At 45.7% G+C, this 72,089-nt stretch overlaps 1 protein-coding gene and 1 pseudogene across 1 annotated transcript; one reads left to right on the forward strand and one right to left on the reverse strand.

Moving 5' to 3' along the window:
• Positions 1-32,184: 32,184 nt before the first annotated feature.
• On the reverse strand, positions 32,185-33,149 carry LOC101725338 (periphilin-1 pseudogene; annotated as a pseudogene).
• An 18,069-nt stretch (positions 33,150-51,218) lies between these two features.
• On the forward strand, positions 51,219-52,390 carry LOC101724955 (histone deacetylase complex subunit SAP130; the record flags this gene model as incomplete). Its single annotated transcript, XM_004838460.3, has 1 exon — positions 51,219-52,390. A coding segment is annotated over one exon (1,113 nt), but the record flags the coding sequence as incomplete, so codon positions are not given.
• Positions 52,391-72,089: the final 19,699 nt, after the last annotated feature.

Genomic DNA, 72,089 nt, shown 5'->3' on the forward strand with positions numbered 1-72,089 from the left:
CTTTTAGTTACTTTGCTTACATTCTACAATTCTCCTACAATTTCTTCTTCACAAAGAAATCAGATTTGAAATATAAGCCATACTTTTTCATTCTCTTCCAGAGCCCTCCATTCTCCTCTTGCAATGACTTGCAGAGTTCTCCACAATCTGTGGACTGCCTTCCTTTTTGATCTTATATCCAGTCATGTTTCCCCTTCACTAACCTCCACATCCCCCATCCTTCCAGTATTCCTTCAATACAGTAATTCCTACCACAGGATCTTTGCATCTGCTGGCATGCGTCGTTCTGAGACCTCTATATATTTCAGTCCCAGATTCTTTTCAGGGCTTTATTCAAATGTCATCTCCGTGTAAAAGCTGTCTCTGACCATTCTGTCTATGGAGGGCAGAACTCTGAAATGGCTTCCGTGATCTCTGCTGAACGGTGTAACGCAGGTAGAACCTATGATTCCATGGGCTATAACCCCCATCACTAGGTTATGAATAATTTCACATTGAATTAATCAAAGGAAAACTGTCCTAGGTGGGTCTGACGTAAGCAGGGTGAGCCCTTGGAAGAGAAGGAAACAGTATAGACACTCTCCTTCTGCCCTTGGTGGCACACCTGCCAGAGCTCTTCAGCTGCAGAGAAATGAACTCTGCCAGTAATTTCGCATGCTCAGAAGAGGGCCCAAGCCTGGAGTGACCCGCCTCTGGCAGACCGTTTGACTAAAGCCTTCTAAGGCCTAAGCAGATGGCCCACTGGCTCAGGCCCTACTGGTTCCTGACCCATGGAAAGTGTGAGGTAGTCAATTTATCTTGTGTTCAGCCTCTAACTTTGTGGTAATTTGTTATGCAGCAACAGAAAATGAATGCACTCTCCTAAACATACCCCGGCTCTCCATCCATCTGCATTTTTCTTTACAGCATGTTCTGCAATCTGAAATTACATTATGTAATTATTTACTTGTTTAATCTGACTGTCCTACTGGAATTTAATCTCCAAGAGGGCAGGGACTTGGGCTTGCTTACTATAGAATTCCCAAGGTTTTAGCACAGCAGTGCCTTGCATGCAGAAAATGCTCAACAAATATTTGTTGAATAAACTCATAAATAAATGAATGTGCTTTCTTTGTTTACCTAATTTTAAAAATGGTTCTTATAGGTATACTTCAATATAAGCACACTTGGCACGTAGAATCTCAATTCATGTATAAAAGGGGTTAGTATTAATTTTTATTTTCTAAAGAACATAAAAATATGAAACAATTTACCACCATTCCGCTTCAGTGTAACTTTCTAGGAGTGCGTGCGCTGAGCACCGCAGGGTAAGCCTGGCCCTCCACAGCCTCATTACTGTTGCTTTTGACAAATGTTAGTGTATTTTAATGTCAAACATACAGAAGCAGGACCGAAGACAGGCAGCTTTGACAATGTGTACTTGTTGACAGACATCTCAGAAAAGCATATCGAGTGGATGGAATATAGGATAAAAGCGCTACCAACACAACTCAATTACTGTCAACAATAAATTTACTTTGAAAAATACTCCAAGAAGGGCAGTACCCAGAACAATTTAATGGATTATTTAAAATTGTTATAATGGTGAATTGTTTTATGAATTAAGAATTCATAACCAGATGAAACTGGATAAAGCAAACTGGCTAATAATCAGTACTCTTCCTGATGTTTATCTGTAGTCTTCATGATATCCTGAGATGTGTTGTGACTCATTTTTAAGAGTGGGATTTTAATGTTTGAAAGCACCTGCAGCAGAAAGAGGAGATGTTTGGGGCCTCTGAGAAGGAGACACTTCCCGCGGTGGTGGAGTGGAGGGGAGCCCCCAGGCACGCAGTCTGTGGGGGCCTCGTGGTGTGGTTGCTGTTGGTTTGCAGCAGAGGCGCACAGGTGGTGTCTTGGACACCCCTCCCCCTCCGCAGTGTGGCAGCAGCGTGCTGGGGAAGCACAGTTTTGTGTTGAAATCCTGAGACACCTCTCACACCAGAGTCCTGTCCTGAAATCTTGGAGTCACTTCTGACTTCAGGGGCTACACTGCTTTGCCTGCAGCCATCAGGGTTTTTCCCCACAGCTCCAATAGGGGAGGGAGATCAGGATCTAACAGTGAGAGAAGGGTAGCCCTGGGGCAGAGAACACTGCTAGAATCCTGGCTGGGAACACTCATTTCTGTTTCCATATGCTCATTGCCTTTTTCTTTTCCTTAGAAAAAAACCCTGATAAAAGAACAAAGTGTCCTGTAAAGGTACCAGTAGGCTGAAAAGTAATGCTTTCCTCAGCACAGTCTGTCCCTCGTGCAGGTGAGGCTCCCGGTAGGTCTGGTCTGTGGGACTCTGGGGTATATAGGCAGGCTTCCTCGGTCACGTGAGCCCTGTCACATGGTCGGGGTCCCTGCTGCTGTGGCTTTTTGCATGTGGGCTGAGTGTGTCCTTCAAGGTTCCTGTGACAGAAGCTTGGTCCCCATGTGGCAACGTTGGAACATGGTGGAACCTTTAAGAGCTGGGGCTTCATGCCAGTTCATTAGGTTTCTAGCTATTCTTGGAAGAGATAAATGCTGGGTTTGTGGGGTGATTGAGTTGTTTTCACAAGAACAAACCTGATTGTGTATCTCTCTCTGGCGTTCTGTCTGGCCATATGATCCTTTTCTCTCAACTGCGCTCCTGTCATGATGCCACCTTCCATGCTGTGCTGTGGCCAGGAGACCTTGTCAGAGCCAAGCAGAGGATGGAGCCATACTCCTGGACTTCCAGAATGTGAGCTAAGCACACCCCTTGCTTTATAAGTTACCCAGTCTCACGCTCTTGTTGGCTCATGCTTTCGTCCCTGAGGCCTCCATTTGAGGTAAAAGTGCTCTTCCTCTGGGTTAGATGGTGCCGTGGGCCTCAGTGGGAGTGGGGCTTCTTGGGGGAAGATGCAACCGCAGTGGACTGGGATGAGGGTGCAGCAATAGTGGGAAACATCAGCAATGGACTTGGGGACCAGGAAAAATGGTTCAATGTGAAAAATGAGCAGGAGATAGGAAGGCAATTCACACATGAAATACAAATGCCCTGTAGGTGTCACAAGGCATACAACTTCACTAAAGAAACACACAGAACAAAGAAAACCAGGCTTTAGCCTGTTACATTGATTAAAGTAATTTTAATTCTAGGAAAGGAGTGAACAGCGAGCCCCACTTCTTACCTTCTAACAGCATCTGTCTTTATTGCAGCATCCTGCCTGAACGGCAGGATCCCATTCCTGGAGATCTGGGGTGGATCCTGACACCTACTCTGGTGGCCACATTGTTACAGGAAATAATACCGGAGATGAAATGTGAGTTGTTATATCGCCCAACCTGTCAACTGTATGATACGCTGGGTTCTTGTTCTCTAGAAATCAAAGAATGAGTCCCAGGAAAAACGGAGGTTAAGAATAGGAAGATATTTACTGATAGGAAAGCTCCTGAGGAGCAGGAGGGGACCCCACTTTACCGAGGAGTTTTATGGGGTGAAACCCACGTGGCTACAATGTGAGCCACAGCCATGATCATCTAATAAAGTTACAAGTACAGTTGCTTAGGTGAGGTTGTCCACTTGGGAAACAAGTCATGTAATAAAGAGTGGATGGAAAGAACAAAGATTCTCCTAGGAAGTGGTGGGTCCAGAGGTCTCTGGTCACCGGCCGGGGTGGCTGATATCTGTCTAGACTTCATTAGGCCCAGTGTTCTTTGAGGAAGTATACAGGCCTGGTCATCTTGTCTTTATCTTGAAACCTGGTTTCTCAGCAGATGTGTCTCTGGTCACCGCTGTGGTGTTTCACCTGTGTCCTGACCTTCTCGAGGACCCAGCCCTATCCAACTCCCTGTAATATTTCCACCTAGCTCATCTGTCTATAATAACATTACCTTTTGGTGACTGGTTAGGAGCAGGGATGTGATTTGGTGCTGGCCAGCAGAAGGTGATGGAGATCAATTAGTAGGCTTCTGGGATAGATATTCCTGGTTTTAAAAATGGTGATGAGTGCTTGCAATTGCAGCATTGTGGGAGGCTGAGGCAGGAGAATCCAGCCTAGCCTGAGTAACTCAGCATCTTCGTGAGACAGTCTCAAAATTTTAAAAAGATGGAGGACAGGATGTAGCTCAGTGTGAAGGCCCTAAGTTCAGTCTCCAATATTGAAAAAGAAGTATGTCTCTGTCAAAGTTGTCTTATCTAACTAAATGTGGCAATTTTGGAACCACCAAGAGAGCTAATTCAAGGACAAAGTCCACACAGTGAAGATGGCAGAGAGGGGAAATGGAAGGACCTGGGTCTTTGGTGTTGTGAATTACTGAGTTCACCAGTCCTAGAGCCAGGCTGCTTAGGGACTTCATTCTCCATCAAAATAACCAGTGACTCATTCCCTACATCAGCAGAAGTGTCTTCCTTTAGCAAAGCATCTCCCAACTGTTAATGAGAGTGTGAGAACAGGAGCAGAAGGACTTTTACTTCCTAACTATTTGTATTTTAAAAACTGGGAGATTATACTTTCTCTTTTGTCATTTCTTGTATTTTGCAAATAAAAAGTGAAGTGTAAAATCGAGTGTATAAAATCGACACAACCGGAGAATATGTTGGCCCTGACTTTGGGATCAGACAGACTCTGTCTCCTTTCCAGCTGTATAACTTTGCCTAAAAATCCAAATATCAGCCTTAGCCCTAAGATGAGAATACTTAGAGCCACTAGCTTGTAGATTGCTATGAAGATTAAATGTGATCCAGGATGAAATCTGTCTGGAAATTCAGTAAATGTTATCTCTTCTTCCCAAACCTCCAACTCTGATTTTCTCAGGACATCTGTAGCCCCAGAAAACCGAAGAGGAACCGAGACAGTGAAGGAATGGAGGTTGTTAAAGAATGAGAATGCACGACTCAGTCTGACCCCAAGGTTTTGGGTGATGAGTTGAAAAGTACAGGGCCAGGGATTTAGCTCAGTGATACCGCCACCTGTCTCACAAGCGCAAGGTCCCAAGTTTGATCCCTGGTATCAAAAAAAAAGAAGAAAAGTACATCTGATTTGGAACAATAGCATAAGAACATGGGCTGTGTCCCAAGGGACCAAAACACGCCCCCAGATACCTGGAAGCGCCACAAGGCACAAGTGCGGCAGACAAGGACAGGCCACACCTAGCTGCTGCTGTCCCCGCCTCAGGCTGCTGCAAGGGAGCACACGTAGGAGCTGCATCTGCTTTTTGCAACCTTGCCATCTGCAGGAAGCACAAGGACTCCACCCACCTTCCCTTCACCCTCGGTGCCTTGTAGGAGTTCAGTGGGCTATAAAACACTATTACTCTCCCAAGCCCAAGCCCCGGTCATGGGTAATAATGAGACAGCTTTGAAACTGCCACTATGAAACCCTAAACCAGGCACAGAGCTTCGTGCTGGGCCAAGCACTCGGGAGAGGTTGGCCAAGGTTCGCATACACTGGCCTGGGTTTTGAGGCACTTTCTCACTCTGCCTGGGTTTCTTCAGGGCCTGGGTCTGTGAGCAGAGGCTGGGCTGGGGGTATGTGAATGGGCTGATTTACTGGGCCTGGGTAGAAAGCAGGCAAAGCCTCACTTTGAGGTTTTGAGGAAGTGACTGAAGCCTGAGTTTCACCTTTGGTGGGATTTCTAGCCTTCTCTCCCTGGCTGAGTTCCCATAGGCCTCATATATTTCTTTTACCCACACCCCAGCCTTCCAAGATGCAGGGTGTGTGTGAAGGGAGCTATCTCTCACACTGGCTTTTCAATAATTTGGATGTGGCAACCTCAAGAACAAGGGTTTTATAGTGATATGGTCATTAAATTCTAGCTCATGAGGGCACAGCTTGGTGTTCCAGTGGTACAGAATCTCCTCTCTTATGCTGAACAAAGTTACAATAACCTCCAGCCTGCCGCGGTCAATTGACATCAAGAAAGGCCTTGTCAGTGCTAGCTGCTGGGTCCAAGCAGCAGGACCAAGGGCTCAGATGGTCCCACTGGCAAACTCCCATGAGAGGAGAGCACGGTGGCTCCTTCATGCACATCCTGTAGATTTTACAGCCTCATTTCAGATGAAGTGCCAGTCATGGTCAGCAGGAAGTGGGCAGCACCTTCACACAGGGAGACTGAGGAAAGGTTCCTAAAGGGACTATTTCCAGAGGTGTGGGCAGGGCCAAGGAAACCTCAAGAGGATGCTAGGAAAGAATCCAGGATAAGGACAGGAGAGATCGAGGAGGCTGCGGGGCAGGGACAGGGAAGGAGTGGCTGGGTAGGGTTCAGAGTGGGCACTGAGTCTCGGTGCCCTTAGGTAGGAGAGCTGGCCATGGTCATCCTGTGGCGTGGTAGGGAGCCAGGGTGTGAATTCCCCACTTTCCTCCCACACTCTCATCTCCCTCATTATGGCTGAGCCAACGGGAGCCAGAAGGCAGGGAGTCCTTATTGGGTATGGTCTATGAAGTTTCCATTCCCTGGCATGAAGCAAGGGGTGGATACTTCAAACACAATTCTGGATCACCATCATTTGGAAAGGTTTGGTAACAAGTACAGATTTCAGGGTGCCCTGGAAGATTCCAACTCAGGAGGCCCTAGGTGGGGCTGGAGAAGCTGCTCCTGTCCAGAGCTCTCCCGGTAGTTGGGCTGCTCAGGCAGAATGGATAGTTCTTTCTTAAGTCACAGTGATATTCTTGTGAGTTAAGTTTTATCATGGGAGCTCAGTTCACATTGTCCATTCATGCTCAAAGTTGGTAATGAAGTTTATTTATCTATTTATTTTACAACATCTGCTGAGTGCCTTTTGTATAACAGGCACTTTGCTAGGTGCTAGAAGTCTAGAAGTCCAGTGGGGAATTTTTAAAAATCCCTTCCTTGAATAGGCGTCTCAAGGTCTCTATTGCTTTCACAGAAAATTCTATTTCTTTCTGTAGCAAGATGGAAACATTTTGGGGACATCCTCTGGTGTTACCAGAGGAGGTCTTTGAGCATGTTACTTCATCGTTCCGTGCTCTAATATCTTTGTTTGCAAAATGATCATAATAATTGTCATTTGTCCCAGTGTTACATTGATATGGACACCTTAGTCCACTAAGGACACTTGCTCTGTCATAAGCCCTCAGCACCATTGTTTTCATGACTAATTTCACCATCGTTATTTTTAGTGGGTCTTTGTTAATCATCTTCCTCATCTTCTAACTATAAAACAAACAAACAAACAAACAGGAAATGCCACTCTGGGTCCCTACTTCCGTTCTTTCAGGAGAAATCCTGTCCAAATTCATAATGTGATATGATTTATTAATACCTATATGGCCACCACATTCATACATTTATTCACTATATATTTTATATAATTTTTAAGATATGAAGTGTGGCTCAAGATGCAGGGAATTTGGAAGTGGTTCAAGAGTAATGATTTTGAGAGTAGGAAAACAGGACTAGTGGGTGGGAGGAAAAGAATGGCAGTTATTACTGTGGAGAGGAGATGGCTGGGGGGGCCATCCTCAGACAGAATGACTGTTAGAAAGAGAATGGCACCCCATGCTTCCTTGGAAGAGGTAGAACAAATGGAAAGCAGAGACTCTGGCAAGAGAGAGTTCACTTCACCTCAGGGATCATCTCCCAACAGAGCCTGTCCTGAGCTCCAGAACAGGCTGTGGGACCCCTCTCCCTGGCTCACAACTGCCAAGATTTACCAGATGTCCCTGGATGCCTTCCCCTGCCACTTGGAGAGTAGCCTCAGTCAGTGGGTGACAAGCAGGATGGGGTGAAAATCTACACCACCTGCGTGGCCTCCCGGGGCCTCCGGTCTCCTCTGGAGGGAGAGAGTTGGGACTGTGCCCCAGGGACTGCACAGGTCCTGGGACCCGCCCGGTTTCACATAGGGAGGGTGTACCAGATGCCACATGTGGTGAACACCTTGCCACTGGCTGGTGCCCCTTCTGAAACGCTGGATTAACTTTGAAGATGAAGAGTCTTTGTTGACTGGTCAGCTGAAAACTCATCACATCCACATATGGAAACTGTGTGGCAATAGACGTATTTCTGGCTCAAAAATGATTTCACATTGTAGAATTTCTCCAGGTTTTCTACCTCAGGGTAAGTGAGGAATTGCAAGGCACTTTAGGTAAGAAAGACAAACTAGCTACTATCATTTTTGGAGACATCTATAGGTCGGTGATTTACTTATGTCACAGGATGCTTCTTTTCTCCTTTTCCCTGTCCTGAGATCTGTACAAACAAGTCTGGGAGACCAGAGGAGAAAGACAACCTTTTAGCAAAGCACTGGTGTCACGAAGCTCTGTGAGACTGGGCAGGTCGACAGGCCTGCTTACTGGCAGGACCACCCTGTGAGGCCCCTCCCGGATGCACTGTCTCCTTCCCAGCTTTGCACTTGGCCAAGTCATCTACGAGGAAACTGGATCAAGCTGAAGGACTAAGAGACAGGGAAAAGAGGGGAGGATGAAGGGAAAGGGAGAGAGAGAATGTCCTGGGGAAGAGAGGAAACAGTAGGAAAATCCTGGAGAGCTGGCCAGAAGGGGATGTGAAGAGGGCTCTCAGCTCACCTCCTCGGCTCTGTGGGCTCTGAGGGTTGAGAGGTAAGAACCCCAAATAAAGAAGAAAGTAGGGAAGGCAAAGCTAATGGGTCTGAATCTGGAAATCTTCCTGAATGTCCACTCCCTTTGTGGTGTCTACTCCACTTGAAATGTCCACTTGAACCTACCGTAAGCTACTTTTTAAAGCATTCTTCTAGACCAGGGTCAGTAAGCTCTGTCCGTGAAAAGCCAGACAGCAAGTGTTTCAGGAAAGCCTGTTTCAGCTCTTCTCTTCTGGATACAGAAATAACAGGCACTGGCTGTGTTCCAGTAAAACTTTATTTACAAACTGGGCATGGTGGCACAGGCCTGTGATTTCAAGGCTCTGGGAGGGTGAGGCTGGAGGACTGAAAGTTTGAGTCCAGCTTGGGCAACTTGGTGACTTAGCGAGACCCTGTCTCAAAAACAAAAAAATTTAAAAAGCGGTTGGGGTGAAGCTCAATGCAAAGGCCCTGGGTTTAATCTCCAGTACTACAAAAAAAACACAAATAAACAAACATACACACACACACAACATTTAACTTACAAAAGCAGGAAGCTAGAGGGTTTGGCCACAGCTCACCATCTCATCCTTTATCGTGCTTCACAGATCGTCATGTGCAATGGCTGCCTGGGGGTCTTGTTAAACCACAGATCTTGATCCAGTAGGTCAGGGCTGGTGCCACGATCCTGCATTACTCCAGAGACCCCCCCCACCCCGTGAGGGCCTAGCAGCCTCAGACTGCAGTGGCACAGAAGCCAGGGGGATGGAAGGATGGAAGAGGGAGGAGGCTGAGAGTGAAGCCGAGAGCTTGCTGTCAGGAGGAAGCATCCTCTCTCCGCAGGCCCTGCCGACTACTGCTCTGTGGGAATACTGTCCAGTGTGTGGACATATTCTGATTCATTCAAAGGAACTGGAAAATGGCTATCTATGAAAAAAATCTACGGATTTTTAAGCAGTTGGCTCAAAGGTTTTTAAATCTCTGTGCAAGACAAATAGAACACATATGTGCAACTCAGGGGCTGCCATCTTACAGCCATGGTTCCAGGCCCTGACCAGAAACCCTGGACTATACTGAGCCTGCTTTTTGAGACAGGAGTGTGGTGCTGGAGGAACCACATACATCTCTGCAGCCCAAGAGCTGGAAGAGAAGGAATGACCTTGGTTTTGTGGATGAGACTGGTAAGCCCTTGAGAAACCAGGCAACAGAGCTGCAACTTGTGCTATTGTTGTATAAATATCAAAATTCACCCCCTTCAGGAGGATGAATTACACAAAAGCCAACCTTCTGGACAGTGGATCGAAGAAAGATTCCTCCCTTTTTTTGCAGAGCAGAAACCCCATGATTATAAGGGCTGACAGCCAAGCGACTTTGCCAGTGTCCCTGGGCTAGTAACCAAGAGGCTGAGACTTGAACCCAGATCTCTCAGGCTCCATATTCCATACACCTCCCATTGCCACCCACTGACTCTAGTTTTAATGGATATTTGACAATGAAAAAGTACAACCTGTCATCTCCGCCTACGTCCGGATATAAGCCACGTTTGTAAGACACAGGCACAGGCAATGTGATATTTTTATCTGAAATATTTACAGGTGGAAAGGATTAAAGCAAGTGACGGGCTATTGAAGGTTAATGCCATCTTTTAATATGGAAAAACTACTCTCCATGAGAAATACACTTGTGGGATAATCTTGAGATATGTGTGTGCGTGCTCAAAATGTCAGGCAGAGTTTCATTAATTTCAGCCTCCCCCTAGAACACTCAGTTATGGTTCTGAGGCTGTGTGCTAGCATGCTGACACAGGCGAGACCCACGGTGCCTGGCCCTTGGGGGTGAATTTATGGTATGATGCATGAGGAATCCATCATGCAATTTTGCCCATGCCCCCAGCTTCTTAATCAGAACTGGGAGATGTGAGACAAATGTTGCCTCACGCTTTGGGTGCTTATATCTCAGCTCTGAGACTTGATCCAGTAGTTCACATGCCCCTACCAGGCAGGCCAGTGACTAAGGTGACTCAACACTTGGGCTCTCAGAACACAAAGTGTTTTGCCCTCAGGTACCCCAGGCTGCTATTTAATCATTGTCTAGGCAGCAAGTTTGTGTCGAGGAGGTTTTCAGCAAGCAAAGGCCTTTATGAAGGTATCTAAGGTACAACTTCTTTTATTCTGGCCTAGTCTCGAAGACCATGCTCACAATGAACCATAGCCAGTTTCTAGAGGTTATGGGCCCAGTGAGTCTGTCATGGATATCGGCTTTATGAGCCCATGTGGAGGGGTCTTTCTCCTCTCAGTGCAGCATAGAGACTGAGGCAGGCTTTAGAGGAGCTGGCCTCAAATCCCTCTCCCAGTGACTTCAGTTGCAAGGTGAATAGCCTGTAGCAATGAAGCAAGCTGTTTCCTCTGCTGTAACCCAGAGCCAGTGCTAGAAACACCCACTGTGCAGCCCTCTTGTGAAGACCACAGCTGCTCTGTCAACAGTGCCCAGGCTCATGCTTAGCCCTCGGCAATACCTTGCTGGGCTGCATCCCCTGTTTGCAGGTTTCTTTTCCTGTGGCTCTACCTCTGCGTGGTGAGCTGGCTCAGAAGACCAGCTTGGGAAGCAGCAGGTAGACGTGAGTTTCTGCTCTTCTCTGTGTCGACCATGCACCTTAGGAATTTTGTTTGTTCTTGTGATTCATATTGTCTTCTCATCAGTAAGATGGAGGTACTACAGCTTGCCTTGGAGAACTGTGGCTAAGAATGAATGGGTGGTTTTATATAACATGTTTGTAGTACAGCGCTTGGCATAGAGTAAACACCCACCATGTGTTTGTTAGAAATAAGTAGGACATGCACATTGCAATCGGCAAAGGCTCTGGCCACAAGTGGATGAAGATATTTCTGTCCCTTCACAATGTACCAAAGAAATCTAGAACGTCTAACCTACTTGAGGAGTTTTTATCTTTAAACTCAGGTTTGCCAATGCATGCTTCTGTAATTTACTGGGAAATAACTTTCCAAGGTGCAAAAAAGGCATCAAAAAACCATCAACTGTAGCTGAGCTTGTCTTCTGGGCTGGGTGTTGGGGAAGTGCGTAAGTCCAAATCAGGGTTACTATGTCCTGAGCCACCGTGGTGAGCTGGGTATAGAGCTGGATGCAGACCACTTTTATCAGCTTCCTCTAAGCAGGAGGAGCCCGGGGCTCAGAAGGACAAGTAACCAGGGTTTCAGAGCATGGGAGCACTAGATCTGAGATTGAACAGTCTTACTCCAAAGCTCCATGACAAACACCTTCTCAGCTGTCTGAGATGTCAGGTGAGCAGATGTTCTGGTTTCTCATGTAGAGGAGGAAATTGAGGCTCATAGAGGTCAAGGAGCTGTCTGTGCCCACATGGCCTGGGACAGAGCTGGGAATCACCCTGTCTATAATACTGCGGTCCTGCTCCTCACTCAGCCTGGATGGCTTCCTGGATACACAGCACCTGGTCGCAGGCATGCTCGAGGTGGTAGACGAGAGTGACCTGTATCTAAGAATCCCTGAAGGAAATGACATTTTCCCAGTGTTGCTCTCCTGCTGGCAACCCTGGCCATCTTGAGTGGGGACTCAGAGACCGTGGGGAGGGTGGTGGCATTGCCCCCAATCCGCCATGGAGGGCAGGGTTCCCTGTGATGCTGGGACTGCTGGCAGGGTCTGTGAGCACTGTACATGTTTCTTACCATAAAGCAAACAGCCCGACTGGCAGAGCACTGTAGGGAAAATGACATCACTGCAGAATTTTAGGGCTAATCATTTAGCTGGATTAGCCCCAAAGTGCTGTGTCTAAAATCAGCATCCCTGCCTCTTTATGTACTCCAGATGAAACACATTAGCAGAAATATGGCAAGGGACACTCACAATGCACAGTTCTACACTCTCAGCAGTTTTTGCAAATCTGCAATTAGTCTAAAGGGCCCGAGTAAATTAGGCCTCTTGATAAATGAAGCACCTAGACAGGCCTCAGATTTATTGGATCCCTCGGTCCCGCTGTCCAGGGCCCTTGTCAGCTCACTGCAGAGCAGGCACTGTACATGGGAAAGGAAAGGAGCCAACATGGGCTCAGAATTGTCCCTGAGTCTTCAAAAAGAGCACACTTGAAGCTGCTGCCCTTTTGGCCATGGAAGTTTCTGCCAGGAACATAATCGGTGAAGCAGGAAGCCACAATCAGGAAGCTGGTAGGTGGGGCCAGAGGGGCACAGCCAAACTTGAGATGGAAGAGAAGATGGGAAAGAGGCAGGTCTGAGTGTGGCTTGGTTGTTTGTGACCACAGAGGTGGGTGATTCCAAGCAACTCTGCAAACCAAACGCTGGGCCTCCCCAGCTTCCTGCCAAACCTGGGGTTAGGGTGGTCATCGCCAGCCGCCCTGCCCAGAGCTCTGCGTCTGGAATTTGGTTCTTAAATGACTTTTCCAAATGCGACTGTCCACATGCTTCATGCAGTAAACTACGTGGGTGTTTTGACCACATGGAGGGGTTCACAGATTCCGAGGGTTGAGGGGTAGCATTTATGATGCCCTAAGCAAACATCCAGAGGCCGGAAGGCTGCCTATGCTGTGGCTTAGGTAGGAGGGCCTGGGCCAGGAGGAGCACGGGCCGATTATCTGATTTATGTCTCTGGACACAGGAAACATCCCCAGCCAAAGTGGGGTGACACCTGCTAACTTCCCTGCTGTTGCCATGCGCTGCGGGTGCTGACGTCGGCTGAACACCGGGAGGGGCCAGCAGATGCGCAGATGTTTTGGGGGGTGGTGAGAGTTCTTTTTCGTTCAGTCTCTTTGAAGTATTTATTTTTGCAACATTTTCTTTCCTGATTACTCAGATCATGGGTATTTTGGGGTTGTGAGTAAATAGTCTGACTATTTTAAATTTAAAAAGTAGTAAAATAGCAGAAGACAGTTTGCAGCTGAGGCCACTGTGTGCATGTCCATCAGTCTCTCCCCACTCACTCCACCATACTGTACAGTCCCGGGCTCTGTCTCCTGCCTCGCTCCCCTTGGAACCCCTCAGGGGGGCTGTGGCTCTCTGAGGTCGCCCTTTCCCAACTGAGCACTCACCCCTGGACTCGGCCACGGGGCAGGCAACAGCTGCACATTCCCTGGGTACTGGAGCACCTGGGTGTGAGCTTTGCAAAACTGTGTTCTCCCAGCAGCAGCAGGAGTTGCCCAGTTGCCTTCTGCTTTCAGCTGCTGTGATTCAGTGTCTCTGGTCTGCAGATCACCGGACGATTCTCCTGTCGGCCCACATTGATTTTCCTGTAGATTACATTACCTCCAATCACAAAAGAAATTGTGCTCCTTTCCTGGCGGGTGGGCAGAATGAATAGCAAGCATTCTCCTGCAGGCAGCTCAGCCTTTCCATCTACATCTGCTCCATCAGGTAGGGCACTGTCCTTGCTCCTTTGCCTCCCGAGCCTTTCCTCCCTGCTCAGAGGACAACATGCCAGCTAAGGTGGGCATCTGATGTGACTTGGAGTGCACAGGAGACCCCGCTGTGTCTCAGGAGATCCTTCGGGATTCTAGGACTTTCTGAACCACGGAATTAAGGTTTAGAGAGGGGAAGAGCTGGTGGCACCAGATGTGTTAGGAATTTAGAATGTACTTTCTCGTGTATTAAAAAGGACCCTTTAGGGCTGGGGATTTAGCCCAGTGGTTCCGTTGCCTGCCTTGCAAGCACAAGGACCCGAGTTCGATCCCCAGTACCAAAAGAAAAAAAAAAAAAAAGGACCCTTTGAATGGCATCAAAGAGACTGAGCAATTTTTATTCTTTTTAAAGGTTTCTTTGAGTATTGATTGGGTTCTCTGGCTAGTGCATGTGTGTGTGCTTCTGTGCCCGCCAAATCTTCCTATGCTTGGTTGACTCCAGGTCCACCTTCTGCATCCCTGGTGTGCAGGGAGAGCCTGCTCATAAGGCAGCTTTGGCGCAGAGTCCTGGCACTTCAAGGGAAGAGAGGCATCAGCACTTTTCAAACAAGAAGTTATCAACAGAAGGCGGGCGCCAACCTCAAAGTGGACTTTACGTGAGAAGGAGGTTGGCATCGGGCAAACAACCTGTCTATCGAGGCTAGATTTAAAAAGCCACAAGACCCTTGATTCATAGGAGATAATCTCCTCTCTACGGGCACTGGGAATGGCCACATAAACATCAGCTTCTACCTAGTTAAGCTTGGGTTTCTGGGTACCCCATATGAGCATAATGAAATTCTTACAGCAAAAGTGTTAGTTAATAATTAACCAATCTTTCTTTAGCAATTACTATGTGTGGCAAGCACTGGGAAATTTTTCTGTCATCTGTTTATCTTCCCATTTGTGGTCTAAATTAATCCTCACTATGAAAAGTATAACACCCTGTGTAACTGATCTGAAAGTGGAGTATGGAGAGTGTAGGTGACTGGCCAAGGTGTTCTGGGTTAAATTGTGTCCGCTCCAAGCAATGTTGCAGTCCTAAGCCCCACTACTTGAGTGTGAACTTATTTGGAAAAGGGTCTTTGTGAATGATCAGCTTCAAATGAGGTCATTTGGATGAGTCCTAATCCAACATTACTGGTGCTCCTATAAATGGGCATTTGGACACGGAAGGAAGTCCATGTGGAGACACAGAGGAGAGAGCCACCCATAAGCCAAGGAGTGCCAACCATTGCTCCTCCACCTGCAGATGCCAGGAGGTGCTGGGGACAGATGCTTTCCCCACAGTCCTTGGTAAGAACAACCCGCCAACACCCACACCTCGATTTTACAGTTGCAGCTGCTAAAGCCATGAGGCAGCACTGCTATGTTGTTCAAGACACTCTGCTCATTGCACTTTGGAAATGACTGTGCAAGGCCACATAGCCCGTGGGTGGCAGAGCCATGGGTGTGTGTTGGCCATGCCTGCCCCGCTGTCCTGCAGTGTCCACCGCACTCTGCCTTTGTCCCTGAGGAGGTACAAAGCCAGCAGCTACCCAGGCTCAAGTGGGCCCTGCATTTGCTAGAGTTGATGTTGGGATGGTGTGGGGCCCAGCCCAAGGAGACAGTTGTTATGAACCTAGGGTCTCACATACACTTTTACTTAAAAGATCTAGAAACCTGCTAAGTTGATTATTTATATGAAGGATCTCAAAATATTTGTATCTTTTAACTTATTTAGAAACCTAGTCAACAAAATAATAAGTATGGATACATGTTATGTCAATTTATCACAGTACTATTGATGGCACAGGGGACGTATGAAATGTCATATTTCTTTATTTTTCAAAGTGAAATGAATTCTGGTTGAAGCCAGTACTAGCCAAGGGTGGTGAGAAGAGCTCCTAATTCCTACACCCCAGTCTGGGCTTGAGTACTTGGCAGACTCTCCTCAACTGTGATGTGTGGTTCTAGCCCCACAGACAGAAGCCCCATGGGCAGACAGCCCCACGGATAGTCATGTAAGAAGCAGCCCCATCTGCAGTCACCCACATGGCTGAGCTCATATGAGGCCATGTCTCCATCACAGGTCACAGTTCAAATCTTATTTTCTTTCCCTGTCTTGGGGAACCATTAGCTAGGGAGAGCCCAGCCTTTCTTTAATATCTGCAGCCCTTAGACCATGCTCTCCTTTAAAAGAGAAAGACAGCCCTTACCTTACATTGGGAAAGACATGTTTCATTTTTCTCGCATGTGACCACAGAAGCCAAAACAAGCACAGACAACAAAACAAGAAGACAATGTTTAACTTTTAAATAATCAGTGACACTGAGAATGGCAGCATCTAATATCTGATAACAGCCTGGTGATGTTGACTATGATCCACGCACACTCCATACGTAGGCATTAAAATTTTAGTGAGCAATATAGGAGACAAAGTTTAAGTTGTAATGTCAAGTGAAAAAAGTATAAAATTGTTATTAATGCGTTCTGTTACTGCTCTTATAAGCTTAGCTGCTTAAAGCCATACCCATTTACTGTCACCCTGGCTTTATGTCAGAAATTACAGCAGGCTCAATGCGTTTTCTTCTCAGGGTCTCATGAGACTGAAAGTAAAGTGTGGGCCAGGCTGTATTCCCTCTGAGAGCCGGGGTTTCTTGCAGGCTCACTGCGATTGTTGGAGAATCCTATCCCTTGTGTTTGTGGGCCTCACTGTATGCCCAGTTGTGTCGCTTTCAGCACCTGACAGCTTCTAGCATCTCTTGCTATGTGGCCTTCTCTCTACCATCAAAGCCACTAAGGGAGAATCTCTCTTGTGTCCAGTCCCCCCCACTGCTTTGTGTTTCTGTCCTCAGGAAAATCCCCATCCCTTTGAAGACTCACTTATCCAGGAAAATCTTCCTTCCTTTTAGTCAACTGTGCCACATAACATCACCAAATCAAGGAAGTGATATCCCAGCATACTCACAGGTCTGTGCCTCCACATTCAAGGATGGGTGGGAGGTCGTCTGAGAAGTCGATGTAATACAGGTATCAATGGCATAGACAGCAAGATCTCAGCCATATAACACACGTGAGCTCAGAAAGACACCAGTATGATATAAATCTCGACATGAAGGTCTTTCTAGGGAATGACCACTAATTTTTAAAAGTAGTTTTCTGTATTTTCCAAGTGTAGGGGCAGAAGGACATAGAAAAGACACAGGACAAAACCCAGTGACTAACATTGCAAAACCATCCCATACTTATCTGTGTACCATGTACTTGAGAAAATGTACCCTACTGCATCCTTATGAAAGTGTTACTCATATTTACTTATGCTGACCTTGTGCTATACCCAGAAACAAAGGCTAAGACCCTGATTGGCCCAGATCACCAATCAGGGAAGCAGTTATTTTTAGAAACCAGTGTAGTGTACCCCTAAAGTATGAAGCATATCCCATGCTCACCAGCTATCCCAAGCGGGATGCCCCCTATCTTGTAGGACCTCTCTGCTGCTAAGATAATTTCCCTTCTGCTTTCTCTGCATTTGCTTCCCACTATACCAGCCTTGACTCCTCCATTTCTCACTAAGAGCCAGTCTTCTCCATTCTTCACTGAAGTCAGGGCAAGAACCTGAACAGAGGCAGGGGGTCACATACACTGGTGCCCAGTTCACGAACTAATTCTCTCCACGACTCCGGTTGCAAACTGAATTGGACAAGAATGGAATCAAATTTTCCCATAAGGTCAACGTTGAACCTAACCATTGAATTTGATTCTGTTCTTGTCCAATTTGGTTTGCAACCAGAATTGTGAAATTAAGTTTGTGAACTGAACTACCTCTCTATATTATATTAATAATCAAAGAAATCTCTACATTAGTTAGATAAAGAAATAATCAGGCCTCAAGCTAAGATAGTAATGTATGACTAAAAGGCATTTGCCATGTAGAAGTTAGATGTGTATCTGAGCGATTGTTCATTCATTTATTTGTTCATTCATTCCTTCCCTAGCCCTGGGCTGGAGGTGCAGGCAGATTGCATTTTCCTGTACCCCTGTGTGGGGACGGGGTCCTCTCCCCAGAATCTCTGGAAAAGCTTCATACACTTTGGTGAAAAGATTGCAAAAGGCAAGTGGCATTTTTATTTGCTATTATTCTTGGGAAAAATATATTGAATGCAAGTTATTCAAACTGCTTGAGAAATACTTTATAATTTATGTTTTCCCACCATTGCACTGATATCTTGATAACATTGAGGTTTTCGAAATTTCCCATTGTCTTTGTGAGCAGAAAATACCAGCTTCTCATAAATAACCCCAATGAAGCAACAGACTTCTTGGCTCAAATTCACTTTTCAGTTTGACATGTCAGAAGGAGCCTGAAGCCAAAACTCTCTCCCCAAACAGAAGTGTGGCCCTGGGAGACTCAGCAACACAAATGATGCAGAAAGCCTTCTGGTGGGAACTCCCACATCACCATTAGGAAGAGGGATTGCTTCAGGAGGAGCAGCAGCGTGGCATCTGGTCCCCACTGGCCATCTCAGGGCAACCTGTGCTGTAACAAGTTCAGGAGCTCGAGTGAGAAGTGGAGGGTGTGAAAGAAGCAGGACCGGGTGGAAACACCACACAATGCTCCCCGGAACCCAGGGGTGACAGGGGACGGTTTGCCTGTGGGGCTCCTTTCTCCTTCCATCCCTCTCTCATGTGCCTCCCTTCTGCAGTGCCCATTCACACCCAGTGCTTGCTCTGACCAGTGTCTGCTCCTCCTCCCACTAAGGAAGAGCATTGATGGTTGGTTTTTGATGTGGATGCTCCTGGTGTGTTTGCCGTCCAATAGCCAATCTTAAAAGGCAGAAAATTCTTGAAGATAGCACAGAATAACCTGCCAATAGTGGCCTTAAGGAAAGATTATTTTTGCTAGAGGGCCATACCCATTGCCCCCAAGGGCAGGTCTGTCCAAACCATTTACCAGATTACTGCATATATTTTGTGCGTATTGAGCAGGCTCAGGCAGGGCTGCATGAGATCTAGTCTGACAGCCTCACATGGGTGTGATAGCTGAATGTGGGCATCAAAATGTACAGAAAGCAGCGTTTTGAAGTAACGAGTATAATGTCTGCCAAGCGTCTTCCATACAGTGTTGTGGGAAGAATCAAATGAGCTAATAGACACGAGGGCCTTGTAAGAGACTTAGCAATGAACACACAAAGGCAGTACGAAGACATGTGGCTTATGTGGCTGTACCCAGCAGATCAGAGCAGAAGCCTGGACACAGAGGTGATCTGGCTGTGAGACTGGTGATGCCTTCTAGGCCAGCAATATTCCATTGGGCCTTTCCCAACTGTGACATTTAGATGTCACGGGAAAATAGGCTGGGACACAAAGGCCGTCACAGACTAGGCCGTCACAGACTAGGCCGTCACAGACTCACTCTTGCTATGCTGGTGTTTCTCCTTTGGTCGCCTCAAGATGAAAATGACACTGGGGTTCCTTTAGCAGAGACAGGAAAGTGGGGTGCTCAGCAGCTCAGGGGTGCTCTTGAGGTACCCTGGAGAAACGGGAAGAAGCTCTGCTTTCTGAGATTGGGCATATTTCTCCCAAGTTGAAGTCATGTCAGCTTTAGATTTTCTGTTTAACTTAGCAGTTATTTTATACATACAAACTTACAAATGATGAAGCATAAGAAACAAGTAGATCCTCATGAAACTTCCACCCAAGTAAAGATGAAGAACATTACCACCCTCCCCACCCGGCCTCTGTTCCTCAACACCTGACCACCCAAATAACCAATCTCAGTGCTTCTTTCACTTTACAACAGTATTCCTCATTCCTATTTTTATTATGGTTTTGCTACTCATCTTTGAAACCACATACCACTTAGTTTTGCTTATCTTTTGAGCTCTATGTAAATGCTCTTACGTCTGTGTATTTTTGTGACTTGCTGTTTTTACTTATTGCTATGTGTTTGTGATTCAACAATTTTCTATCCTTGCAGGTTTGGTCATTCATTCTCATTCCATTGTAGTCCATTCTATGAAATACAATGCCACACTTCATGCCAGACTTCAATCATCTATTCTCTTTCTGATGGAAGAAGTTTAGTTTTTAAATTGATTTTAAACATATCTTCACCATAAGATTTAGGCTAGTTATCTCATTCAGTTTGTGTTGCTGTAACAAAACCATAAACTAGGTTGCTTATAAACAACACAAATGTGTTCCTCAGGCTTCAGAAGTGGAAGGTCTGAGGTGAGAATGCTGGCATGGTCAGGTCCTGGTGAGATCACTGTCTTCTCGCTTTATTCTTGAACAACATGAAGAAGATGAGTGACCTCTCCAGGGTCTCCTTCACGAAGACTCCACCCTCCACGACCTCATCGCCTCTTAAAGGCTTCCCTTCCAAACACCATCATACCAAGGGTTCATACTTCAGCACTGTTAATCAGCTTTCTGTTGCTGTGATAAGATACCCAAGAGTAACAAATTACAGGGGGACAAGTTTGTTCTTACTTACCCCAGAGGTTTCAGTCTATGGTCAGCTGGCTCCAAGGCAGAAATGTGGTGGTGGAAAGGCAGGTGGAGGACAGCTGCTACCCCGCTGGCAGCCAGAAAGCATAGACTCCACCTCTGAAAATTTCCATCACCCCAGTAATGCCCCAGCTGAGGCCCAAGCCTGCAACACAGAAGCCTTTGGGGAACACTCCAGATCCAAACTTTTAGCAGAAAGCAAAGGGGGGTCATGCACATTCAGTCTACAACAGTGATCTTTACTCCAATGGAGTAAAGACGAGGCATAGCTGAGTAAGACCAGGTGATTTCGCCGACTGTTGCACAAGCACAAGGACCTGAGTTCAATCCCCGGTACCAAAAAAAAAAAAACACAACAAAAAAAACCCCAGGTGATTGGGCAGAGTAAATTATGAAAGAAACTTTTACTTTTGGAGCCAACCAGGCACATGTCCCCACCTTCCTAGTGGTCTGAACTCCACTAAGGGCAGATGATTTCACTCTTCTTAGAAACATTTCTGAAGTCAGAAAAGGAATTCATTGAATGAACTTCGGGTTTTATTCTAAGGCAATCTCTTATTTTAATAAGTTATTTACTCTTTTGACAACTAGTGAGCACCACTGTCCACCCCCACTGCTAAGTGCAGTAATCAGCAGGAAGCAGATCCGAGCTTTGCTGTCACAGAACTTTCAACCTATGGGAAGTGCTAGAGGAAAAGACTTGGTTGAAAGTTGTTTCTTTGGTGTTGTTGCTGTGGTCCATTTTTTGTGCTTTGTTGCTTAAAATTGCAAACTATGGCAATGGTAGAAACACACATAGGCTAAAGGCAGAGTTATGGATGAGTCCACTTTAGATGGCGTGTTCAGAAAAGGCCTCCCAGAGAATGGGGGAGTGGAGAGGAACTGGCCACACACAGGAGGAAGAGAATTCTAGACCAAGTGAACTGTGTGAGCAGAATCACTGGGAACAAGAACTTCCTGTGTTCAAGAACCTGACAGAACTGACTGAGCAGGAAGTGAGCTCAGGTCTGCTCTGGACACACCAGGGAGCGGCTCTGTGGCCTTCAGCCAGGCCTGGAGTTCATCCTTTGTGCAGAGGGAAGGAAGGGTTTAAAGGGATTGCAAGCGGAGGAGTAGCATTGTCAGATGGGGGTTTTCTTGAGGATTTCCAACCCATGGAAAGAGAGGGTGGAAGAGGGGACTAGAGTGGGGACAGGGACTTCAGGTCTGGGAGGGGACAGGACTCGGACCCGAGCCGCAGGCACAGGGATGAGCGGGAGGAGAGCAGGCTATGAGGTGAGGAGAAGGGCATTGCTCGCATTGCTGTCCTTCATTTTTAGTGAGAAATGGACTCAGCATTAGGGATAAATGGGGGAACAATCAGACCCCAGCTGGCTTCACTGGGGAAGAGGAAACTGGAATGGTTCACTGAGAAAGCTGTAGCCTTGTAGTAATGAGCACTGAAAATCCCTTTTGCACCTCTGTCTCTCCTGCTTTTCTCCCTCCTTTCCTCCTTCCCCTCTCTCCTTTCCATTTTCTGTTTTATCTTGAGTTCATCTCTGAAATTGCTCAGTTTGAAGATGTTCTTCTGTGACAAAGTAGATAGATGAGAACTGCCTCCCTGGGCTGCAGAGGAGAGGGTGCCGGGCCCAGCCCTGTCCCTGCGCACCTCCAGCCCAGGTCCCCACCTCTCTTCTCCCCAACCTGTGCCTAGGACAGGCCCGAGTGGTTCTGTGAGACCTCACCTTGGCATACACTTTATATCTCCCTAACAATATACTGCCAGTTTAAAGTACCGTAAAACATGACCGAATGGGGAATATCGGTGGCTGTTTAGTATGCTTTAAAATTCTTTAATTTGCTGTACCACAATAACTTGCACTTTAATAAAAGCAATCTCTCGCCTTAATAGCCACACAATAAAGAGTTATTTATATGAGTCGCTGTGCAGGCCTGCGCCTTCCAGGTGCGCCCCAGATTTCGAGCACTGCAAGCGATCAGATCAGTGGGCCGCGCTGCCTGGCGCAGCCCTGACAGCTGACCTGGTGGCAGCCACCTCGCTGTAGAGCTCAGCTCCAGCCCTGCACGGCCTGTGTGCCCAATGATTTATTTCGGTATTACATTTAATTGTTTCCTTCTTGTCGAAGCCTTAGCATGCGATGCTTGTAAATCTGACCCAAATCCTCCATATGGTGCTCCGGTTTTCCATTCTCAAATGCACTCGCCCTGGAATAATGACTGTGGTATAACTCAATTTGAGTTCTGCTGCTAGGGACTTTATTACATAATGCTTTCTAATTGACCCTCATAGTTTAATAAGACAGAACATTTCACCAGAACATTGACAAAAGTTATTAATTTTCACTTCAGCAGAGACCCATGTCCCAATTAAATCCCCTGATAATGCCTGCCTGCCTGACCTCATTATGGCTAATGCTTATTAGTCCTGCAGAGAGGACAGCATCACACTGTTAAAATGCGTACATGAGCACACACACTCGTGCGCTGTGATTACCATTTACATACATGACAAACAATACTCTGCCAGGCTGTGTCTGGTGCAGTGAATGCGGTACACTGCTGTCATACTGGAGACCCGCCATTGAGGATTCGGAAGGTTGTGTAAAAGTGCCTTGTGTGTGTCAGCACACCCAACTACATCACATCTGACCCTCTAGGAAAGACTGTGAGTGTGTGGGTGTGTTCCTGTGAAGAGACTGACTGTGCCCATTTCTTCTCTAACACGGAACAACTACTACTCATTTACTTGGTGGAATTTTGTTTGTGGTTTTTTCCCTCCAACGTAGAGCCAAAAGAGAAAAGAAAACTCAAGATCAGCACTACTAGCAAACAGCCTTCCTGGTTAGCTCGTGCTCCCTGAAGTGGATTTGTCTTTCTTAAGTCTACTTATACTTCCACGGTTTCTAGAGGAGCCACCTGCCTTGCTTGTGCATCCGATGCCAACCTAAGTCACCAGTGAGGGAACCACCCACTCACCCTGGTCCCATCTCATGGGAGAAGCAGGCCACAGACAGGAGAAAAACGTCTATTTGTATATCTGGTTGACTGGAAGGCTTGGTGTGGCAAGAAAATGAGAGTAAGGAAACCTTACAGTGTCTGAGACTCTGCATTGCCTTCGACTCCTCCTATCCTGGTCTATGCAACAGGTTTTGTCTTGGAGGCAGCCTGCCCTGCACAGGGCATGCTTCTCCTTGACACGGCAGTCACTCCCCTGGGCTGTGTGATTTGACGCACAACAACAGTCTAGCAGCAGAGATCGAATCTCTCCTCCGACTTGTGGCAGTGTGACAAGTAATGTGTATTGACACAGCAAAGTGCATTCTGGAAATATGAGTGGTTGGGTGGGTGCTGGACTCCCTCGTTCAGCTAGCGATAGCTTAAATCATAGGCTTCAGTTGCCCACAAAGATAAAGCCAAAATTTAAATAATGATAACCAGCTGGAAGCTGCAATTCACTGACATCTGTCACCCCCCCCCCCCGCCTTTCTCCTATAATAGAGAAAACAAGAATTTTGTGGGAAAATGTAGTAATAAGAGCAATAAAAAGAAAAAAGAAATTAAACTAAGCCTCCCTAGGGAGTATCTTAAAGTACTACAATTTGCTCAGCCACACATTCTCAACTGTTTGTGAAGCTCTCCTTTGTGTGAGGCACTCACTCTTGGAGGTGTCTAGAATCCCCCTGTGGATGGCTGAGGACTAGGCACCCACCCACAGACCAGACACTGGACCTCATGGAGCTTGCGGTCTAACAGGCAGTCTTGTAAAAACAAAACACAAACCCTCTAAATTGCAGGTACATGGGGGTAAATTCTATGGGTTACAAAGGCTTATGAGACCTCAGAGAAGGGGCATCTGACTGAATTTGCTGTTGGCAGGGGGGTTCCGAAGGTCCCAGAAGGTATTCCTAGGAGATGACATTTAAATTGAGTCCTGAATGATAAGTAAGAGAGTCAGTCAACTGAAGAGGAGGAATTGGGTTCTGGGTAGAGAAAACATCATTTTTCTCCTTGCCTTCATTTGACAGGCACTTAGCCCTACTATGTGCTCAATGCTGTTAGGTCTGCATGTTTGTTCCCGATTCTGGAGAGCGCCCCCTGGTGGTAACTTCAGGAATGGCCGCCTTTTCAAGGAGGAGAGGTTTCGAGTCGAGTACTGAGAACAGTGAACTTGTTTACCCAAAAGAAGATCTTTGAACAAGACTTCTGTGACAGAAAAGGTTATAAAGGAGAAGTGTGAACTCAGGGAAAGGGACGCTATGGTTTGGATCTAAAATGTCCCCCAAAGGCTCATGTGTTCAGAGGTGGGCCCCTAGAAGGTGGTTGGGTCAGAGGGCTCCAGCGTCAGCAGTGGATTCATCCATTCATGGCTTTTTAGTGGGATGGAATTACTGTGAGATCATGGAAACCTAAAACTAAACCTATTCGTCGCCATACACCCAAGAACAATGAAGCCAGGTAACCCTAGACTGAAGCCTTAAAAACTGTGACCCAAAGTAAACCTTTCCTTCTCTAAGTTGATTGTCTCAGGAATTTTATCATAGTGATGGAAGGCTGACTAACACAGGGAAATCTGTTTTGATAAGGTGGGAAGGTTCAGAGCAGACACTGCTGAGGCAGTAGCTGCTAAACTGTGTGTGTGGTTCAGAGCTCAGATATGACTGCATATATATTTTTTTGGTACCAGGGATTGAACTCGGGACCTTGCACTTTCAAGGCAGGTGGGAGTCAGACATGAGTGTATATTTGCCCTCTTGCTATTGTGTGGGAGCTATGAGAGCCAGCTGTAGCTCTTTCCTGCCCCATGTTCAGCTGCATCCTGCTGGACGTAGTGGGAGTACGTATACCACAGAAATTGGCAGATGCTACAAGCAGAACTTCTCTCCCGTAGCCATACCCATCTCCAGAGAGCTGGTTGTTAGATGCTTGTCAGCATACCACAATTAGGCACAAGAATTACTGACCTTATGAAAAATAGCACACTGATTTTATCAGAAGCCTAGCAAGTATTCCTTACTATAGTGCAAAGTTCTGGTAAAATTCAGTAAGCACACAAACCCCAGGCCTGGGCACCCCACCTTCCATGGATAGCAGTCTTGGGACCCTTGTGAAAAAAGTCTTCCAAGTCTGTTGAGAAGGCTCTGAGTCAGCTTCCTGAAGCAATGGCTGAGCTGCAGGAGCAGGGCCGAGGGTGTAGAGAGGGGGTGTGGATGGGGAGGAATGGGTACCCAGGCTGCTGACCCTGGCAGTGAACATCCTGTAGGAGAGCGTGTTAGTTCAGGGACATGTGGAAATAATGTGGACAGTCCAGGGTCTCCTAGAAAGATCAAGAAGTAGAATGTGCTCTAGGAGGGCTCTGTGCTCTGTTCAACACAGAGGCCCCACCCTCAACTTGCAGGAAACCATACAGGCCTTCAAGGGCCAGCCCAGGCTGTTGTACACTTAGTTGTTTGCTTATACAGTACTGTACGAATTTGCCTTTCCTTTTGCTTTCTTCTCTTTTTCCTTTTCTTTCCTTCCTTCCTTTCTTTTTTTCAGTACTGAAGGTTGAGCACAGGGCCTTTTCACTGAGCTACATCTCTAGCCCTTTTTATTTCTTTTTCTTTTTTTAAATTTTGAGACAGGGTCTTGCTAAGTTACCCAGACAGGACTTGAACTTGCAGTCTTCCTACCTTGTAGCCTCTCAAGGGCTGGAGTCCCTGTCTCTGCTCTAATAAAACCTAAGTTTTATTCACAGAGACAGTGTACCTTGCTTAAGACAGAAATCAAACACTATTATTCCCGGTCTTGCAGAGAGTATAAGTGACATTCCCCTGGATGATGTATCAGAGTTCTTTGGAAGTTCTTTGGTCAGATTCAGGAGGCTTTTGCATTTGCCCTTTGGCCTTCTTCTTCCTGCCCAGAGTATAGATGTGGATGAGCAGACATTTATTTTTTTTTCCTAAATTCTTTTATTGGTACATTTTAGGTATACAATACATTTACATTTATCATTGGGTGCTTGTACCTGTACATGATGTGTCTTGGTTCTTATTTTTTCCCCATTACCTGTGTGCCCTTCACCCCCTCCACCCTTCCCTATTTACATAGACTTCATTTCCATTTTTTTTCTTTTCTCATAATTTTTCCTTTCCCTTCTTCCCTTTCCCCTTCCCCTCCCACCACCCCTACACCTTTGGACCTTTTCCTATTTCAAATTATCAATTATTCATTTTAATCATTTTAACCCTTATTTACACTTTCAGTTTCTCACACTAGAGAAACTATTCAGTATTTATCCATGTGTGAACTATTTATTTCACTTAAGAGTATGGCCTCAATATGCATCCATTTAGCTATAAATGTCTCTAGTTTCTCATTCTTTATGGCTGAGTAGTACTCCATTTTATTTAAAAAACCACATCCTCTTTATCCAGTTTCCAGTTGGTGGACACTTGGGCTGTTTCCAAGCTTTAGCTACTACAAATTGTGCTGCTATAAACATGGGTGCACATATATCACTGTGGTATGATTCTTTTAATTCTTTGGGGAAGATACCCAGCAGGGGAATAGCTGGGTCAAATGGGACCTCTAGTCCTAGTTCTTTGAGGTATCTGCATACTGATTTCCACAGTAGTTGCACCAGTCTGCACTCCCACCAACAATGGAGAAGGGTTCCTTTCTCCCCACAACCCCGCCAGCATTTGTTATTGGTTGATTTCTTGATAGCAGCCATTCTTTCTAGGGTGAGGTGGAATCTCAGTGTTGTTTTCATCTGCATCTCTTGAATGACCACTGATGTTGAACATTTTTTCATACGTTTATTTGCTGCTTTTACTTTTGCCAATGTCTTCAAGAGTTCTACCTAACTTATCTTCCAGCAAGTTTAGTGTTTCTGTCTTAATATTTAGATCTTAGTTTAGTGCATGGTGATAGGTATGGGTCTAGTTTTAATCTTTGGCATGTTGAAATCCAGTTTTTCCAACACTATTTATTAAATAGGCTATCTTTCCTCCCGTAAGGGTTGTTGGCTCCTTTGTCAAAGATGAGGTAGCTGAGTATGTCTGGAGTTATTTCTGCATCTTCTAATCTATTCCACTGATCCTCAGGTCTGTTTCTTTGCCAGTACCATTCTGTTTTTATCACAGTGGTTTTATAGTATAGTTTTAAGTTGGGGATTGTGATTAGAGACCCTGAGAGAGCAAGCATACAGATGATATAAAGTTCCATCAAACATACAATGGATGTTTAAATTTAAAAAATTATTACAGTAAAAGACATATTGCTATTATCCCCAAAATACTTTCCTGTGCTCCAAAAACATGTCCTATTTCATGAGTGTCTTTAGTTGCAGTAACTTGGCTGCCTTGATGTCCTGAATGGATTCAAAACATTCACCTTTCATGGCCATTTAGACTTTGGGGAAGAGCCAAAAGTCGTACCATGCCAGATCTGGTCAATAAGGAACACACTGTACTTCTTTTACAAGCCTGCCTTTCGGTTACATGGGACTTAGCCACAGCATGCTGTATTTTTTATCACACCTTATAAAGATATTCATGAGAGAGGACTTCCAGAACTGCTTCAGAAAGTGGCAAGAATGATGGGATAAGTGTGTTCCAAGCAAGGGGGAGTATTTTGAAGAGGACTAATGGCAATGTGTGTCTTACTGTAATAACTTTAAAAAACTTAAACATTCACCATATGTATTTTAATCACAACCTGTTGCCATAGGACAAGGATGACTAATTGGAAGGACAGAAGGATGGAGGGGTCCCTGGAGGGATAGTGGGACTGGGTCTTCCATATCTGAATTTCTTATTGTGTATTAAAAACACCAAACTCTGGCTAAGCCATGGCAAATTTACTTTATGTCAGCTAAACCCACCCTTAACTGCCTAGCGTACTGGCTCAGACCAAGGAGGACCGTGATGACATGAACTATAGCAGCAGCAATGGTGTGAAGATGTGAGGAAGGTCTCTCAGGTAGAGTTGATAGCAGCATCTTGTTAGGAACAGAAAAACAAAGAAGCCAGTTCAGCTCCTAAGAAGTGAAATCCAGGAGGATTCGGGTCGAAGACATGGGCAGAAGATGTGTGAGAACACAGGGCTCAGCTTGAGTGGGCTCAGTTTGAGGTGCTCCACATGCAAGTAGAAGAGGCATCCTGGGGGCTCCTGAAAGGTAGACCAGCTTCCAGGAGAGAGAAGAGAGAGCTCAGAAGAGGAGATACAGTTATGAGTGAAGAGGTGGGGCTGGCCCCACAGGATCGGTTGGGATCACTTGGGAACTCAATGCACGAGGTGAAGAGGAGCCTGGGGGAATTCTAGGGGGCAGAATAGGGGAGCAGGAGGGGCTGGAGAAGGAATGGGGAACATCAGAGAGCAGTGAGAGGATACGAGAGGCTGGGTTCTGGGGCAGAGAGCAGAGACAGTTTTGAGAAGGAAAGAGCAGCCAAGAGTGCCAAATGGAGTTGTCAGGGAGGATGAGGAATGAAAATTAGCCTATGGATTTGGCAATTAGGATGTCAGTTTTTCTACTAAAACTGCTCCCACTGAGGTCACTAATGAAGCCAGAGAAATAGAATGATTTGCCCAAAGTGGCATCATTAGAAATGAGTCTAGCATTAGAAACACAGGCTCCCAACTCTTTTTAAAGTGCTCTTTCTCTTTTATTACACATACTTACAGGCTTCCCCACATCACAAAATCAAGTTCTCATTTTAGAACAGCTTTGGGGATTGTTGATGGTCAGATGCAAACAATCTCTAGCTGTCTTTACCGATAAATCGGATTAAATAGGCATCTTTTTGTCCCCAGATTAAAGAATCACCTTATCAAATATTTTGATTTGCTGAACTCTCCTAATAAGCAAGAAGCAAGCCACAGAGAGGTCAAAGTGGGCACCATGCCCTGGCTACTCATCGTGCTCTTGGCCCTGGCTGGAGGCTGTCTTCGTGTCTCATACCATACCCTGCCCCACAGCAAGAAGCCAAAGGCCCAGGGTAAGACAATGGCCAGCATAGAAACGGCACTTCTTCAGTCTCAAGCAGGGAGGAGCCTTTCCAGGGGGCGCCTGTCCAGAGTGGCTTTCCACCCGTCCAGGCATCCCGTGTCCATCATCACAGGGACCAGACACAGGCTGGGCACATGGAACTGGAAGTCCTATTTTAGCCAGAAGTTCTGATTTGCTGTCCAGACCAAGCAACATAAAGACCGCAGAATTTACAAAAAGCCAATGATAGCCACAAGAGGTAGACTTCAGGCAGAGGCAGAAGAGTCCAGTGTGGAATTCTTGAGGTTCTCTGAGTCTCTATTTTTCCTCTGAAAGTAGAGGTTAGAAAGGTCACAGGTGAGGGACAAAGGTGTCACAATCCCAGTGGATTTAACTCACAGTGCTGGCCAGGCATCACACACGTATCAGTACTGAGGGTGGCGCATTCGATGTACTGGCAGAAACCTCTGTATATACAAACAAAAAGTAAAGTAAATAAACCCGAGACTGTGGGACTCTCCCATAGCCACCCCTGCCCCAGGCTGACAGGGTGGAACAGCAGCTTGGATGTATCACTGGCGGTTGGCAGAAAAGCCTGGAGGGTTGGTGTAGGGGCACTACACTCCATAAGGGAAAAACAGAAGAAGGTTGTGTTTTTTCTTATTGTTTCTCCTGAGCAAATGAACTGTGATGTTCTGTCCCACATACAAAAGCTGCTGCAGTTCCAAAGACAATTTTTCTGCAGTGGACGAGGTAGCAAGGGCTTCTGGCTGACTGAAGGGAGTAGCTGCTGCTCCCTCTCTGAGAAGAGGGAACATAAAGAGGGAGATGCAGCCAAAATAAACAGATGGCTAGATCGTGTGGGGGCTGTCATGAGCAGACGCACAGGTAGCCCAGACCCCAGGCAACCACACAGAGCCATTCAGAGGAGCCAAAACTCAGCAAAGAATTCTAGAACCCCAGGAAACAGCATGTGCCCTGCCCCGGGGGGGATCGCCTTGAAATTGTCACCGATCCAAAGGTAGTGAAGTTTGCATGGAGCAGGAGAACCCAGCATGCAAGCAATCCGGACACAGGAGGACTGGGAAAAGGCAGAATTAAGAAGAAAGGTGTAAGTTTCAAAGTCAGCATAAACTCAAAGCCCCTCAAGTGGCGGGAAGATTGAGCAGTAGACAGTGTAGTGTGCCAGCTGGAAGGCTGCTTCCACAGCCCACGTGGAGCCACTGAGGCAGCTCACGTTTGCAAGCACACTTTAGGTACTGGGGATCTGCCTTTGAGGACCTCATGGTCTGGAAAGGGAAGTGTGTATAGCAGATAAAGTACACTACAATACACCAATTATGTAGGGTCCTGAAGGATCATAGCGGGGGGACAAAGAAGTCTGAGCAGGGACTTGCCATATCCAGAAGGAAAATTTGCACCAAAGGCTGTATCAGCAAAAATATTGCAATTAAAAAAATATGTCTTCATGTGGATCTTTCACCAGAATTTAAGTCCTAAAATAAAGGTAACTGCTTTAGTCATTCTCAATCATGTTTATCATTGCAGTTCTAGAAAATAACAAAACATCTGGCACATATGAGGCTTTGTCTTGATTGTTGAATCTGCTGTCCCCTCCATTCTTGATTTTCCATTCACTACATTTTTCTGCAGCTTCCTATGGTAAAAAAGAGATACAGTTGGGAAGCTGTTCAAGTTGACAACTGAGGTTCTACCGGTGTCAGAACTGGGCCCTTCTTTTGTCCAAAATCTCTATGTAGCCATGGGGATTCTAACTGAGATCATTATGGTATAGTGTCTTAGTTTGGGGGGCCATAATGAAAATACCACCAACCAGATGGCTTGGACAACAAAAATTTATTTCTCAGATTTTGGAGAAATCAAGGTCCTGGCAGATCCTGTGTGTGTGTGTGTGGGGGCACTTCCTGGTTTGCCAATGACCGTGTTGTCATTTTATCTTCTCTTGTAGGCAAGAACACAGAGAACAGGCAAGCTCTCCATGAGGTCCCTAATCCCATTCTTGAGGGCTCTGCCCACATGATCTAAGTAACCATCATTTTGTGGTTAGGATTTCAATATTGGGATTTCCTGGGGGTGGGGTAGGGCCCAAACATTCGGTCTCAAGCAGGTAAACATATTTACATGTGTTCATTCGAAGTTCTTTTTTTTTTTTTTTTTTTGTTAAGCTAAGCAATTTATTGGGAAGGGAAAAGGACAAAGATTGAACTGAGTATGCTTCCCAAATCTTTTACCATACATTCCAAAGTATGCATGCTTTTGCCTCACAATTCCTTTCTTAATTTTTTTTCTTGGTTTTTGCTTTCTTTGCTTTTGTTTTGTTTTGTTTTGTTTTTTGAGGGTCTCACTATGTAGTTCAGGCTGATCTTGAACTCACTATGTAGCCCAGGCTGGCCTGGAACTCACAGTGATCCTCCTGCCTCAGCCTCCCCAGTGTTGGTATTACAGGTGTGCACCACTACACCTGGCTCCTTTCCTAATCGTTAACCATACGTTGCAGAGCATGTGTGCTTTTGCCCTGTAGGCTCCTTCATGACTTTAACCATTTATTCCTCCAGCCAACCATCTTACGTATCCCTTTCTTTTGTTTTAAGCACTAGGGCTTAAGGAGAAGAGGAATGTAGTATAGTCAGGTATTGGGCTTGCTGCAGGAAGTTATCATGGCCTTGGCACAATGTGTTCATTGGAACAGCACACAGAGAGCTTTTAGGACTGTGCAGCCTTGGAGTTGGATGTGATATGCACTATCGTTGCAAGAAACAGGTTTTCAGGAGTGGAGGGGGTTCCTGTGATTTGAAGAGTTTGTTCGGCTTGATAGTGAGCTTCTTAATGTCTCCCCAGGTGGGTCCTGAAGCATGTGTCATAGGGGGCAGGGGACCCATCCTTTTCTTCTTCTTGTTTATTCCTGGGGGAATTTGTATTGCCAGCTCCTGGAGCCCCAGGAGAGGATTGCTTCCTGACTCATTACACATGGTAGAGACGCACAGCCTTTGCAGGAACCCAAAGAAGGCCTGGAACTCAGAAATCCCAAGCAAGTTGCTCTCATCTGAATTCTCCAGCTTTTCAGCAGCCCACTTGCTCAAAGCCTCAGCAAATTCCTTTTCAGTTAGCCTGCCAGGTTTATCTAACACCTTTGAGGAAGGACCTGCTGAAGAACTTGAAGGTGAAGGGTCTCTTGAAGGTTTCAACGGCTGGACCGGTCTCTCCTCATTTCTCTGTTGAGATTCATGGAAAGAGTTTGTTTTGCTTTGGTCTGGAGAGTAGCTTCTACTACTGACACTGGAGCCAGATCTGCTGTGTGGAGAGTCCTTTTGGCCTACAGATGATTCTTGGAAAAAAGGAGGATCCCTTTTATAAGGAGACTGGTCTCTTATATAACGGAAAGAGTATAAACTTTCTCTTCCAAAGTCATCTCTCATGTCCCTGTAATCAGTCTGTCGCCTTGCAGAATGATCATCTCTTGACCATCTATAGCCAGATTCATCTCTTCTGTGAAGTAGACTTCTTCAATTGTCAGAAAAACTGCCACCCTCAACATAATCTTGGTAACCAACATGACTGTAATATTTACTGTAGCTTCCTTCACCAGCAGTGGTGGTTTCTCTGGCACAATATTAACTACCTCATGGTAGCCATCAGTGGGATCCGTCCGAGGAGGTACTTGTTCTGTTGGAAGTCTTTCATAGTCATATCATCCCTCAGACCACATCTCATTTCTTCTGTCAGCCACTCTTAGGAAAGTAAAAGGCCTCACCGACCTCAAGAGGCAACCTCCCCACAAACGCAGCGCTTCACGGGCCCAGTGGCCACTCTCCCATTCAAAGTTCTTTTGCAGGCGGCATTAAGGAGTCCTTACTGGAGACCTCACTGTGACGGAAGATGGGATAGGCAGATGTATGTTCCTTCAGTAGCAAAGAAGCAAAGAACATTTGAGTATACCTGGCCCACGCCACAGAGACTCCTGTAGGAGAGCTAGGGAAGGAGATCACAGAGTCAACATGAAACACTGCCTCACTCAAAACTCTCTAAAACCTCCTGGCACGAGGCAGCACTACCATGGCCAAGGGCATGGCATAACGTGGGATTCCATGGTGGCTTTTAGATAGTGAGAGCTTCAGTCTGGGCCATAATGGCCAGGTGTCTGGAATACCTGGCTGGAGGATACAGTCACTGTGATAATACCCAAGAAAGGGGCTGCAGTGCCCTGCCTTGAGAGCAGTGCTTGGTGGATACAGAGGCATCCAGAAGATAGACATTGGCTAAGCAGCCCAGCAGGACACCCTTTATACCTGATTTGTTTTACTAATGGGCACATAGGATTTACCCTTGGGATTCACTGAACTACCTCGGGGAATACTGTGTGGGCTTCAGGACTGCCAGTCTCCCTGGAGACTGTGCATAACTCTACTTTTACCCACAGGCAGCCTGACTTGGAGAAACTTGGTGACATATAAATTGGGGCACCTGGCTCCCTCTTGATCTGTGGTCCAGTGTCAGGGTATACTGCTCAACCTGTTGTGGGCTAAATCACCTCCCATCTTCCTTCCATTCCTGCCAATTTAATAAATTTCAACTCTAACTCTGTGTACCCAAGAATGTTACTGTTATGGCTTGAGTATGAAGTGGGGCCCAGTCAGAGGAAGTGGGTCCTTGAGGGTGTGCCTTTGAAGGGCAGATCTTGTTCTCTCTCTCCTTCCTGGATGTCATGAGATGCCATGCCCTCCCACCATGAAGCTTCTGCCTCAGAACCCACCAACCATGAACTTAACCCTCAGAATCCATGAACCAAAATAACTTCTTCATCCTTTGTATATGTCGTGTATTTTGTCCAAGCAACAGAAAATGACTGATATAGTTACTGTTCTTTGGGAACAGGGCCTTTAAAGAGAAATTAAATTAAAAATGAGATTTCTGGGGGTGGACACTAATCCAATGTGATTGGTGTCCTTATACATGACAGTAAGGATGTACTCACATAGAGAAAGACTGTGAAAAAGCAACAAGAGTGTGGTCATCTGCAAGCCAGGAAGGAGGGTCACAGAGGAAACTAATCCCGTGTGCACTGATCTAGGACTATCAATGTCCAGACTGTGAGACAGTGGATTTCTGCTGTCCATGGCATTTTTTACTAGGGCAATCCTAACAAACTAATGTACACCCCCAGTGAGGCTCAGCAGGCATTAGGACCCTCTTAGGAGGACATGTGAGAGTTGTTTCTCACCTAGGGTAACAAAAGTAGCCCCACCAAGAAAATCCAAGGGCACTCAGAGATTGGAAAGAACAGCCGCTGATGGAAGAGCATAATCAGAGGGAAGTGAACAAAACTGCCCAAAGAAAATACACGCTACCCAGCAACACATTCACAAAATGTAGAAAATAGGCCAAACAAATAGCTTTAAAAGGGATGTGGCAGTGGTAGGAGAAATAATCAAAACTAGGAAAGCGAGAAAGTGTGAAAAAAATGAAACAGCAATTCAGCTAGAGAAATTATAGTACAAAGTTAGGAAAGTGCAAAAACATGATAAGGAAAGCAAAGGTGAGGAATGAAAAGAAGATTGTGAGCCCGGCTAAGATAAATAATAAGGCATTTTTCTAGTACAGAAGGAGCAAGAGGCCAGAACAAGGACCAATGGGGCCTCTAAGAGCAGGCAGAGGTAATTTATCGACAGAACAAGAAGACATTGCTAAAGAGTATTCAAAGGCTTTGCCCCCCGCCTTGCCTCTCTTTCCACAAAGGAAGATGGGGACATATGCCAGAGCAGACGTAAATTTCCCAGGGGTGGAAAAAAGACATATTGAAGGAAATCAGGAGCATGTCAGCACAGGTGATCAAGAAATTAGGATGTCAGAGAAACTGCCTAAAGTCCAGAGGCAGGCTGGAGCCTCCTTGAAGGAGGGACCCAGAGGCCAGTGGGGAAGGGAGGGATGAGTGGATCCTGATGTGCAAAGGCAGAAGGCTGGCGACCTACAGATGAGGTGGCATAGGAAGCAGTTTCAGGCTCACCTTTAAATGCATCCTGCAGGTGAGTTCTTGTGTCTGATACAGGGAATGGATTCAGAATTTTGTAAGACTTTACACTCCAAAGTGTTGGCATTTAATGATCCTTGACAGGGTGCCTGCTTTCAAGAGTATCCAGCATAACCCAGGCTTTGGGGAGGAGTTCACTTTCCTTTCTCTAGGAAGACTCCAGACCAGGGGCAGAAGACCTGGGTTCAAGTTGTGAGACTGCCACAGGTTGGCCATGTGGCTTCAGGCTAGTGACTTACCACCACAAGAGCGGACAGTGCTTCATTTCTGAAACCTGAGGCCCTCATAGGACTGGGACATTCAAAAGAAGCCATTTACTCACCCACCATTGCAGTGAGTGTTTCTAACATGGCAGGCACTATTTTAGGCCCAGGGAGAAAGTAGTAAAGACAGGTCCCTGCCCTCTGGGGCTGACACTCTGGTGAGGGGAGAGAGATAGCAAACAGAATAAATTAAATCATTTCAAAAAGCAATGAGAACGTTGGAAAAAATGCACAGCTGTACAAAGGCAAGTTCATGTCAGTGGTCAGGATCTGAACCAGGAGGAGGGAGGTCTGGGGCCAGTATGCTCTGGAAAGAGGGCAGTGGGCTTCAGACCTAAAGTTAATGTAGAAAAGCCCTGTATAGGACATACAGTGCTGTCTGAATGCTGGCCCTGAGTGGTGTTCTCAAGAGCCTTTCCCGGAGCTGAGAGTTTGGCTTTCTCCCCTGTCCCCTCCATCTGACTAGACTGGAAGGAACTGCCAAGTCTGCAGACTTTGGCAAGACAAGGCTGATGGAGTAAGCACAGAGCACACCACTTCTACACAGAGCCACCCGGGCCCTGGAGGTGAGGGCGTTCCCTTTCTTTCAGAGTGTGGGGCTCCCTCATCACAGGGCGTCTGAGGCCGTGGTCCCTGCCATGAGGTCCATGCAGAATCGGCTTCAGGTGAGCATCTGTCTACTTCAGGCCGCATGGGTTCCATGGGGCAGATGGAGTGAAAACCAAAGGAGCATGGATTTGCTTCTTGGTCAAAAACATCAACCCCGCCTGAAATGTACTCCTTTCCACTCCCAAACTCTGATAGAGTAAAGTGAAACTTTTCTATTATGCTTCCAAGTATATTACTTCATTTTTATAAGAAGTCCTTGGTCTTGAAAACAATTGGAATGCTGAGAGAGGAAACTAAATGGAAACAGAAACTTCTAATGGAACAGTGTCTTAAGGCAAACAGTACAAAGAGAGATCAAATTTCCTCTCACAAATTCTTATTGAGCACCTACTGGTTTCAGAGCATAAGCAAAATAAATGCTATCTGGTCTTTGTCCTTCATGAACTTTACTTTGAATCACACTATTTCAAAATACAAAATCTCCTAGATCAAGAGAAAAGCTTTATGACGATTTTCATGAAGAAATAAAGCAGAAGCAATTATAGTTCATTTGGGAATATTAGACATTCACAGATGTACATTTTTTCAAGGAAATAAACCTTCAGACATTTGTCAGGAAATACAAGCAGACCCTTAAATGGAGTTACACCAAGAAATTGGGCTTTTTGGTCAGGCAGGCCTGGATTGAAGGCCTAGCTCACTACTTACAAGCTGTATCATGCTGGATGAGACACTTAGTTCCTCAGTCTCCTCATCTGACAGATGAGGCTAACAATACTTAGCTCATGGAGGTGCTGTGATAATAAAAGGAGATCGTGCAGTCAAGCCGAGACCTTGGGGACTACAGACACTTCATACTTCACAGTCGCCTCTTCCCCCTTTTAACTGAGAAACCAAGTGTTCAGTGATTTAAAGAATTTAAATAAGTGTTTGTTTTTTCCCCTTCTTCCTTCTCCTCTTCCTCCCCCCCCCCCCCTTTTGTGTCCCTGAGAGTTGAAGCCCTGCTCAGCAAGCACTCTGTCACGGACCTTAATCTTCAGTGTTTTAAAAAAATTTTTAGGGCTGGGGATTTAGCTTGGTGTTTCTGCCACCTGCTACACAAGGTCCTGAGTTTGATCCCTGATACCAAAAAAAAAATTTTTTAAATTTTGATTCAGGATCTCACTAAGCTGTCCAGGCCTGCAGCCATGCACCACTGAGGCAGACACCTCTTCCTTTTAAGGCAGGGATAGTATCAGTTTGATGTTTTGGACAGATACCTAATGTGTCTCACCTGTTCCTCTCTCAGGAGAAGCTAGCTCCCTATCTTTAGCAGAATCCTCTGATTCCCCAGGTCACACCAAGCCCAGGCACAGCAGCAACAATGAGATCCCAGTGACGGGAGACACAGGGCTCCTGCTGGTACTGAGGGAATGCACCTCCCAAAGCCTTCACAGTGGGTTCTGGAGTTTTTAAGTTTCTTAGCTTTGTCATGATGGCATTCACTGAGTGCCAGCCATGTGCTACTAGGGTAACAGGCACGGCCTCCGGCCGCATGGACCTGAACTTTAGCGGCTGGGTCATGTGACCACACAGATGCACTCAGAGGTGATCCCTTGACCGAACACTTGTTCCCATGCAGGTCTTAAGAAGGAAAAGAAGAGCTCAGCGTTCCAAAAGCTGAGATGGGGAATTTTCTTAGGCAAGGAGATCAGATTGCATTTCCATGAGGAAGCAATGGTGGAGCTGAGGGGAAGGGCTGGTAAGAGTGAGCAAGGTGAAGAGGGAGGAAAAGTATCTTCAAAGAAGGGCACGAGGAGGCACACGCCTGAGGCTGGAGAGAGGAGAGGGGGTGTGCGTGACGCAGGATGTCAGGCTACACTGAGGAGCTCTGTGCTTCTCTCAGGATCACGGAAGATCCACAGTGGAGCTCTGTGCAGGGAGATGTTGGGATCTGACTGGTGTTTGGAACAATCTCCAATGCTAGAAGCTGGAAGAGAAGCACATAAGCTAGTGAAAGCACCCTGAAAAGAGGGTGGTGGCTTGGACAGAGTGGTGACAGAAGGTGATGAGGGGGTTTTACAGAGTTTAGAGCTGTTTAGAAGACAGAATCATAGGAGTTTTAAGATGGCTTGGAAGGTGTCGGGGCAGAATAGGGTGTATGTGTGTGTTGGCAGGGGGAGGTGAAGGGAGAAGCAGGCTCCGAGAGAGTCCTAGCATTTTTCCTGGGGAGGTGAATGCGGAGTGGAGAGTGAGTTGGATTCACTGAGCTGGGAACACTGGACATCACTGGAAAAGTGAGAGGAGCATGAGTCCTGTTTTGGGCGTGCTAGCTTTGGAACTGGCTTTGAGAAATACAAGTATTATCAAGGAGCGATTTAGATACATGGATCTGGAGCTGGGCTGGGTGTATGTAACGCTAAGTAATGCTGTGTTCCCAGGGGAGCCTGGTAAAGGGGGCTGGGGGATGGGAGGGGAGACCAGGGAAGTGGGAGAGACTCAGCGAGGTGTGATCTCAGGAGGATTCCCGTGGAAGGCGTGATTTGCAAGGGGAACTCGGGAATAAACAATGCCTCACAATTTCCCCACCCAAGGCCAAGGAACCCCACTGCTGGGATACAAGATGCCAGGCTTTTCCTGAGAGCAGTTTCTCCTTCTCCTGTTCCTCCTTCTCTTTCTCAGTGTCTTCCTCCAAGGGCTTCAGGTGGCTGAAAACACAGAATGAGTTGGTGGGGGTGAGGGACAGAAACCCTAGAGACCTGGAACAAGTGGGCGGAGTGCTGACACATCCCCACTGTGTGACCAAGATTGTCCAGGAGACAGTGGCAGGAGAAGGCCTGGTGCAGAGCTGAGTCAGTTGCCTGGTTGGAACAGAAGCTTACAGGGACCGAGATGGTCACTAATTTACCAAAGCTCTGCAGAGGACCAGTACAAGTGTCATCATCTCCACTGTAGAGATGAGAATATTGGGCTTGGGGAGGTTAGACTACCCACCTAGTTAATGGCCAGGTTAGAGTTGAACCCAGGTCTCCTGGTGCTCAGCTGTGTGCTCTTTCCTATGCAACAAGGACAGAGTCACCGATGCTCCAGGGTGCCGGTAGTCAGGGAACTCTGTCCTCTTTGGAAGAGGGTTATAGGAAGTCATGCTCATAGCTGACACTTGCTTGCCAAATTTCAAGAACCAGGGTGGTAAGAAGAGGAAAGGAAGCTCCTTTGTCAGTGAACCTGACTCTCTTACTTTGGAGACTATATCATCAAAGGCCCTGAGATCATCCGTGTGTGTGTGTGTGTGTGTGTGTGTGTGTGTGTGTGTGTGTGTGTGACACAGGGGAGAGGTTTGAAACACTGAACCCAAGACTTGGACTTGGAACAGCCAGCAGCCTAGTGGGGGCCTGGAGCCACCTCTCTGCACCCCAGGAGACAAAGGTAGGTGCTGGGGCTCAGGTGCGAATGCTCCAAAGTGTCTGCTGCTCTAACAAAGGCCCCGGCCGCACTCTGTACCAAGGCTTCGAGTTTGCTTTCTGCCTCTAGAGAGGCTGCTGTTGACTCTGTCCATTACTCGGCTCACCGGATCTCTGCTGACCCCAGGTTCTTTCTCCCGGAGGAAGCCCTACTGCTTGGGGAGCAGGAGAGGTGTGCAGGTTCCCAAGGTTCCCCAGGCTAGAGGGAGGTGGGACTGTGGGAGCAGGTTCAGGGAATGCACAGAGCACGACCTTCTGTTTGCCCAGTCTCTGGCTGGAAGAGCAGTGAGGAAAATTGGGACTAATAATACCTGCCCCTAGAATTGCCTGGGATTAATTAGGAGACTGATAATGCACAGCGTGTGCCTAGGATGAAAATGAGTTATAGCCTTGTTATTAATATAGCTGGCTGGATGATTAGTTTATATAAAACAAGGCCACTGTTCAATAAGCTAGAGGTCATTAGGCGTCCTCCTAGGGTGGCTTAGAGAGAACAGCCTATGGGTGAATTTGCAAGAAATTCCTACTGATTTACCGCAGAGAGAGAGGCAGCAAATCAAAGATGTTTTTCCCAGTTTAGTAAATAAAATGCAAAGACTCAGCATGATGTGTGTGTTTCTTTTTTTCCCTAATAGAAAATATTTTCTATAGAATTGGACACTGATATGAAAAGTAAAAAGGGGGCAGGGAAGGAGAAACCTAAAACCAACATAAATTGGAAGCAAACTAGTATTCATTTCCTGTGGAGGAATTTTATATTTTTTAATGGAGTAACTGTGGCTTTTTATTTTAGTATAAGGTGAAGAGTCAAAGTGTGAGGATTTAAGGCTTCCAAGTGCATGTGGTTATATGAACAGACCCTTAAATTTGCCAGCACACCCCAGTCGCTGCTCCTGCATACCTAACTCTCCGCCCAGGGCCAGGGCAGAGGCCCTTTGACTCCCCTGGAAGTTCTGCGGGGATGAGGGGAGTGTCAGGAATGCAGGATTAAGCCCCATAATTGAGTCTGTCATTAGCTGAGGAGGCAGGCCGGCCTGTGAGCTTTTCTAAATTTGCATTTATTATGGGATGAAGATAGGACTTCTTTGGTACAAACGGGGTAGAGGGGATTTCTGCAGGTTGGCAATATTTTCTTTTCTCTCTTTTTAACTTGGCTGGTTCTGTAACATTCATTATGCTCTTCTTAATAGATCCCAGAAATACTGAAGTCGTCCTTCCGAGGAAGCATTCACTTGAAACAACAAAAGATTAGAGAAACCTTAAAAATGTTGGATTTTCTTTTATCTTTTGAGGGAGGCCAGCTGGAACCTTCTGACATCATTCCACTTCAGCATGCAGCCACAGACCATACTGCGCTGTGATGAGGAGGGAACGCTGTTCCATCAATCTCCTGGGTGCTATAAGGCCGCCTCGCCACACAGCCCTTAGTGGATGCTGGGGCAGAGACCTGGGTGGTGGCTGAACCTCATGCGCTGGTCTAATGAGGCTGGGATGGGAGAGATCTTGAGATTCCCAAGAGAATAAGGCTGGTGATCCTTTCTCATATGCATGCAAGTGGAATTCTAGGTATACCTATTCAATTTTTTAATTTCTGTAGCAAAATATATAGAACATAAAATTTATCATTTTAATACTTTTAGGTTTACAATTCAGTGATGGTAAGTGCATTCAAATTGTTGTGTAGCCATCACCACCATCCATCTCCAAGACGTTTCCATCTTCCCATTAGGAAACTCTACATCCTTTAAACTCCTCCCACCCTCTGCTTCCTGTCTCCCTCCTGGCTCTGGTAACCTCTGTTTTACGGTATGAATTTGGCTGTTCTGGATACCTCATATGAGTGACACCATACAATATCTATCCCTTTGTGTCTGGTTGATTTCACTTAGCATAATGTCTGCAGGTTTCATGCACATTGTAATGTGCATCAGAATTCTGTTCTTTTTAAAGGTTGCACAATATTTTGTTGTATGTGTATAATATATTCTGTTTATCCACAAATACTTGAATTGCTTCTACCTTCTGGTTGTAAATTAGCCTGCTATGGACATGGACATGTTAATGTCTCTTGACCTCACTTTCAGTTTTTTTTAAATTTATGTCAAGAAGTGAAATTTATTGCTGGATTGTTTGGTAATTCTATTTCTAAATTTTTGGGGAGGATTCTTGCTGTTTTCTATAGAGCTTGCAACATTTTACATGCCAACCAACTGTGCACAAGGACTGTGATTTCTCCATATTCGCACCAACACTTTCTTTCTGCTGTGTGTTGTTGTTAACAGCCACACTAATGGGTATGAGGTGGTATATTAACATGGTTTAGGTTTGCATTTCTCTAATGTTTAGTGATGTTGAACATCTTATCATGGGCTGTGTACAGACATCCATTCCAGTCCCCATTTTCAATTTTTGACGTTATCTATCTGGATGTAGAAATATGCACCATTCAACAGTGAAGCAGGCCTCCTAAGGACTTCCTGGGCAATATTTTGAATGGGTTATCATCATCTTGAGGGGTATAATAACACTTCTGTTAACCAGAACTCTTAGAAGGGGAAGATATTTGGGTTAATGAAAAGTTAGTTTTGTTTTGTTTAAAATAGGATTCACTATGCTGCCCATGCTGCTATTGAACTTGTAGGTTCAAGTGATTTTCCTCCCTTGTCTCCTGAGTAGCTGGGACAACAAGCACTGGCTGTGATGCCTGACTTACCTCTCCATTTTAAAAATCCATCACTCTTGGGCTGGGATGTAGCTCATTGGCACAGTGACTGCCTGGCAAGCTTGAGGTCCTGAGTTTGATCCCTGGTACCAAAAAATAAAAAATAAAAAAAATTTAAAAATCCATGACTCTTGCTGAAATTCTTCCAGAAACATTTTATTCTGTTTTTTAGACAAGTTACATAACCTGTCCCAGGAGACTTTTTCTTTATCCTAGTGGAATATTCTAGGGTGACCACCTGGGAACTAGTCTTAATGTGAAGCTTTAGATTAGAAAGTACACAATACATTTGGGAACTATGTTACAGACCCAGAGGTAGCAGCTATGAACTCTGAGTCAATTAAAAGTCTGGGGGTGTGGCCTCAGAATAGACTGTCTGTAGCTCTTCTTTCTGGCAGCAATTGAAGAACCAGGCCTGTTGTCTATTAAGGCCACTCCTAGTTCATGAAAATAAAACCACGTCAACTACATATAAAAGAATGTTTATCTTTCTATTCTCTATGGAGGGAATTGAAGGGGCCAGGCTGGCAGTGTGTCTTGTTCATCCAAATGTGGTAGCATATTGTTGTTTCAATGGGGAAGGAAGTATGTTTGAATTCCTCCTTGGTTCACCTCATTGGAAACTATGATTTAGGCTAATTCTGCAGTTATTCATTGTGGTACCCCAGTGCTGGCCCTGTGCCAGGCATACTGGGATCAGTTAATAGCCAGTAAATGAACTGGCATTGCCTGATCACTAAAAGAGGTACCTTAGCAGAGCTACTCTCACAGTGTCAAATGGTGTTCCCTGTCTGCATCCGATAGGGCACTTTGCTGGCCGAGCTGGGAATTTTTTTTTTTTGTACCAGGGATCGAATCCACGGGGAATTAAAAAAAAATTTTTTTTCAACTGGTAGGAGAAGGAGGCAGAGAAAGGGGTATAGCAGAGAGAACAGCAGAACTATTTTGAATCTGATCTGTGGACAAGATTTGAGCCTATGACTAGAGGAATAAGAGCCAGAGCGCTAGAAAATGATTCTCCTGAGAATGTCTGTGAGATTCTGGTCCTGGGCCCTGGTGACAGTGTGACCGGGGAAGTGTGTCTTCTTGCTTCTGTAGGGGTCCATACCCTGCGTGGGGCACACTGCAGGCAGAAGCTGGGGCTGGAGTTGATGCTGTAGGAGTCAAATTCTCAGGGGCATCAGGAGGTCTGGGGCTACTCTATGGGAGCCAGGACAGACGACAAGGACATGAAAATACCTACCAAGGTTGACTGATAAGCTCTAGGCTCATCAAGTTTCTTTTTTGGACTTTCAGAATAAAAAGGAAGGACACTTGGAAATTCTCTGTGTGAGCATATGTGGAGTTCAAAATCATCACCTTTCATATGTGCATGTGTAGTTACCAGCTGGTGAGGCCTGGGTGATATTTGTTTGTGCTCCAAGTTTCCACTGTATCTACAAGTTACTAAGCCCAAAATAGGTGCCAATTTTAGTAGGAAAGACACAAGGAAAAGGTAATAAACTCCATATCAAAAATTATGAAAAATCGCAAATAGATTTATCAATAGCTTGGTATGAAGAATGGTCTTTGTGACAAAGAAAAAAAAGGCTTGAATAATAAAAAATAAAGAAAATAATAAAAAGTTAAAATCATGGCACACATCCTACCATAGAATATGTAAGGCATCATTCCAAGCACTTTCCATATTTTAATTAATACTATAGTGTTTTTAACAATAAAACCTCAACTAGAAATACCCACCACTTTCTTCTTTCCTATATATTATTCATTGTTGATATATCCTTGATCATTCCTCATATGAATGAATTTTTTAACTGTTACCCCAAATAGAAGTACATTTAGCTGCAAGTAACATTAAGGGTTTAAGCAAAATCGGATTTTTCTCCTGTAACAAGTCTGAAGGCTGCCTTGGTGGATCAGTGATGTCAGGCACTGATATTTTTGTTTTTACCTTGAACTCCCACACTCTCAGGGTCCTCACAACCTGAGGCATCATATCTGTGTCCAAGATGGAAAGGGGGCCTTGCTACTGTGCTATGGGGGATGTTGAAGCTGTCCCAGAAGCACCAGCAGGCTTAAGCTTCCATGTCATTAGCTGAAGGGATCACAAGTAGAAGATGAGAAGAGTCACATTTCACTTTTCTCAGTGCGCTAGAGCAGGAGGTAAAGGACAAGACGTTGGAAATATGTGTAGTTACTTTTAAATGTATTTACTATACTTTCATTAGAAAGAAAAGTAAGGAAATCCGGGCAGATAGGAAGCGGTAACAGCTCTGATGGAAGAGGCTAGCACCTCCCCACCACTGTCCAGTTGGCGTAGTCTCTGAGGTGGCCTCTGTTCCCGGACTTGTGATTTCACCACTCATCTCCCCACAGACACCGGTTTGGCTGCACACGGCTTGAGTGCACGTCTGGATGTTTCAGTGATGTGACCATCCTGCCTTGTGACATGATGTGGTCCCCAGACACTGTGACCAGAATGAGTCTGGCTGGCTGAGCTACATCCACATCCCAGCAAATGTGTCCCGGGATCCAGGAACAGCTGGGGGTGTCACAAGGGTTCTACCATGGGCTTTCTGAATTTGTTCCTCCTCATTAGCATTAAGATTCTCGTGGTTAGGGCACAAGACTCATAACTCCATTATCTTTTTCTTTCTGTGCTACCCTCCCCCAGAGCACTGGGCTAGTCCTGGGATGTAGATGGATTTCAATACATACTTGATGGATAAACGCACATTCCTGGTGACTGATCAAAGATGTGTCACTTATGATGTGTGCCAAGAAAGTTGCTCAATCATTGGTCCAGTAAGCACTTCAGTGATTTAACCCATGGACCAATTACTTCAATACAGTTTCCAGAAATAGAGTTCTTCATCCTTTGAAGTGGGTTAATTGCCAACTGATATTTTATCTGTATTTATTCATCTGACAGACAATTAGCGAGGGCTTTCAAAGTGGCAGGCATGGTCCTAGGCACAGAGGAATGCAGAGAAAAATGTAATGCTCCCTAGCCCACAGGGACTCAGCTAGACTGGCATGTCAGCAGTGTGACCAGGCCTCTGAGAAGGGCTGTATCAAAGCTCTGTGTGGGCTCACTGTGTGGATGGTGAGTCACAGCCTGAAGGAACTGTGGGGTTTGTAATTAGATTGGCTGTAAGAATCTCCGTCCTGAGGCATCCCAAGCTGTCAGACTGCTGGCCTGGTTCCACAAAGGGAGTTGGGGGCGTAATGACTCTGTCATGTCCCCGGGGGGTGGAGGCATGATGAGAGCATGGAGCCACTGGAGACTACTTTCCTACGTGGACCAAGCTGATTTATTGAAGAAACAGGAAAAGAAGAGCATGAAGGAAAGGAAGGAAGCTCAGGAGGCAGGAAGCCAAGTCCTTTCCCTGAGGGAAGGTACACATCTCACCTTATCATTTCCCAAAGACCATAGTGTTCACCTCCATTTATCTGGAGCAGCTGGGCTGAAGTGTGGTAGGCTCTTTGGGAAGGGCTATCTCTACAGTTTCACTCCCTGGAGGAATAACCTGAGGACAGACGGATGCTACCTTTTCCTTCACAAAAGGTCCATGCAGGAAAAAAAACAACCCACCAGCATATTTTGGGAAGCATCCCTTCCTTCAAAGAAAAGTGGCTTTACAGAGTCTCATAAGGAGGAGAAGGGAATGTATGTTCTTGCAATACAGATGACCCACAAATGTGAATATTGGAACAGAATGAAGAAAAATGACACTACTCTGTAGCCTTTGAAGGGTTAATTAACATCAGGGCATAGGAATATTTGAGACTGAGCAGCAAAAGGAAGCTTTGTGGTCTTTATTGTGAAATAGGATCGGAACCCATAGCACAAAGCTGGAGGGGGAGGGGTGGAGCGTGAAATGGGTGGCCCAGGGGACTTCAGAGCCAGGACAATCACACCCATGGTTAGAGTTTGAGTCAAAAAAGTAAGCTAGAATGAAGCCAGAATCTCAGAGAGCAGCTCAAAACCAGCTTTGTGTGGAGCCTTTTTGCAAAATAAAATGTGTGCCTTTTGCTACCCTTAACTTTAGTATGTATAACACAACAGATATGCTAAATGTGGATGTGGTTAAGTGACTATGTAGTCGTTAACAATTCCATATCCAAGACTTTCACTAGGTGTTTATATGATACCTTCTCAATGCTGTCCCTGCCCATTAACCTCTGGTCATTCCAGGTTACCATGCACTCTTATTTTACAGATGTGGAGGTTGAGGCAGAGGAAACTAAGCACCTTCAGGGAGTTTAATCACACAATAGAACAGTGAGTTCCAAGTGTCCTGGCTTCCAGTTCTTGTCCCTGGCAGCAAAGCCACCTGAACAACTTCGATCTTCCTGCTTCAGCTTCCTAGAGTGCTGGGACTACATGCATGCACCACTACATCTGGCCAGTTTGAGTTTTTGTTTTGGGCTATATCATGAAAAATCAAATATTGCATTAGCCAAGGTGAAAGAAACAAGGACCCAAAATTAAGACATTTTTGCTGAGAATGGTGTAGAAGAATGACTTCTGGAAATCTTTGGAAAAAGGAAAAGAAAGCCTAGATATGACAAATCACATGAGTATCTCAGGTTTACAGATTAGGATTTGGGAATGAGATAGGAAACAGCCTCAGGCAAAGACAATAAAACTCGATTTTAGTTTGACTTGGTGGCAACAAACCTTAAAAAAGAAAGGAGGAGCTGGGAGAGACATAGTAGTAAAGCGGAGGAACGGAGGGAGACAGTGTGTTCAGGCGTGTGTGTGTGTGTGTGTGTGTGTGTGTGTGTGTGTGTAAAGGCACTCCCTCGAGTCTGCTACAGTTAAAAGTGAAGGAATAGAAGAGGTCACATAGAAACAAAGTGCAGAGGGGAGAATTGAAGGCAGCCCATAGAACAGAAGGTAAAAGATCACAGGAGAGGGAAGAAGAAAGCCTGAGGTAGCACAAAGCCCCGGGGAAGAAAGCGTGGCAGTGGAGGAGGCCAGTTTAATCAGCTTTGCCTAAGGCAGGCTGCAGTTAAATAAAGGATGTCCAGGGAAGATAGGGCCCTTCTGGAAAGGCCATGGTCAACAGTGGCTTCTGTGACAGCTGTTTGGGGGCAAAGGGACAAAGGTGGGAAGGCAGTGGGAGGAGCCCAGGCTGGGAGGAAAAAGAAACAAAGACCAACTAGGAAAACAGGGAAGGGATAGAGACAGAAGAACTGATGCATCACTAAGGGGTTTTTAGGGGCTGGAAGTTATGTCCTAAGAAGAAAGTTTAGGGGGATTCATAAATAGAACTTGTAGATACCTCTGAAAACTGAAGCTCACTATGGCTATAGACTGAATAAATTTGCCCCTGACTTATTCAGCGTGGGTCCATTTGACCAGCTTATTGCTGGCCAGAGAGACCTGATTTGGTCATTTAAAGCAGCTGTGAACACCAGCCATTACCTGGCTCAACCTGTTTCTGAGTTTGCTTTCTGCTGAAGAAGACAGTCAATGGATGTGTGTGGATGAGAACAGAAAACAAATGCTTCAATAGTGGCTTGTTTTGTAGAGTCATTTCTTCCAGGGAAGAGTCCAGGAGCTTCATGTTGAGCTGAGCAGAATCCAGGCAAGCCTGTGGCTTCAGAGAGGCCTGGAGTTGCCACCTGGCCCTGCTACTTTTGAGTGGAGCCTGAGCCAGTGATAATCCTCCCTGCGCCTTGATGTCCTGTCTGTAGGAAAGCAACCCGAACAGGTCATCATCCACCAACCCTGTGCAGAGTCAGCCCCTGGACAGCGGCTGGCCAGTGGGGAGGGTCTGGCCTTGGCATTGGGAAGCCCGGGGAGGGGTGAAGGCAGGTCAGTCTGGGGGATGCAGACAGCAGACTTCCCAGATCCAGACTTTATAATGAGGCTGAGTAATGGAACATGAAATGTCACAGTCATCCTCCCTTCCATACCAGCAGAGAGAACAAATCATATCTTGTTTCCAAATAAGGCTTGTCAGATTTTATGATTCTGAGAGTTTGGGATTATGTTATAATAATACTTGCTTTTTAAAAAGTGTATCACAGCATATTTATTAATTATTGTAATTATTTATCCCTCTTCAACTATGTGCCTGTCTCTCACTTTTTGTATCTGTCATACATCTATCTATCTGAACTGGTTGAGAATACCTGGCAAACTGAAAAACTCCTATTCCTATCTTTTAAATATGCAAGTTTGAGCTTATGAAGTGAAAAGAAAGTCAATTTTATATCTGCTTTTAGTACCACATTTGGTCTGTGGAAGCTGCCGTTTGAAAACCTTTAGGTAAATATTTGAAATATTTTAAAACTGACATTCTGAATAATATTCTGATGCCACTTCAATAATGTTTTATAAAATTCAGAGGAAAAATAGAATTAAGTAAATTTGAACTTTCCCTTTTCAGAGACAGTTAAAGGCTGTACTATTTGCATATTCTAATGTAGGATCACTAAAGCTCAAGGTCCAAAGCTTCAGAAGAAACTGTCCCTCACAGGCCAAAAGAGCGTGAGCCATTAACCTTCAGCCTTTCATCTGTGTTGGACAAAAAGTAAAGTCTCTTCTTTTTGCAGTGGCTTCGGTGTGGCCACTCACCACGGCCCATGCTCTCTAGATGTGTCTTTGGAAGCACAATTAGAAGGTTTTAAAACCAGAAACACAAGCTCTGTCCTATTTACACATTTAAAGTAAAGGTCATTCTCAGAAACTGGGCTTCCCAGATTTCTCCCCCTGAAATCCCTTAAGATATGTAATACCAACATAAAGGGAATCACAAATCCAGTTTTCAGAAAATGGCATTAAATATAGATTTAAACTTTGACCTTTCGTCCCAAGTGAGAGGACAAAAAATTCTCTTTACAGTGAAGGGCATGTTGCTCCTAAGCTTCAATGAGTGGGAGAGAACCTGCCTAGTAGTAGCCAGGATTAAGAAGTGCCAATCGATTTACCTCCAATGCGGGTGTGCTGCGAATCCGCTGGGCCCAGACAGAGCGTGCGATTGAGCCAGGCTCATCTATATGCTAGAGTTTGTAGAAGTAGCTTCTGGGAAACGGGGGTCTTCTTGGCTTGGGGAATTGATGTTTCCACGGCAATATCTGAAATGCATTCAGAGTGAGCCGGAAGAAGAGATAGAGTACATAGGGTCTCCCGCTCCACATCAGGGTCATGCGGAATAGTGGGAAATCCGTGGGTCGCAGAGTGACGAATTGGGCAGATGGGGAAATCATGAAGACTCAGAGCATTCATATTTTTACATTCCTTATTACCCCAATTGCTGTGCAGGTGCTGGCCTGGCCAGGCCGAGGTCCCATTCGGCAGCACATCCCCCTCCTACATCACCAAGGAGTCGATATGGGGGCTGCAGTGGGGGAGGGGATGATGGACAGTGGGGACCTGCGCTTATTGAAGAAAGGGACTATTGGTTATGTGCACACCTAGGAGCCAAAGAAAATATCTTCTCTGCTTGCGGGCTTTGCTCGAACAGCCAGGGAGGTAATGAAAGAACAGTAAAGAACCCTGGACTGCAAGCCTGTTTTCTCTTAATAACAAGGTGAGCTCAAGATCACACAGTAGCACAATTAGGCATCTGTTTGTGTTTGTCACTAGCCCATGACTTTTAGTACCACACTCTGACCTTGTTGATTCTTGTTGATATTAGAGCTTCTGTTGCCTGCTCTGTGCCTGGCTCATGTAGGGTGCTGAGCAAATATTTGTTGATTGGATAAATGAGGCAGGGAGAAAATAATTTGTTGGGAGGGACACAAACATTCGTCCAGCCCACCCTCTTCACTTTAAAGGTAGAGAAATTAAAGACTAGATGGGTGAAATAACTTGGTTAAAATCCCTCTACTTGTCAGTTACAGAAATAAAAATAAGAAGGACAACAGTGGTGATGACATTGATAGTTAACACCTTCAAACACTTCATGCCAGGAATTATGCAAACCACCTATGTCAGTGGTTTGTTGGTAGTTCTTAGCTTCGTACTCGCTCTTCTATTTTCTCCTCCAAGGTTTGGAAACCTGAAAAGTGCATTTCCCAAACATCCCTGCTAGCTTTGGTTAGGTTCAGCCAGTGGTTCCTACCATACTCACAGAAGACTGGAACATGGGAGCAAGGAAGAAGTCATTATTTATATATTTGACTTAAATCATTGCCTGTGTGACCCCAGTGGTGGCAATAGCAGCCCATATCTGGAGCTGGCTGCTGGGCCTGTGCCTGTGGCTGGGGGACGGTACCTGTGGTTTGTTGGGCACCTGGGCAGGCACAGCATCTGCAAGGGCATGAGTCCTGGCTCCTGCTCAGGGCATCCTGGGGACAGCAGTGGGCACAGTGGGCCTGGAGCAACCTCATGGGCAGAGCTTATGGGTCCTGGAAACTCTCTTTCCCTTTGGTATTCTTCAACAGAGTGAGGTCTGTCTGCAGTCACTAATCTCTGGGTAACCTTCCTACTTGTACTCCGAAGTCCTTCAAGCATTTGTAGCCAATCTCTTCTGTTCAACACTCCCTGTTAAAACACAAAGAATGGCTTCCACTTCCTGACAGGATGCTTTGCGATGCAGTGCATCTTGTGGCTTCTCTCACTGGATTTTTACAAAAAACTCTGACATGCAAGGTGTTGCAATACTGCCTGTTCGGGTTTCTCCCCTGTGACGCCCCTCTGCCATGTGTCACCCTGCCTTGGAGCCAGCTGATTATGGACTGAAACCTTTACAAACTTGCCAAACCTAAATCTGAAATCCACATGTCTATGGCCTCTCCGGTCACTGTGTCCATGGAGACCGTATCCAATCAAAATAATGATCAACCTACCATTGCTGTCCCTCCCACTGCCCAGCAGCCGCCTCCAACCATTCCAACCATGATTGCCGCAGCTAGTCCCCCATCCCAGCCAGCCGCTGCTCTCTCAACCATTCCTGGAGCTGTCCGCATCACTCCACCCATCACGACTATTGCAGCTGCACCACTACCAACAGCCACCGTGAGTGGCAGCCTCTCCTCTGTCATAGGCCCCCCTATGCCTGAGATCAAAGTGAAAGAGGAAGTTGACCCAATGGACATCATGAGGCCAGTTTCCTCAGTTCCTCCGCTGGCCACCAACACTGTGTCTCCATCTCTCACATTGCTGGCGAATAACCTGTCCATGCCTACAAGTGACCTATCACCTGGTGCCTCCCCAAGAAAAAAGCCTCGGAAACAGCAGTACGTGATCTCAACAGAAGAAGGGGATATGATGGAGACAAACAGCACTGATGACGAGAAGTCTACTGCCAAGAGTCTGCTGGTGAAGGCTGAGAAGCGCAAGTCCCCTCCCAAGGAGTATATCAATGAAGAAGGTGTGAGGTATGTCCCAGTTCATCCAAGACCTCCCATTACTCTGCTTCGTCACTACCAGAACCCTTGGAAAGCTGCCTACCACCACTTTCAGAGGTACAGTGACATCCGAGTCAAAGAGGAGAAGAAAGCTATGCAGCAGGAAATAGCTAATCAGAAAGGGGTATCCTGTCATGCCCAGGGCTGGAAAGTCCACCTCTGTGCTGCCCAGTTACTACAGCTGACAAATCTGGAACATGATATTTTTGAAAGACTTACCAGCCTACAGGAAGGAATTATCCCAAAGAAAAAAGCAGCAACTGATGATGATCTGCACCAAATAAATGAACTAATACAGGGAAACATGCAAAGGTGCAAGCTTGTGATGGATCAGATCAGTGAGGCCAGGGACTCCATGCTTAAAGTTTTAGATCATAAAGATCGTGTCCTGAAGCTTCTAAACAAGGATGGGACTGTCAAGAAAGTGTCAAAATTAAAGCGAAAGGAAAAAGTCTAGACCAAGAAGAATCAAGAGTTTGGAAACAGAATTTATGAAGAATGATGGTGGGGGTGGGGGGAGGGGGGAGGGTTTTGGTTGTTTTCAAAGGAACATTGAAATAAAGGTAGTGTTCCTTCATTCACACGTGAAAGCAGAGGGGGACCCATGGCATCCAGTGGCGCAAATGGATCGCAGTTGACTTGACACAGCGAGCAGTGTTTTTCTTTAGGCACATCCCTGTTACATCTGCCCTGTGTCACAGTGACTCCTGAGGTGCAGTGACACAGATGGCTGCCTGGCGTTTTTCAGCCTCTAGTTTATAGACTGTATCTGGTGGATTCCGGTAGGACCCACACAGACTGGATTGAAAGCATCCACTCAGACCACCTGTTGTCTCTCTACACTGAAAATAAAGCCTCTTCTCCTTGCCCCAGTCAGTTCTTCTGTCTGACCTTCAGATGCCCTAGTTGGCCTTTTACAGTAGTGCCACAGCACCAAGAGAGGCTGCCACATCACACACTAGAGTTTGAACTATCAGTTCTTGTTGCTTTTTTTAAAGAACCATTTCCAAGTGAAGTTGTTACACCAGCTGTCCTGCGTTTGTCAGAAATGGATTTTTATGGAGGTTCAGAGCAGGCAACACCAAATATTGCTCTGAGATCCTGTTCTGAAGTACGTTCCTGGTTCTCTGTACTTCTGTAGCTGGTGTGATGCTGTTAATTGTACCACACATCTCCAGATGTTAATAAAGGACTCCAAGAAGTTTTGTACATAAAAAAAAAAAAAATACTGCCTGTTTGCTTGTGAGATGCGGCTGAGACACTGTGAGCCTTGTCCGAGAGCACACAGGTCGGTGCTGGCCCGGCAAGGATATGAACCAGGTTGTATGATGCATAGGTCCGTGAGTTGAATTCTGCCCACCACAAGTGCCTTAACTCCACCTGGATTATGTCATTCAGGTCCTTAGGATCCTCCTGTGCGGTGTGGGCTGACTGCAGTGTGCTCCGTTCTTGAGAATGCTCTCTCTCTAGGGCCTGTGTTTTCTTGCCTCTCTACCTGAGCCTCATGATGAAGTCATTTGCTTCGGTTGTTATTTTATTTTTTTTGAACCTTACGGAGACCGATCTTTCCTTTAACGGCAAAAGTTAAAATGGCTCTGATGGCAGAAGAAGCAGGGAGGTTATCTCCAACCATAGTCTGAAGGAAGAACAGGGAGGAGGTCGGATGGGCTCAGGGTTATAGCACTGGTGATGGCAGCCCCTAAGTCTGTCAGGACAACACTGTAGGACCCGGGCCCTGGATGAGGATGAGGTTGAGTGAGGACAGAGGATCATGGAGGAAAGCGGTTCTAGGAAACAGCTTTGAATGGTGCCCGGCACGCTGAGCACTCAGCACTCAAGCATTTAGCTTGAATCAAGGCAATGGGGTTGTGGTGGGCACATTCCCAGCAGCAGACCCTGCAGTCAGAAGTATCAGCAAACTAATTTCTACACTCCCAAGGCAAATTTTGCAGAACTCTCCTGCTTCCTTATTGGTGTCTGAGAACAGCTTCTGAGAGCCACCAGGTACACTTCAAGGGCTACACATTCTGCAAGGAAGACTAAGGCCTTCTCCACACCCTCCTCAACTTTCCCCATCTCTCTCTGAGTTCTGTCCACCTCCCCAGCTCCTAGCCCAGAAGCAGCCACTTCAGTGGGTCAGTGGGAAGCTCCCTGGACCTCAGGACTTTGCTTACAGCATCCCCTCCCTTATATCAAAACATCTGGCCCCACCTGCTCCTTGATTGAAACAGAGAGCTATTTTGATAAACTCTCTTGAACTGAGATATCAATAGCTTATTGTATCGGAAAATGTTCCCCTTCCAAAAAGCATTTTTATTTTAACACTGGCCTTCAGCACTTCATTCAAAAGGAGTGAGTAATGTAGAATTTCCATTGACAGGACAGTTTATACCCTAAGAATGCATTCAGCTGTTACAGAAAGCCATACTTGGGTGGCTTAAACAAGTAAAGGTTTTTATTTGTTCCAGGGTACATGCACAAAAAGTCTTGACTTAGCTCACGGAGGCTTGTCTGAGAGCTCTGTCTGTAATGTCTCCAAGCCTGGGCCTCCTCCTTTCTTTCTATGTCATCCCCACAATCGCACAATGGCAAGGTGGCATCTGCTCCTTCAAATGTCACAGCCACAAAGGAGCAATGGAGAAATCATTATTTATATATTTAGGTGGAAGACAAAGGGGCACAGAGAAGAAACATCTCCGCAGGGACTCCTGTGTGCATCACCTGGGCCAGAAGGGACTCACGGGCCCAACCCCAGTGCAAGGGGGGCCAGGGAAGGGAGTTTTAAACAGTTGGACGTAGTGACTTTCAAAACCAAAATGGAGGATGTGCTAGGAAGTGGAAAGAGGAATGGATGGGGTGCTGGCAATAGCAGCATCGGCAACAAAACAGCAACAGGCAGGAGCCATGAATACTTTGAGAAACATTTTTTTCCACCCTCTTTTTCTGGCTAAAGGACACAGTGAAGTGCAGAGGCGTGAAGGGAAGGTGCTGTGTGAACCCAGACCAGCACCCAGGGCATGGTTTGCCTGCCACCCCCACTGCCACAGGGCTGCTGACCTGGAGGAGAAGGCTGCTGGGGATAGGCGCAGGACCACCTTTTTCCCACTGCCACCAGCCCTACACATTGCACAAGGCCCTGCTTCCCTAGGGGACAATTAAAACAGCTTTGATTTCCACCTTAATGGTCATCTTTACGGGAGATGTACTCAGGGTACTCAGTACATCCACAAAACTTAAGCAGCAATCACCCTCTCCCATCTTTTACTTCTCATTGCTAATCTTGTGCTGCTTTTTTTTTTTTTTCCAGGTATGGAGTTCAGAGAAATGGGACTTGGAATAAAGGCAATGACATTTTTAATTCATTCAAATGCAAAGTACTTTACTTTCCAAGTATCAAACAGCTTAGAAGCACATGCATATCCTTCCTGAAATAATGTGGCTTCCTATCTGGATTATATATCCCCTCCCATAAATGCTGTTACACATAGCTCTCTTGCACAGAGCTGTGTCGAGGTTGTGAGCGGCCCCATCTTTTATTCAAGAATATCAGTATCAGTCTTCCATGTTCATTCTCAGTTTCTACAAATAAATTATTTCCTTTGAATATTCCCAGGGCTCTTTCGTGATTTGGGGCAGATGAACATTTCCTCTGGTTTCCTAATCCCCATGAAATGGGCTATAACTAGAACAATGCAGTGAAATTTGGGGGAAGTAAAGGTAGTTTCTAACCCATAAACAACCTTCCACTCTTGAAAAGATCCCTCTGAGTCTCACAGGTGGAAAATGCAGTCCCATGATGGGCTCTGGAGGACACACGGGGTGTGATTTCTATCTCTTGAAACATTTAAAATGTATTTGATCAAAGGAGGAGAACATTAACTACAGTGTAGGAAGCTGGCAGGGGGACCGACAAGATGACCTAATTTGCCTTTCCCATTACTAATTTCAGTAGGGGTCTTCTCTGGGAATTCCACACTGAGATTCCAAGGCAAGAGCGCCTCAACGGGAATCTGGCTGTGGAAAATGACAATCAGAACTCCTGATTTTCAAAGCCTCCACTGTTGCATCCTTAGGGGTTTAGCAAGGAACTGAATTCTCTTCAGATGGATACACAGGGCCCCTTCTTATCTACATAATAACTTCAGAGAAATTTTCCCTTTGGGTTTCAAAGGACGTAAGATTGGCCCATCAAAGTTAGGGCTATGCAGTGAATTCATTACTTGCTGAAATAAAAATCAACACAAATATATCTTTGCCTTAAAAAAAAAAACCCATACCACTTAGTTGCTTTACCAACCTCTGGATTCAATTAATTTTTAACGTGGAAGTAAAGTCCCTTTTATTTTTTTCCCCCTTTCAAGCCAGACATTTATTTTTAACAAGGGATGAAATCATCTGAGAACGAAAAGGGACATCTGTTACTTTATATCTGTTTATTTTAAGTACTTAAATCTGAGTTTGATTTCACACAATTTTGACATTGTTATTTCATTAATAAACCTTACGTAATTGCGACCTCAGAGTGAGCCCCAAGATTGCACATTCACTTCTCGTTAGTGCAGAGTCTGATAGGAAAGCCAGACTCACCCTGGGATGGGAGAAGCATCCATGCTCAAGGCTGGCTCAAATGACAACTTGGCCAACAGCAGCAAACCACCCCAGAGAGTGCGAAGAAAAGCCCCTGATGGGTCCCGCGTGGGCGGGGGTGGCGTCCGCCCGTTAATATTGGCAGGGTGCTATTTTGCAGGAGTTGCTGCATGAGCAATCTAGAGGCGGTAGTTGCTGCAAGACAAATACAAGATTACACAGGAAACATGTAAACTAACGCATGCGCAGATGTGCACAAAGACACGGCTTCCCCCCAGGTTAGTCCGCCACTTTCCAGAGGCCGGAGATGCTGTGCCTAGCACCGGGCGGGTGGGGGGGGGTGTGTGGCAGAATCGAGTGGCAGAGGGGAGCGCGGAGCCTGCTTCACAGAGAGGGCCCTGGCTGTGGACTGAGAATGGAGTGGTCGGTGGGGCTCCGAGCTGGGAATTTGAAATAAGGGCAGTGGGATTTTTTAAATTGATTAATTCAACTCATTAACAGAAGAGATATTTAATATGAACTATGTCCAGCACTGGGTATACATTGATAAATAGACGACCCTTCCCTTTAAGAAGAAGGACGAAGGACAGAGGGGCCTTTTGAAATTTGCGCTATCGAGGGAGGAGATTCAAAGAGGCAAACTGTACATTGAGATCTAAAGGATGGGAAGAAGCTGGACAGGAAAGGAAAAGGGAGAGAGAATGCAAGGAACAGGGGGCAGGTGAATGGAAAGTGGCCAGCTGTGGAAGAAAGGGAAGGGGCCCAGTGCTGTGAGCAACAGAGGGAGCAGAGGTGGAGGGAGGGAGGAGGCCGGGAGGGAGGAGACCGGAGGGAGGAGGTGGGGATGAGCCTGGTCCTCTAGGCCAAGGGGATGCGCCCAGATTTAACTGTCTCACGAAGGAACTTGCTGGTGGACTTGAGCAGGCAAGAGAAATGATTTGGTTTTTGGCCTTAAAAAGATTGTGCTGGCTGTGCAGGGGACAGATGGCGAGGGGCAAGAGAGGAAGCAAGGCGTGAATTTACCGAGCTGCTACCACTGCCCAGTGGGCGCCAGTGGGTAGGGATGCTTGGGGAAGTCTGTAGGTAAGGCCAGTAAGGGACGCCAGTGGACTGGATGTGGGCTGAGGAAGGAGAGGCGGGGAAGGGGGTCAGGCAGGCCCCTGGGCTTCTGGATCATGGCTCTGGGTGAACGACAGGATAGAAGACTGGTTGGGAGGAGCGGGGAGATGGGGTGTTGGGTTAGGGCTGGCGGAGCCGGGGAAAAACATTCCATTTAGGCCTCGTTAGCTCTGAGAGCTGAATATCTGGCAGTCGAATGTGTCAGTCTGGAGTTCCTTAGAGCAGTCTAACTGCGAGATATCAATCTGGACTTGTTGACAAGTAGAGAGTTTTTAAAACCATGACAATGAATGATGTTAGCTAGATTTTGGAGAAAAGTAGGTATTGTGTTAGAGGTTTTCTGGGGAAGAATAAAAGGGCCATATTTACTTCACAACATTTCTGGAATGTTTTAAAGTAAATTATAGACATGATATTTCACTCCTAAGTTCTTTAGTACACATTTTCAAAACATAAAAGCATCTTCTTACTAACACACTGTCCCTGGAAATCACATTTATGGTCATCATCTCAGCACCAGGCTCTTGCTCTGTGCCTAGCATTGTTCATTTACATTTTATCTTTAATTCTTGCAGGCCCGGGAAGAAGGTGTGATGGCCCCATCTTACTATTAAGCATACTACGACTCTGAAAGGCTTTGTAACTTAGCCCAGTCCAGGCGACTGGCAGCTTCTGGAGCCGAGATTGATCCCAGATCTGATCAGCTTTAAAGCTTCCCCTCTCTCCCTCTGTAGCTGCATCCAGAGGCTGAGAAACCCATCTTCGGGGAGACCTGAACTTTTTCCCACCCATCAGCCCCACCGTGGACCTGGCCTCTGCCTTAGAGAAGTGCCTCATCTTCCGTCCTCTGAGCATTTGGCCCCAGTTTTTCCTTTTCGCCCAAGGTCTTGGGCTGCACTTCTCTTCAGGCCAGGCCACAGGGTGCCACTCCTTGAAGGCATTTGGACTGGGAGGGATCTTAGCTGCAGTGCATCAGCACAATTATCCCAGGTTTTGGAAAGCAGACCCACTCAGTCCTGGGCTTGCTGGAGCAGGTGAGAGATGAGGTGGAGAGAAGGCCATGGCCTTCCCCAGCACGTGGCAGGCGATGGTGGAGTGCCGGATTCTGAGGGCAGTGATGAGTAGAGAGGAGTAGGATGTGTCAGTGTTTGCTTTCCACAGTCAGATTAATGCCCCTCCCCAAGGCCTGTCCTCCAGAGAGAAGCTTGGGCTGGACCCTGGAGCCTCCTGCACCAGTGTCCAACAGACACTAGCTAGTGTTGACTCGGTGCCTTCCCAGCTCCCCTGCTCCTGGATGGGCATGGTAACCCACCCCAGAAGCCAGCCTTCTGTGGATTAAGGAAAACAGAGGTGTGGAGAGGCCTCTGTCACTCAGATGAGAGCATAGTGCACGAGAGAGCTCCTGGGCTCCCGGCTCTCTCCTCAGCACCTTATCCTACTCTGTCTGCACAGCATTTATCATCATTTACTTTCATTTGTGTGTCCTGTTACCGGAATTTAAGCTTCATGAGAACAAAACTTTTACCAGTGTGGCTCATACTTCATCCCCAGCACCAATAAGCCTGCTTGGCACATAGTAGGCACTTAATACATGTTTGTGGAATTAATGAATGAATCAACCAAATCAGTCATTTAGTGTCCCAGACACATGTAAGCATTAACCAAGCATACTCGAAATACAGATAGTTCCTGAGTTAGATGGTTTGACAACTTTTCTTTTTTCACTTTATGATGGTGTGAAAGCTTTCACATAAAACTATTCTGTTTTTCACTTTCAGTATAATATTGGGTAGGTTACATGCAGTGGTCAGTATTTTGTTACAAACTAGGGTTGTGTTAGATGCAGCTGTAGTCTAATGTAAGCATTCTGAGCATGTTTAAGATAGGCTCTGCCAATGGCATAGAACCTATGGCACTCATGCCACAGTGGGCTGTTTGTATCACTGAAAGCTCTGTTGTTTTTCTTTTAATGTATGAGTTGTTTTTTCTAAAGTAAAACCTTAGCATTTAGGTTGCAGTATTGACACTTTGTATTTGGGCACTTGGTCTCTAAAAAGTTCATCATCACTGAATGCTACACTGTGCTGCTTTATGCTACGATGTTCAAGAGGTTAGAGGTATTCAATGCATTTTCAAGTTACTGTGTTTTCAACTTATGATGGGTTTATGGGGTGTAAGTGCTTCATAAGTGGAGGAGCATCTGTAGTCTGTAACAGATCACTGTCTACCTGCACCCTACTCAAAACTCTAAAATATGTTGTTTTCCCACAAATCTCAAAAACAAAAAAAGGAGGGGAGGAAAAAGGGATGGAGGTAGGAGGGAAATAAAGGATAGAGTGAATACAGACAGCACCAGAGTCACCTAGAGGGAGCCCCATTCAGAACAAAGTGGAGAACCCCAGCTGGTTTCTAAGTCTCCAGTGAGGCACAAGAAGCCTGCATTACTCTGAAGCCAGAAATCTCAAGGAACTGTAGCTTTTGATCATCTTATTCCAGGCTGGCTGAGAGATCTGGGGAGGACATTCAGGTGCTCTGAAATACAGCGATAATCAAGAGAAAGAGGGAGTCTTAAATTGAGGATGGAGAGCAATATACTCAGGTTAATGGAAGCACTAGCAATATTAAATGAAATTGCTCTACCACTTCTTCATAAGACGGCACTGGGGAGCCTGATCTTTGCATAAGCAGGGATGGTCCTGGGATTTCATGGGAGGGCGGGAGGGTTGGGGAATCAGTCATGCAGCAACCATTACGGTTCATGGGAGCCCAGCTTGTAACCCCTTGGTGCACCTGCCGCATATTTACTCAGGTCCATGGAGGAGCCAGGCAAATTTGGGCAGGATTTCAAGGGAATCTGGAGCCAGGGGAGCCTGCTTTAGTCCAATTAAATGAAGCAGTATCAGGTGGAAAGTAATTCTGAGTATTCACCATTATAGGGAGTTTTGTTTTTAAGCCCCTCAATGGATCTTCTTTTAATGAAGAACTAAACTGCAGGGTCTGAAGGTGGGCAGGAGGAATTGCTCATACTCACAGAGCTGAATTTCTCCCTGAGGAAGCCAGACAGGGGCTAGAAAATTTCCTAATGGGTATATCTTATGGCTCACCAAAGCACTCCCACCTGGCCTCCACAATGGCTCTGTGGATGCATCACTTCTATATTATAAAGAGAACAGGGAATCCAGGCCTGGAACACCCCAAGCCTTATCCCCCAGGTGAGTGCAGTGTACGTAAATCTTTGGGGCTCTTCTTCCTATTTCCTGCTTTTGTTGCCTCTTTCCACTGTGTTGGTCTTCCAGGGCTGTGGAAGCCAAGTAGTGAAGATGAGTTAATAGGGGTGCAGAGAATCAAGCCTTATGTAACTGTTTTAGGGAAGAACAAGCCCACTGGTGTGGGTGATAAATGAAAGAAGAGGGTGCAACTCACAGATTCGACCAGCACAGAGAGCAAACTGCTTTTGTGCTGTCCAAAATACCGAGAAATCTATTAGTTGTCATGTGCTGAGGATGGGGGTGTATCAGACACTGTCTATATCCGGGGGGATAGGCGGAGGAGGCGGCAATAAAGAGAAGAAAATAGCTCAACATGGCAGTGCCCCGAAGATATCTTACAGCCATAGACAAAGCATGAATTTGTGAAATGAAATAACCATGCATAATTTAACCACACAAACAATACCCGGGCCGTTTTTTCGGGGCCTAACTCCTTGCCTGCCACAGTCTTCCGGGCACGTTTGAGCATGGTGTCTTGCTTCTCACCCTCAAGCACTTCCCAGCTATGGCCACCAGGGGTAGGGCTGCAAAAGCAGAAGTTCCCAGGACTTCTTTATGCTTGGCCAACTTTTATTGGCCACTGATGATTCTAAAAAAAAAAGTCAATGATAAAATAGGCCTTTGCCCACCCTCCAAAAAAGTATTTTGTTGGTCTACATTAAGCAATCATTGCTATTGCTTTGAGTTTTAATGTTACATATACACACACACAGGTTACTCAACTTTAAATCACTATGAGAAAATATCAGAGATAAACAGCTTAGAAGGAGGCTTACAGTTTCAGAGATTTAAATCCATGGTTGCTTGGCTGTCTTGCTTTTGGACCTGTAGTGACAGAGTACATCATGGTAGGAGTGTGTAGCAGAAGAAACTGCTCATCTTACGGCCCCAGGGAAGCAAGGAGAGAGGGAGAGGCAGGGGTCCCAATTTCCCTTTAAGGGCACTCCCTTAGTGAGCTGCTTCCTTCTACTTGCCCCATCTCCTAAAGGTCCCACTGCCTCCCAACAGTGCCACAGGCTGGTGACCAACCCTTTAGGACGTGGGCCTTCAGAGGACATTCAGATCCAAGCCAGAGCACACACATATATATGCATATTCTTACTTCCTATCATTAATACATTTTGTATTCTATATGGAATTAGAAATTCTCATACATAAAATCACTGGTAATTAATAATTAATATATTTTCATGTATACAGTCTCTAATATAGACAGACACAAATATTCATCTCTTTTGGAGTTACGAATCATCAGAGTGCACTTTAGCAGCAGTTCATATCTTCAAATATAATAGAACAGCTTCCTATACTTAACCAATACCTTTTTAAAACGTGATGGTACAAGGAGCCAGGGATTTAGCTCAGTGGTTTCACTGCCTGCCTCACAAGCGCAAGGACCTGAGTTCGATCCCTGGTACCAAAAAAACCCCAAAAAAACAAAAAACCAGCGATGGTACGAGATTGTAAAGAAAAAATAAGAAACAAACCTTGGATTATAGCAATTCTGTTGTTTTATTTGACCTCTTGTAGTTTAATCTGTGTTTGAATTCAAGATAGTGAGAGAATACAAATGGAGATATAATATTTTTATTGTAAGTGTAAATTTTAGTGCACACATGAAATATATTGCTGCCTTTAAATAATATCTTTAAAGTTGAGATTTACTCTTTTTAAATTGTTTAAAGACTGAATACCAAATAGAAATAATCAGAATACCAGGTGTTGGTTCTTAAAAATTAATGTGGTTTGGGTATGGAGGGGGTGTTAAGGCCCTACTCTCTGTAAAATACCAAACCAATCCCCTGCCTTCAGTGGATTCCAGTCCTGGAAGAATTAGGCCTGAATTCATGTCCTGGATCTTGCTTGGGTTGGTAGAGTTGTCTCATTTTCACATACAAAGCCAAGCAGATCCACTAGTAATCCCATCTTCATCCTACCTTTCTCCATTCTTTCCACCTGGGCCCTCTATAACTCCCCTGTGTCTTCTAACTTCAAAAAGAATTTTAGAAAACAGCATTGACTATTTTTTTACTTTTAAGCCTGCTATTTGTTTTATCCTTTTTCCAGTTGCTATTTTTTTTTTTTTTTTTTTTTGGCCCTGGTTTAGGTCTTTGAGATTACTATGGTTCAGGTGTGGTTTTTCCCTTGTGGATTCATGTGTTGGAAGCTGGTCTTCAGCATGGTGAGATGAGAGGTAGAGGAACCTTCAAGAAGTGGGGCCCCAAGGGAGGTGTTTAGGTTGTTGGGAGTTCTTGTGGGACCCTTTTAGTTTACAATTCACTAAAAACAAACAAAAAACAAACAAACAAACAAAAAACCCCAGGTAAACTTGACCTCCCTTCTCTCTGGCTTCTTCTTCCCTCTCTTGCCATGTAATTGCCTCCACATCCACCATGGGGCTCTAATCAAATCTGAGCAAAAGTCGATACCATGCTCTTGAATCTCCAAAACTGTAAGCTAAATAAACTTCTCTTCTTTAGATATCACCCAGTCTCAAGTAATGGAAAGCCTAGCCAAGAAAGGGTGCTCTCAGAAAGAATATAGATTGGTAGATTTGAAGGAATCACCTTTCCCTACTTCCAATTAGAAACTGATCAAAACAATTTCATAAGAAGACCACTGTTTTTTTTTGTTGTTTTTATTTTTTTTTGATTCTGGGGATTGAACTCAGGTCCTTGCGCTTTCTAGGCAGGCAGTGGAACCACTGAGCTAAATCTCTGGCCCCAAGAAGACCACTTTTTAAAGGACTGAAAATATGAATCACGATCAGGAGATCTATCAGGAGTATTACAAGAAGACATGTGGGACTGATTTCCAGAATAGGAAAGCATTATTTCCTTGGAAATAATCCAGGGAAAACATAGAACTGGGAATTTCAATATTTTGCAAGAAAATGGAACAAATCTTCAGAGAGACAGGATTGGTGAGTACATGCACAACAACAGGATGATGAGAGGTTAGCATGGCATGTTTATTAGGCTGAGCTCACCAAGCTTGATCTCTGTGAGCACTGTAGTTTCAGGGTTAGCAAATGAGGTGGCTTCAGACCACTTCATATATCTTCATTTTGGTGATGGATTTGATGTGAAGACTGAAACATAGTTTGCCTTGGTGGGAATCAAAATGACTGGAAGACCCACAACTATATGGCTCTGCCTCAAACCAGGACAGACAGGAGGTTTCCAGACAAGGACAAGAAGGATCTTTCTCCACAGCTGTTTGTTGATGTTCTGGAAAGAGAATCAATACAGGGTAGTGGGCAGGAAGGTCCAGATTAAGAACAGTCCAAGTGCCAGACCTGGAGGGATCGGCAGAGTCCATGATCAGTGTGAACTGCACTGTGCACACCGAGGGAGCTGGTGTGAACTGCACTGGAGCTGACATGGAATGGTGGAGTCCTCAGAGCCCCGCCAGCAGGGTGCCACCTCTCAGGCACTGCCAGAGGGAAGAGTGTGTTCAGAAGGGACTCCCAGATGGGAGCCTGGCAAAAAGTTGGAGGTTGTTAAACCAGAAAAAAAGAAGGAAAAGAAGCCTCAGGGACAACCCAAGTGCCTTCTTCATATGTTTAAAGGGCTGATTGGCGGACAGCGGTCTGCAGTGAGTTGAATTGCGTCCTTCCCAGAATTATACATTGTGGTTTCACTCCCCAGTCCCTCAGAATATGACCTTAATTGGAAATAGATTCATTGTAATATATAATCAGTGAAGATGAAGACTAATAAGAGCAGGGAGGGCCCCTAATGCAATATGACTTGTTCTTACAAAAAAAGGAATTTTGGAGACAGAGATACACACAGGGAGTGTGACCAGCAAAGAAGGAGGCAAAGATCTACAACCAAGAAACACCAGTGATCGCCAGCGAACCACCAGAGCAAAGAGGAAGGAGGGATGGCACAGGTTCTCCCTCGTAGCCCTTAGAAGGGTCCAGCCCTGCTGACACTTCGATTCTCCCTTCTGGCCCCCAGAACAATGAGACAATACGTTTCCGTTGTTTATGCCCCCCAATTATGGGCCCTATACAACTAACCATGTAGACTGTCCAGGAGTGGCCTAAGCTGCCCTTGGGACAGTGCTCTTCCTAGACTTGAGGAGGTCTGAGTGCAGATGGGATAACTGCCTGCTGGGAACATTACAGAGACACATCTGACTGGGGAAGTAGGGGACCTTGCAAGATTTACTCCAATTGTAAAATCTATGATTCTAACTCCAAAAGTATTCAATAATAACAAAAAATTACCTAAAACTTAAATTTTTCTCAGAAGGGATAGAATTTTTAAAAGTATAAAGAAAAAAGCCAGTGAAACAGAACTCTACATAACAAAAAGGCAGGTACTGATATTTTTTATACTCATCACAATGTCTACCTCCCTAGAAAATTCTTACATGGATAATACAGTGTTGTTGACTGTAGGGACTATGCTGGACATTTTCCCAGGATTAGTTCATGATGCATAACTGAGATTTCATATGCACACTTTGACCAACATCTCCCTGTTTTCCTCTTTCCCCAGATCATGAAACTACCATTCTATTTTCTGCTGCTCTAACTTTGACCATTTTCGTTTGTATTCATGAGGGTTAACAAGAACGTGCAGGCTGGGGCAAGGCTCCTTACAAGACAGCACACAGTCTGAATCAGATGTAATGCAGGACACAGAAATGTACACAGTGGCTGTGTACAGAGTCAAATGTAGAAGAGTGCATCTGTCAGCGCAGTATAGATCCGAAGGATCCAGCCAAAGGCCTGGAGCCCACAGCAATGAAGGCCGAAGGGTCAGCACTAGAAACTGAAGAGTCTGCACTGGCAGGTGGAGACTGCTGGAATCTGCTCTAAAAGCCAGGAGACACCAAGGAGAAGATCAGAGCTCCTCTGAAGAGAACGGCTGAAGCTCCTTTGAGGAAAATCAGCAGCAAGGATGCTCTTCCAAGGAAAATCGGCTGAAATCTTTCCTTCCCGTTTTCCTTTTATACCATTCTGACAACAATCCTCCTTAAAGTGGGTCTTCCACACCCAGAACCCTTCAGACTCCATTCAGAGGGGCATTCCTTACTCAAGTTGACAATTAGTCAATTAACTACCACAGAATTTTTATGTAAGCAATCTTGTGCACTATTTGTCCTTCTATGACTGGCTTATTTCATTTAATGTCCTACAATTTCATCTTGTGTTGTCACAAGTGGCAGGATTTCCTTCTTTATAAAGGCTGAAAAGTATTCCAATTGTATGTACATATAATTTTCTTTATATACTCATCTGCTGATGGACACTTAGTTTGCTTCCATGCCTTGGCTCTTGTGAACATGCAGTGAACATGGAAATGCAGATAGCTCTCTGAGACCTGATTTCAATTGCGGGGGAAAATACAGGTGTGTGTGAGGGAAATATTTAGAAATCAAATGGATAACACATGAATAACAGTGATTCTAGAAGGTACAGGGGCATTGAATTATGTTAAAAATGCATCGATATGGTGAGGTTGCAAAACAGGGTGGGTCAGTATGAACACTATCGGTGGGAGTTAAGTGTTACAGTTTCAAATCAGGCTGTTTCCTGTCTGTTTCCTTGCCCTGTCTGTGTAGCTACTCTGAGAAAGAGTTTCCTTGTCTGAAGAGTGGGGTGGCATTATCTGGCTCTGTGTCAGAAGGAAGGTGTGAGATGATTAATGAAAAGTATGAGGCACATGGTAAGAATTCAATAATGGGTCACTATTCTTATCAGAAATTTTGGCCCCAGAGTTTATTATACACACACACACACACACACACACACACACACACACACACGGTGGTGGGTGTGAACAGGGATGACAAAATCCCAAAGTTTTAAAGGAAATTTTTTTGTTAGATTCCATATTGTACATAATGCATTTCACATGCAACTGTAAAGCTTCATTTGATAATACTGGTAGCACATTGTTTTAGTCAGATTTCCATCACTGTGACCAAACACCTGAGGAAATCAATAAAGGAAGAAGGATTTATTTGTTTCATGGTTTCAGAGGCCTCAGTCCATGGTTGCTTGATTGTTTTGGGCCCATGGTGGCATATACCTCATAGTGGGAATGTGCGGCAGAGGAAGACTGCTCACATTATGGTGGCCGAAAGTGAAGGAGACAAGAAGGGGCTGGGGTTCCAATAGTATCGCCTTCAAGGGCATGTCCCAATGACCTAACTTCCTCCCACTGGGCACTACCTCTTAAAGGTTCCACCACCTCCCAATAGTTCCACAGGCTGGGGCCAAGCCTTCAAATATGGCCTTTGAGTGTCATTTGATAGCTAAACTAAGTTTAAAAAAATTGGGAATCATGATTTGCTACTTCATCCTACATACACTCAAGTGGAATGGGGATTTCAGTTCATTAATGGGTGTGTGGCTCATCTAAAAGTCCTGAAGGTCAGCCTGTGACTGAGACCTCGGTCTTGGATAAACCTCTCACTCTTGGTTTCCACACCTGTAAAATGGAAGGAAGCAGCCTGACCTACCAGGGAGCTGGTGGCATGACCAGAGGGAACTGCATTGGGGAAAAGTCCTAGCGAGGCCACAGATATGCATGCTTTATAGCACACTCACAGCTTCTTCTGCCTCCATGTACAAGGGCCCAAGTGCCAGGGGACAGAAAGGTCAATTTATCCTGATACAGACAGTCAAAATGAGGAATAATGCATAAAATTAAGGTAGATGAGGCTTTAAGGAAAGGAAAAACTTGTGTTCAGCAGGATCCTTTAGGTAATGAAGTGGTCTCTAAGGGAACTTGAGAAGCTTTCCACTGAAAGAAATACTGCAGTGGGCAGCAGCCTTGCCCCTAAAACATGAAGGATTCAGAGCTGCAGACCCTTCTTAGCCTTCAGGGCTTCTCCTTCCCCTTTTACTTTTAAGCTTTTTCCAAGGATGTACCTTGATCCAAATTGTTCTTTATCTGAAGCACAGATCCCTTCCTAGTGTGGTTGATACCAATTCACATTTGTCATACCTGGTGATGGCATAGCGTCTTAAAGAGGTACTTGCTGTCATTTTCCTTGGGTCACCCTCAGCATTTTCCTGTCACCCTGCTCCACACTAGCAGTAGGCCCTGCCCAGCCTGGCCTGACTCCTCAGCCTCGGTGTCAGCCTCCTCATTAGGCATGCTCCAGAGTAGGCTAGTGTCAGAGCAGCCACTGCATCAGAATGCAGGGCATGCCTCGGGCTCCCAGGAGGCTGCACATTCTGCATGAAATATGAAGGCAGCCACCAGCCTGGGGGAGACCCAGTGTGGGTTTAGTGGAGTAGCAGCAAAGGTGGCTACTGGGGGAGGGGGCCTGCAGGCTCGGAGAGAAAACGTGGACACCCATCACATATTTTAAAGGCACTGCTCTTTGAGGGAGAAGGCTACGGGGAGGGGCACCTGGTTTATGTATCCTCTGGACAGCTCCTGACACACACTCCCCCGGCACATTCCTTCTGCATATGTTCACGGTACACCGTGATTATGGAGATGTGCCCTTTTGAGATGGGCAGCCAGCTCCCTCTCCCGCTGTGCTCATCACCAATTCTTCACTTTCTCTTTTGGGACAACCTGAAGTCGCAGGAGCAGTCCATGTGGATTTTGGAGTACCTGACAGGAAGAGGCGTAATAAAAAGTAATGATTATCCAGCAAGCCCTGGGGATGCTTGTCCCACACCACCTTGGGCCTGCGCAGGTTAAGCACGCCTAACAAGCAATGGCCTTCCATGGCTCAGAGGCTTGATGGTAAAGCCTGTTCTCATCTTGCTCTACAGTCTCCCAGTTTCCAACTAAGGCTTCATGCCTGGGTTCTAGGCAGCCATTCTGAAACAAAGAGAAAACCATTCATTCTGGCCACAAGTAGGAAGAGCCAGCTGTGGGTAACATCCCATGCACACCTCCCTCGGCATGCATACCTGCTGTCCCATAATGGCTTATGTGCGGATCCCAGCCACTCTGTCCAGGAAGCAGAGATGTACTATTTGTCTTTATAGGGCCTACGGACAGGCGCAGAGAAGGTACTCGGGAAATACTGAATGAATTACCTTTGGTGAGACCTCCCTCCTACCTCATCATAAGTCCAAGTTATTAAGAAATACAAGTCTGCTAGTTGTTCCAAATACAGAATTTGGGGAAATTTATATATGGAAAATGATATCAAAGTAAATATATAGGTAAATAATATATAAAGGATTTGTGTTTGTATTTTCCCTCTGAAAAGAGCTCTTGGATTATGAGATCTCCATGGGTTTCTTTGGAGTAACTGACATCTCAGTAGGAACTGTATAATGCTTGACTCTGGAAACCTCCTGTGCCAGGAGGAGAAGGGCTGAAGCCAAGAACTGCAGGGTCATCCTGTTGGCCCTGACCTAGATCAGAAACACTTTATATTCCTGTGTGTCAGATGGATGTGAGAGTTTTCTGCAAGGAACCCAAAGCCGTGGTGTCTCTTCAGAGGCCAGCACGTTTAGTTGGCAGTGCTGTCTGCTGCACACCTCCAGAAGGGGCCCTTCAATAGGGCATTGAAGCTGCCCTGCTCTTGGAATTTGATGAGGACGTGTACGCCTATCTTATACATGGGACTCTCCAGCTTATGAAATTATATTTGGTGACTTTCTGTTAATTCTGCAAAGGAATCAGCTTCTTTGGGAACTGAGAGGATGCCGTACTCCTGTTTGGTTCTTGACATAGAGTAACAGGAGGCACCAGGATGCAACTAAAAGGTTGGCCTTCCACAAGACTGTAAGCTCCAGGGAGTAGGAAATCAGCTGTCCTGTCCACTGCAGTGTTCCCAGGGGCCAGGGCAGTGTCTGATAAAGCAGGCATTTAACAAGCAAAGAAAGTACTGTATCCTCCAGCCAGGGATAGACTCAGGATTGGGTCAGTAGACTCTTCCCTGGCTTTGGTATTCAGATACCAAAGAATTCCTTTCTCTCTTTCAAGAGAGAAGAGAGTAAGAAGCTGATCAGAAAGGAGAGAAAATTAGACTAGCAAACAAGATGAGAGGTAGAGACAGAGAAAGAGTTTATAAACAAGCCAGCCTCAACAGCACAGTATGACTGTGTACTCACCCCCAGCTGAAGATATAACCTATGGTATCTTGATTATATGAACCAATAAATTCCTTATTTGTTTATTTGGTTAAATTAATATGGAAGAGGGTTTCCATCACTTAAAACCAAAAGCAGACTGACCGATGTTTTATACTATTCATTTGTACTTTCAAAGCTACTCCTTACCTGATGCCAGCAGCTGATCTTCTCTTTACATTTGTTTATGGGTCTTCTAAAGTCTCTTTGATACAGCAGTCATCTTGCCCATTCCTCTGGCTTGCTGCAAGCAGAATGGTACTGGAGTCACACACTTAAGGCAGATGAGTTTTCCTCATACACAGAATCCAGAGAGTAGGAATTCTTCAAATTCCTGGATGGCAGATGTTACTGTTCCCACTAGCGACAGATCTTACAACCCTAGGACACCCACTGCCTGCTTCGCAGCTCACACTCGCTCCACAATGGACTTGGCAAGGATGCCTAGCTCTATGCTCATCTCTGCCAAGACAGCGCTCAGTTGCTGGTGGCTTGTTTTGTGGAATAGGGCTAAACATCTAGATGGTGGTTTACAGAGAACAAAGGAGAAGGAAGAAGACAGAGATTCCTTCCAGGTGACGAACTCTGCCATATCACTGCAGATCCCTGGGAGATAAATGATCTTCTTTGTCCATTTGTGGATATTAAGGCTTAGAGAGGTCAGCAGTCACTGGCTGGGGACTGAACTGTTCAGGTGACAGAGCAGGTCTGTCTCATATGAGCATCCTTGCTTTTTCTCCTCCCCCTGAGTGGCCTCCTGGGGCCACATTTGGCTTTGATTTGTGCAGTGTGGACCACTCACCACCATGCTGGGCATGCTGCAGCCCCAGTGATGACAGCACGGTGTTTCCCACTGTCCATACTAACAACAAGAGGGAACATTACAGACCCCCACCCCCACTCGGTGTGCAAGAGAGTGGCTTGATGTGGAGCTGCACAGAAAAAGGAGAAGTCTGGAGTTCAATTTCCTTCCTCTGTGGCCAACCCACCCTCTGGGGTTGAAAGTGTGTCTGGGGAAGGCGTTCTGTTCTGAGCAGTCAGGGATGCCTCTGGCTGGGTGACAGCCACCGACCCACCTCGATTTTGTTTTGCAGGTGTTGGAAAGAGGATGTAGCCATCCCAACCCTCAACAGGAAAGGGTGGAAAATGCTGCACTGTGCAAGGGTGAGTGTGCATATGTGTGTATGTGTGGTCCTTGGAGCAAGGGCCGGGCAGGGACCAGTCTGAAAAATAACATTAAGAAGCTGAAACATTTTCCACTGAGAAATAGAATTACTGCCCGTGGAATTCTTACCCAGCCTGAGAAGAGGCAGCCCCTCCTTTTCATTAGTTAAACAAAGAGGGTTATTTTTCAAATGAAAACTTTCAGTGTGGAAAACAATCTAATTCCCAGGGCTTTCGAGAAGCAAGATTCTTGGTGCTTCAATAAACGTGTCTAGGTGGACATGCAGCGCAAAGGGCAGGGTGGGCACACAGATCATGTACTAGGACAGGCCTGGCCAGTGGGGGATGAAGGGACTTAGCTTCAGGCCTCTCAAAACAATCCCAGGTAGAAAGGCCAATAGAAGGAATGAACCATGGCCTGGGAAGAGTCCAAATGTTCTGTGAGGAGAAACAAAAGCGAAAACACAAATATTGTCTGTAAGTCCATTAAATGATTCCCTTTCTTCCTCCAGGGCAATGAACTTCTGATTGGAGAATAATCTGCAAACTCAAAAGCCCTGCTTGGTTCAGTGGGGGGTTCTGCCTTATTGAACTCCTGGCCTTCAGAGTTCCCCCAAACGAAAACCAGCTTCCAGTCCCAGACCCATGGAGAAATGTCACGCCTTTCTCTTGAGGTATATCCTTGGTGAAAGTTCCTGGGTACTTGCATTTGTTTCAGAGCAGGCCAGAGGGTTGGGGTGCAGCTCAATAGTAGAGTGCTGACTCACTATGATGAAGACCCTGGGATCACTCCTCAGAACTTAAAACAAGAGGAGCAGAGATAAGAGTACAAAGGTGGGCTGCAGGGTTCCAAATCTAGTTCCGTCACCTGGCAGCACATGCTTGGTCTCTGAGCTTCCACTTGCTCATTGCAAAGAGGGTGTGCAATGGTACCAACAGGACAGTGTTTGCATGAAGATTAAATAAGACAATGCTTACAAAGCACTTAGCACTGTTCCCGGACAAA

This window comes from Heterocephalus glaber, unplaced genomic scaffold, assembly GCF_053883595.1.
Source record: "Heterocephalus glaber isolate CG9 unplaced genomic scaffold, H.glaber_assembly_v1.0 deba00001481, whole genome shotgun sequence".
NCBI classification, from domain to species: Eukaryota; Metazoa; Chordata; class Mammalia; order Rodentia; family Bathyergidae; genus Heterocephalus; species Heterocephalus glaber.